The sequence below is a fragment of the Parasteatoda tepidariorum genome, chromosome 5, assembly GCF_982258835.1.
Source record: "Parasteatoda tepidariorum strain Cologne lab strain chromosome 5, Ptep-v5.0, whole genome shotgun sequence".
NCBI lineage: Eukaryota > Metazoa > Arthropoda > Arachnida > Araneae > Theridiidae > Parasteatoda > Parasteatoda tepidariorum.
This window is the reverse complement of record NC_141759.1, coordinates 79,958,434-80,030,522: the sequence shown is the minus strand read 5'-3', so window position 1 is coordinate 80,030,522 and position 72,089 is coordinate 79,958,434. Positions and strand designations below refer to the sequence as shown.

At 30.6% G+C, this 72,089-nt stretch overlaps 2 protein-coding genes across 2 annotated transcripts in view; both read right to left on the bottom strand.

Moving 5' to 3' along the window:
* The window catches only part of LOC107437099 (uncharacterized), a 14,359-nt gene extending 1,861 nt beyond the window's left edge, over window positions 1–12,498 (bottom strand). The window contains exons 1-5 of the mRNA XM_016048990.5: window positions 12,317–12,498; window positions 10,564–10,616; window positions 8,660–8,764; window positions 5,734–5,781; window positions 1,974–2,030 (exon numbers count right to left, since the gene is read on the bottom strand). Of these exons, the coding sequence (XP_015904476.3) occupies window positions 1,974–2,030; window positions 5,734–5,781; window positions 8,660–8,764; window positions 10,564–10,616; window positions 12,317–12,452 (399 nt within the window). The 5' untranslated portion in view covers window positions 12,453–12,498. The remainder of the gene's footprint in view (window positions 1–1,973; window positions 2,031–5,733; window positions 5,782–8,659; window positions 8,765–10,563; window positions 10,617–12,316) is intronic.
* Window positions 12,499–41,784: 29,286 nt separating this feature from the next.
* Window positions 41,785–56,842, bottom strand: LOC147809543 (uncharacterized). The gene is made up of 6 exons (XM_087162665.1): window positions 56,408–56,842; window positions 54,642–54,694; window positions 52,639–52,743; window positions 49,706–49,753; window positions 46,168–46,224; window positions 41,785–41,978 (listed from the first exon to the last, which is right to left on the bottom strand). The coding sequence occupies exons 1-6, from the start codon at window positions 56,541–56,543 to the stop codon at window positions 41,928–41,930; spliced, it is 450 nt and encodes a 149-aa protein (XP_087018791.1). The 5' UTR covers window positions 56,544–56,842; the 3' UTR covers window positions 41,785–41,927.
* Window positions 56,843–72,089: the final 15,247 nt, after the last annotated feature.

The window sequence follows — 72,089 nt, the reverse complement described above, 5'->3', positions numbered from 1 at the left end:
TCATCCTTCTGCCTAGTACAATCGGTTTCAACACGTTGTTTTGGTGTGTAATTGCAGAAAAGAAGAGACACGCTTATCAATCTAAAAAATGTTTCTTTTACAAAAATAAATAAATAAACAAATAAATAAATAAATAAATGCCGAAATTAAAAATTTGATGAATAGTAGTATAATAATAATAAAAAAAAATTGTTAGAAATCTTCTGTCCTGTGTTAGATCCTAAAATATGTAGAACATAAAGTTTCTCACTTCGAAGTTGAAGAAAAATAGTTATCTAATTCACTTTCGAATTCATTTCTAATTCACATTTCTAATTCACTTCATATTTGCACTAAAATGAAGAACTTGCATTATATAATTCACTTTCAGGCATATTTGCACAAACAATAAAAACTTGTATTATCTAATTCACTTTCAGACATATTTGCACAAACAATAAAAACTTGTATTATCTAATTCACTTTCAGCAATATTTGCACAAAAAATAAAAACTTGTATTATCCAATTTACTTTCAGCAATATTTGAACAAAAATAAAAACTTTTGTTTCACATAGAGATAAAAACGGATGCGAAAGCAAAGTAAAAAAACGCGTGCTACTGAAAAGAAAAACAAACAATAACAGCACAGTTATGATTATTTTCCAGAAACTTCTTCACCCCCCCCACTTGACTGAAATCCTTTGAAAATACTCTAAAAATTCACTCTATTGCACTCCGCAGCAGTGGGAGTAGTTTTAAGAGTGATAGCAGCACATGGTAAAGCGCATTGCCTAATTTGTACTTTTGAACGACGCATATATACGCCAGCTCAGCGTATATTTTCGTGGGTGGTAGAAAAGGAGTTAAAGCGTTAGTTAAAGGAGTTAAAGATCATGACTCTTTGACTATGGAATGCGCAAACTTATAAAAATATCTCGTAAAGAAATCAGCTACTATTCCGTTTCTGGTATGCCGTAACAACTTACTAATGCAGTACTTGAAATTGAATACATACATTAATATTCAAGGAACCTATTTCTTATTTGCATATTATCAGAGTCGAGGGGGCTCAGGGGATGGAGCACTTGTTTTCTAATTAGGTGTACCAGGTTCGAATCCCAGTGATTACTGGTCGATATGAATTCTGCACTTGGCTCGTACTGACTATAGCACTTTCGTAAAATGCTTCCACTGGTAGGCGGATTGTGGGTTAGAGTCCCCTTTCAGTCGGACAAACGGTTTTCATGATTTTCCTCTCCATATAACGTAAGTGCAGGTCAGTTCCATTAAAATCCTCCACGAAGACTAGTTTCTTCCAATGTATGATCCAGGAGTCCTCTTGTCTCTGAAGTTGGGTTCAAAACTACAAGGCTACGGAATTGAGCATTGATGGGTCTGGTGTTTAAAGCCGGTTAGAAAGTAAAATAAAATGCGTTTTATCACAATAAGATAAACGTCATCGGAAGCAATGATAGTTTCGTGGTTTTAAACGATCTCTGGAAACGGAATAGTATCAAAATAGCATTTAAAAAATGTATAAAATAGTGAACTCTTCGTATAAAAGGTCTAACTTTCTACAATTGAAATGTATTCCCTTCAGAACCGTGTTTGCATGTACGTGAAAATGCTATATTCTGCCTTACCATCTCACAATATCCTATATGAAACGAGCCTTCCTGATTCTATAGCCTATGAGTACACGGACGCTACCTCAATATGGTACTTTTACGTATACATCTAGCATTAGATCGTAAACGCAACTCGTAAGTAACGAACGTTATACTGTATAAATAAATAAAATTTTTATTAATAAATTTATACGTAAATCTTTATTGTAAAAATAATAAATATTAATTCTAGAAGTAAATAAAGTTACATAATAAATAAATACATGTTAAATAATTCACTTATCAATAATTCATTGATAAATAATTCATTTATAAATAAATACAAATCAGTATTAAATTATTTAAAATACCAAGTGATACTTACATTCATGTCTGTCATTTTTTTGCATGTTACAGCTTGCATAAAATCAGCACACGTTGACTAAATATGTAAAAAAAAATTTATAAGTAAAAAAAATGTAAAAGCATACAATTTATAATCATATTTTTCATCAGTAAAGTTAATAAATATGACATTCTATGGAAAAACTGAAGCTAAAATCATGATACAATTTAACAAACCTGTTAAAAAGGACTACACATTTATTTATTTCAACTTTTTGTTTTTACATATTTTGAATAAATGATATATATATATATATATATATATATACATATATATATACATATATATATACATATTTATATATATATATATATATATATATATATATATATATATATATATATATATATATATATATATATATATATATATATATATATATATATATATATATATATATATATATATATATATATGTATATATATATATATATATATATATATATATATATATATATATATATATATATATATATGTATATATATATATATATATATATATATATATATATATGTATGTATAAAGCACAATAAAAACAAGAACGACGAAATATAATAAGTTTTATTAACTGCGCAAAAGCTGCAAGAATACAGAACTCATGAAATAAGTTAAAATAATGAGAAAATATGGAAAATAATAAAAATAATGACAAGAGAAGAAAATTATTAAAACTAATTTTTCAAAAGTATTTAAGAAAATATAATTTTTGATATCTTAAAAAAAAAAAAAGGAAATTAAAAATCCGGAAAACAAAACAAAGAAAATATATAATCTCTTCATCAGCCCACACGATTATATCCGTAAAAAGGAGTGTTTTCTAATATTGTATTAATATAGCCAAAGCAAAATATATCACTACAATAGTGTTAGCAGCACTCAAAAAAATTTAAGCGAAATTAGAACACTGTAAGTGAAAAATATATACAAGAAAACAAACAAATATATCAAAGAACAGAAAATAAAATGTAAAGAGATTAGAGAACAGTGCACGAAAGGAAATCTACATAGTGAGGAGCGAATAAAATGAGCTTATGCGTACCGGAATCTTTCAAGAATGATTTAAAATATTTTCGTAATAAGATTGCCAGATTACAGAATATGAAAACAGAAGTGATATAAAGTGATATCTTATGGCACGTTCTTACTGCAATACTGACGTGCGACCTTGTTAGTTACCTTGGGTGGGCCCGAAAATGGATGCGCGCTAGGTAATATATATACTATATATATATCCTTTAAAATTTAACTTATAATATTCAAACTCTGTCAGGTATTATATTATAATAAACTATATTACCATGCCAATATGGGAATTTTTGTGGACAAATAAGGGAGCCTACGATTGACCCAATCTTGATGTTTCGAGAACTTTCTCACTACACTAATTTATCAGTGCAGATGATATTTTAAGTAAAGAAATCAAACATAAAACCCTACTTTCTCTAAATAAACATACCTTTTTTTCAACGGATTTTGATTTGCGGCCGATCTCCCACATAAACTATTGATTGATATAAATATTAATTTTTAATAGGTAGTTGCAATTATATTACCTCAAGACAGCCTTTGATAAAGACTAACGTTTTCTGAAACTGTTAGATAGATGTTTTTATTGTATGCATAAGTATTTTAAAATTGCAAAGAAAGATGGAGAATTAGAAATTATTATCAAAGACGAATATAAAATTTGTTTTTAATTATATTTTACAGCATTTGAAATACATAATCAAGAGAGCTTAAAGCATTTAATATAGAGAATCATTAAAATTAAAATTCTTCATTATTGTATCCAAAATGTTCAAAACTTCTCAATTTTTAATTTTAGACCAAGTATCTAACTATCAAACTAAGGCAAAAACATTTAAGAAAAACATTCTTTAATACTTTGAAATATTCAAAGAGTTAAAGTAGCATTTAATATAATTACAAACATAAAAATTTATTATGTGATCAAAATTTGGCGAGCGGACGCTAATTCGAAAATCACAGTTAAAATTAACCCCCAGTCCATAATTGAAAAAACTCGTATGGATTTTCTCGTTGGCAGAGGAGAAATATAGCACACGCGTTCTTCAGAAAAAAGATAATTTTCTTCGACAGGTAACCGTTCAACCTCGGTAGTGATTGAATGTTACAGTAGAATTGTAGAATTAGGAATCCGATCACTCTCGAATAGCTATCGAACAGGTTCGAAGATATCGAATCAAAGAAGCGCGTTTCAGAGCATTTATTTATTTATTTTGTTGCTCTGTGCAGATCTTTGTTAGATGTCAACAATCAACTGAACTGCTGCTTTTTCCTCTACAATATTTTGGTATATGTGGATTGGTCTTGGCTTTCCTCAAGAATTTCCTTCCTATGCTTTCATCGTATTTGTCTCTGCTTTTCCTATTCTTCCTCTTCTTCAGCACTACAGCCTAGAGCAAGCCAATATTTCTCAACCTTACTCCTTCTGGAAATGCAATTTACTGCAAATTTTCTCCGTTGTTAACTCTTAACGATCTCAAATTCTTTTAAACGCAATCTAACCACCTCGTAAGTGGTCTGCCTAATTTATTTGTACACTCGATCTTTGAGAAAGTCCAGTTTCGAACCCCAGAGGCATTAAATTGTTATAGGATCATAGAGGACTTTGTGACCTATACAAATTTAACGTGCACCAGTAACCATTTAATAAATAATGGATTCTTCGGCCGGCTGGATTTGAACTACTGTTCTCAACAACACGAGTCCAACGTCTTACCAACAAGGCTATCAATGTCTGCCTTTGGTGTTCATCTGTGTACAGCTATGTTAAATAAAAGGCATGATAACTAGTCTCTTTGTCAAATGTCTGTCATTGAATAGAAAGCATCTGATACATTGAACATCAGTTAAACTGTACACTTAATGCATCGTAATGTCATTCATTCTGTTATCAACATGCTTGGACAGGATATCAAATTCAAATTTCGCCTCAAATTTCTCAGTCTTGGTTATACAAATCGTAAGTTGCTTTAAATGGTACAAAAAGAGGATATATCTAAATTGCTTTTTCCCTTATTGCTTCAAGAGTTTGTCTTAGCAAATAAATCTAATCAACTGTATGATCTGATTAGCGATCTCTCTTTTAATAAGTATAATTTACTTTTCAAACAACTATTCCACCTGGGTGTTTGCTTAACGCATTTTATATGACTGTGAAAACTTTCCTTGTGTCTGGTCGGATCTATTATCTTTACCTTCAAACCTTTCTTTAACATAATTAAAATTAGTGAAATAAATATTTTAAGTAATTATATTTCAAAAGATGTTGCTGTAACATATAAACAGTAATTATCTTGTTATCAAACAGTAATTAGTTCATAGATTAAAAAAATACGTACTTTATTGAAATAATAATGAGTTTCATATTGAATGGTAATTCAGAAATATATTTTTCTAAAACTGTAAGAGTTGCCACAATTTTTTAAGAGAAAATTGAAAATTCCTTTCTCAAACTAACATACATTTCAGAAATGAAAGAAATTTAATAAATTGACGCAGTTTCATTCACAATATTGGACACATGCCCAATAAACTCTGAAGCTTAAGACGAATTTTTCTATAAAATTTTGACGGTCACGTAAAATCTTTGACAAAATCTTTTAAAAATCAGAATATCAGTGGCCCTAATTTCAATTTTTATGATTTCTTCTTGACATATGCCTTCTAAAATAGTATTTAAACATACAAAATAAGTTTATTACAAGTACTTACTGAGTATTCCTCTACTATGAACTGTTCAAGATCGGTAAAAAATTCATTCTTAAAAAGAGAAATATATCTTAGATAAATTGCTGTAATATAATTTTTTTCTCCATAAAACGTTTATTCAATGATTAAAATAAATTAATAATGTGCTTAATATGAACGTCCTTAATATACACCGAAGAGCCATTACATTATGACCACCCTGCTAATAACATGTAGGACCGCCTTTATCCCTCAAAACTGCTAGCAATCACCGTGGCATTGATTCCACAAGGTGCTCATAGATAGTCTGAGGTATATGGTACCAAGCGCTCACCAACTGGTCCTGCAATTCCCTCACATTGCGAGGGGGTAGCGAGGCAGCACGAATTTGGTTTTCCAAGTTGGACCACAAATTCTCTTTTGGATTAAGGTCAGGTGAATTTGTTGGCCAACACACGACTAGAAAGTCACTGGAATGTTCCTCGACGATTCGACCCTTATGACGTGGTGCATTATCTTGTTAGTAAACACCACCCCCGCAGGAAAAACTGTTGCCATGAATGGGTGAACCTGGACTGCAACTATGTTCAAGTAGCTTACAGACGTCAGGGATTGTTCTATGAGGATTATGGGTCCTAATGTGCCCCGTGAAAACATTGTTCCTGGGCGAGAAACCATGAAAACTTGGGCGAGCTCACTGTTATAGATGGAGGGTGGTCATAATGTAGCGGCTCTTCGGTGTATATGATGCGCCCCATTACAACTGCATGGTATTTAAGGAATAGAAAGGAACTGTAGCGAAAAGAAACTCCTGATAATATAAAAACTTCATTTCAGATGGTAAATCTTGACGAAATTAATCGAATCATGTCGATTTTTATCATTTTCACATGTTTTGAAACAAATAAAGTTTTTATGTTATTAAAATGCCAACCAGACTGTGTTGGGGTCACAGAACTGGTCATGCATCAGAAAGGTTTTGGGTTCGAATCTCGGGTAAGGCATGGATGTTCTTTCCTTCTCTGTATAAATTTTATATATGTATAAATTTTAAATTTCATGAGCTGCCTCGCGCGAACAATAGCATTAAGCAAGATGATTCTAAATGCAATTTATTATTTTAATTTTGATCGTATGAACCGTTAAATATGTGTTTTTCTTAATCTAATATCGTAAATGCAACGAGAAGGATAGCAAATAATAAACAAAAAACATAAAAATTATTTTAGCTTTATTACTTGAGTCGATATTTGCCTTACCGTGTTGTGTATGATTTTGTTGTGTTTCGTTAATGAAAATGGAAAGTATCATTTTAGTAGTTTATTTTATAGTATACAAAGTATACAATTTGTATTGGTTTGAAATAAGTGAAATATCAAACCTGTTTGCTACAATTGTCTACAAATAACTTATAAATTATTAAATTATCATCTACTGAGGTTTCGTGACAGTTTTGAACTTCCGATAAAATTTCCGCCCTCTTTTTAGTCAGTTTGATAGAGAAAATCATTTTTAAACTTGGTTAGGGCCTTAAAGTTTTCCCATGCATAAATATCGACTCATCAGATGATTAAAATTCATTGCTTCTTTGTTCAGTTAAAACTGCTAGAAATTGAGGGAAACGTGATACATTGTGAAAAAATTCCTCATCAAATTGCGTTAGAATAGCCAGCCGATTTCACCGTAAAATCCATTTTTACCAGAACATGTTACTGATCATAAAATCTGATATACTATATTGCCATTTTTTACAGGTATGACTACCGTAAAATCAGTGACTCATGACTCTAATTAATTTAATATTACTGTAAAAATACTGTATAATATTTTCTGACAAAAATGGATTTTATGGTAAAATGCCTTTTGTGGATGATGCAAACAAAGTGCGGGTACTTTATACCGTAATTTGATCCAAGTGTGCCCTAACAACCAGATAACTTTGGCCACCAGATGGATATGCTAGCTAGACGGGTATGATTGATAATAGAGTAGTCAATAAAAGCAAAACGGAGGGTCTTGTACATTTCCCCGACATTAGGTTGCTTGATAGCTCAATTTCCTGACTCCGTTTGCCCGACAACTCATTTGTCCGACAGAGGTTATGCTCGATGGCTCATTTTCACGTCAGGAACGTTTGCCAAAAGGGTTTATTTGCCCAACAACTCATTTGTTCAACAGAGCACCTGCTAAAAAATTTGACTGACTGACAGATATATATGGTATATTTGAATCATAAGTTTTGGAAAAAATAATAATTATGCCGTCCATGTTCTTTAGTACAGCCATCTTAGTAGTACATAGCTCCATTTCAGCAACAAACGATACATCCAGTTTCATTTTTTTTAATTCCACAGACACAATGCTATTTTAGAGCCTATCAGATCATTCAGAATGAACCGCTCATTCTAACTTAGCAACCGAGATTTCATAATTTACTGCCATGTAGGAAAAATGAAACGTTCCTTAGATTCTTATTCCAAGTGGTCTTAATCTACAATTATAATACCAAGATTATAATAAATATGAATGATTACTTCAAAAAATAGCGAGCAATATTTTATAAACAACAGCGAAAAATAACGAAAAACTAAACTTATCTCCTCTTACATTCCATTTCTGACGGGCAAATGAAACAGTCAGGAAAATTACTTGTCAGGCAATTCTACATCTCGGAAAATGAGTTGTCGGGCAACGTACCAGCTCGGAAAATGAGCCGTTGGAAAAACGGAGTCGGGTATTTGAATTGGAAATGACCAGATCAGAAAACAAAAATGTGGTATAAAATTTAACTTTGAGAGATCTAAAGATTTTGATTATGACGATATCGGAACTTTCTACAAATTCCTGAAAGTAACTCAGTCTCAGTAACCAATCATTACATTTCAATGGCTTTTTCTTTCAATAGCAAAATAAAAATTTATGAAGTAAATATGTAACGTTTTCACCATACCTGCTTATCTTCATTCATGCCGCAGTAGTCATTATATGCTGTTTCTAAGTCAGACCATTCTCTTTTGACGCTATCTCCCATAATTTTCAGCATCTTCGTTAATTTCTTTAAAGAAAAAAATATGTAATTTTTCCTTCAGTAGGAAGTCAGAAGAAAAAATAAGATATCCTTTTAACCTAGTTGTTTTTCATTAGATTTTCATTTTCTAAAAACCAATATTCGTAAGTAAATTACTCTCGAGGACTGTTTTCTCTTATTAAGTTATGTGATGTCTAAATTAAATTATCATTTTCCTTATTTAATAAAAATTCTTGTGAGTTCCAAGATGACTTTTTCATTATGCTTTCTTAGCATTTTCCGCTACGCACTAAACTCTGCCAGCAGTTTCTCGCAATATGGATGGGAAATTGCACTTCTTAAAGTTGTCTCATTAAAACTAGAAGCAAATACTAATTGATTAGATTTTGTAAAATGTTGTAGCACATTTGTTGTTTCTCATAATACAGGTATGGATGGGGAATAACACTATTTAAAATTGGCTCATTAAAGCTGGGAGCAAATATTAATTAAATAAATTTCTCAAAATGTTGTTGCGCATTTGTTGTTTCTCGTAATACAGAAGAGGAATTTGCAGTATTTAAAGTTGGCGCATTAAAACTAGAAGCAAACACTAATTGATTAAAACTTTGTTTTATTCGCACATTTAACGTCACTTAAGGCTTTCCAATTTTGCTAAAACAATTTATTTTTCAACAGTTAAAGTATTCTCTGCAAGATTAAATTTAATTTAAAATCTTCAATTTTTCATAACAAATTTATATTGGGTCCTTCCAAAATTATTTTAATGGTTCATTTTAATATTTTTTTTACACTCATTTATTTATTGAATATTTAAATAATAAAAAAAATTTTAACATTCATTTCTGATGTTTTTTTTAAATGATAATCATGTTCATTGGTAAAATTATTATTGGCGCATTAAAACTAAGACACTGATTGATTAATTTTGTAAAATTATTAATTTATTCACACATTTTGAGACGTTTAAAGCTTTCTATTTTTGCTAAAATTATTTATTTTTCAACAGTTAAATTAAAGTATTCTCTGCAAGATTAAATTTAATTTAAAATCCTCATTTTTTAATAACAAATTTATATTGGGTCCTTCCAAAATCATTTTAATGGTTCAATTTAATATTCTCGTTTCGCTCATTTATTTATTGAATATTTTATAAATAAAATAAGTTTTAACATTATTTATTGTTGTTTTTTTAAAATGATAACTGTGTTTATTAGTATGTAATTGGAATCCATTACTTAGGCATACTTTTTAAATAATGTAAACTTATTATTTTTAAGCTTATTGTTAGCTCCCTTTAAAGGCGAATTTATTTTTCATCTCTATTCTGAATCATAATGATCATTGATGTTCTAGTAAGATACTTAGTATATTTCCGCACAAAATATGTGTAGTAATAATTAAAATATTTAAAAAATAAAAATATTATTAAAATTTTAAATTCTAGAGTTTAAACTGCATACATTAATTTTTAAAATGTGTTCAATTGCCCTAAAATGCATTAAAAAATAAATCTTAAAAACTATTTTTGCAGTGAATTTTCAGTATTTTTTTCAAAAGCTAAATATTTGGTTCGGTCTAATAATAATTGTTGCATTTTTGTTGCTGCCAGGTAACAGATATATCTGGGTTTGAGCTATTTGTAATTTAGTAGCAGTAGAAAACAATGTTTACATTGACAAATGTTATAATTTTTAAAATGTGTTAAAAAGTTTACGAATTTTATAATGAAACGTCATTATTATAAGATTCTAGTTATGAAGCGGTTTCTATTTCCTCACATTTGTTCTTATACATAAACTTTTTATAAGAAAAAATAATCTTACCTGTATAGGAATCAGATATTTGCATTCTTTTACCTCGTTATAGGCGTCTTTATCTGAAAAAAAATGTGATTTTCAAAAATTAACTAATTTCCGAGTTTTAAAATGATCTGGAACAAAAAAGATTAATATAAAGGTGTTAATTAAATTCATACTTTAATGAGAATGTATTCCCTTTTGTAAGCATGTGAGGAAGAGCGTAATTAATTAACTTACAAATGACTTTGCTAAACTATTGATGGTAATAGATTTATCTTGGTAAAATTATTTTTTTTTAAATCGCAGCAGAGGAAATTTATTAAGCTAACAATTAATCCCCATGTAAACGAAAAAAAAAGCTTTTTGGAGGATGGTTTGTGAGCAGATACAACATATTTTTGATTTCGGTTAGCGATGCAAATTTAAAAAACTCCTTGTATTGTACTTATAATCCGTTAAATTTTTTAAGTTCAGAAATATTCTTTATTTCTTTTTGCATGGGGGAGGGAATAAAAGTTAAAGTAATATTAGTGAAAATGTCGAAAAATCCTTAGAATTTTAATCCTAAATTATTTTTCTCAAAAATGGATCAAACAAAAAATAATCAGCATTTTGAAATTTAATATCTTTTTCTTTTAATATGAACGTAATAAAAAATATATCTAGCTTCATTAAAAATTTAATTTGTGATTATTGAAATTAGTGGATGGGCCCCTATTTGTTTCTGTGAAGCTCTTTTCAAGCACATTATAAAATGAGAGCATGGTGAAGTGGATTTAGACCGGTTAGCTGGTATTGAAAATCCTGTTGGAGTTCGATCTAGGAACTGTGAGATATAATTAAGAGATTAATTATTAAGTTGCATACAATATATCATTCATGAGCCGTGATGGCTCAGTAAGATGAACCAGGTTCGAATCCCAGCGATGGATACGAAATCCGCATCCGGCTTGCACCAAACGTAAAATATCCTGAGTGGTAGACGGCTCATGGCAATATTTTAATTGACTTTAATTTTTGTTACTTTTTAGAACATTTAAATGGAGTGCCGACAAAAACGAGCCGACACCACCTTCTTTTTGCGTTTAATCGAGGTGCCAAAGCTACAGAAGCTGCTAAAGAAATTGTGCCGCGTGATGCTTTACGCTGCGCTTTGTTCAATAATGACGTCGAATTACGGGTTTTGGTTGGACATTTTTTTCGAGACACTTCCTGGTGATTTCTACCGAAGAGGCATTGAAAAAGACGTTGAACGTAAGGAGAAAGTCGTAAACAACAACGGAGAATACGTTATTGATTAAATTGTTGTTATTTTATGTCAAAAAATAAAATTATAAAATTAAAGGAAAACAAAAAAACACGGGAACTTATGCTTCAACCCAATATTTTAACCAAATGTAATAAATATTGCATTTAGATAATTAATTTGAAAAATTTCTGGATAAATTTGCTGAAAATTATAAAGAAAAATTTGTTAAGGAGAATTCAATAAATATTTTTGATATTTTCTGTTTTAAATTTTCATTTATTTATTTATTTCGGAAAGTCTCTGAAACTAGTCTCGGAAAGATTTTTAAAAATATTTAATTATAAAGTGTAATGGAAATGTAAAGTTCAAGGAAATGTAGCATATTTTTTTAGAATTATGAATATACTCCTTTGTTTTATGTATAGTCACTTAGGAAAATTATAATTTTTTTTAAACTCACTTACTTATTGATAAGGTGCAATAATTACAACGCACACGTTAACGATATAAACATGAAAATATTCTCACCCTCTAATGAGCATACAGTCCACTTCGCGCAAGATGCAAAGTATTCACCATCACCTATGTCTCCCGAACTTGAAGACTTGTTAAAACCATTTACAATGGTCAGAACAATAATAGTTAATGTTAAATTAATTTTCATCTTAACAACAATGATTATTTACTGCCTTATTTTAATATCTATATTCGGCTATGTATACTCAACTCTGCTGAATCAGCTTTAAATATGTTAAAATCAAGCTGTATAAATAATGAAATGTGTTGAGAAATATTGTGGATTGATTCAATAGGTAAGTTTGGTCTGAAACAATACGGAATTCACTTTACTCCGGGATCTATTTCCTTATTCTTTGTTTGGAACTCTTTGGATTTTAAAGAAAAATTAGAAAAAGAAACTATATTACGATTGCACCATGTTTTTGATTGATATTTAATCCATTACAATTTATTTTGATATTGTAGGTTTGCATACAGGTGGTGACATATTTCTTAATTCCTTTTATTACAATAAAATATATATTTCATTCATTTTCATTCCTTTAGTGAAGCAATATTGTTCTTTCTGGATGCATTGCTAAACATTTTTTCCATTGTTGCTTTCATTCTGTATCCTTTTCCTTTTGAAGGGCGTATAGTTTATCACGCTCGTGTTACGTTTTTTTCCGTTCATATGGTAGAATAATAATTATTGAATGGAAAGCAAATTATAACATTCTGCAACATACACGCGGGGTCTTGACTAGACACGTTGTGTTTTGTTCGTTTTTAATAAGTTCGTAAGAAATACTGGAAAATGGTAGGATTGGTATAATGGTAAGTAAATGATTAGGTAATGGATTGGTAAAATGGTAGTTCTTGGTTATTAATGTAATTTAATTCTAAAATTTGCATCGTGGTCAGGAAACGATTCCAGCTTTACACGTCATCTAGAACTGACCACCATTCAAAATGTAAGCACTTTAGCTAATGGGATTGTAGTTACAATTTTGATTGCCTAAAATGTGTTTCGGAGTTGTAAGAAATAATGAATTATTTTGGCCAAAAAGCCTTTTTTTTATGTTTTACAAGACCGAGATATATGTTGATTTATTGAATGTTTAAAATTGTGAGATATAATTGAGGAAGTTTAATCTGGTATTTTTGACACTGTTTATACTGTCAAACTCTTGCTAAAGCTCGCCAATAAGTTCAATATGTAGGATCAGGTATGTTAGAGGCTTCTCAAAATGCGGTGTGAGAGAAACTGGATTACCACAGCGTCCAGTACCCAGTTGCACTCTCTCCAACATCTACAACAATGATCTTGTCCAATAACTCAAAACAATTCCTGGAATTAGATACCCGCTCTATGCTGACGACCACGTGATCGGGTTTGAATCCCCCAAGAAACAAGCTGCGCAAAAAATTAGCCATGGCTTTAATTTAGCTTTAGATGACATAGAGAAATAGTATGAGGAAAATAATACGAAGGTTAACCTGAGCAAAACAGTTTCTTCACTGACACATCAACCTTTAGATATAGATTTATGTCGAGGACACGTGATCCCGAATGCCGACAAGTTCAATTATTTTGGTGTAACCTTTCATCGGGAACTATCCTAGAGATCACAAACTGAAAACATTCTAAATTGTCTGTTCCTTTGTCACTTTTATCCCACTGGCGTTCTGCTTGTAAAGAGTCGTATTTTAACCTGCAGTCTTCTCCGCACAACAAAACCGGTTTTCCCACGTTATCAGATAGAAAAGTGGCGTATTGGGGTAAAACATTTTCCCAATTTCGCCCATTTGCTAAACCACCAATGGAAACGACTAGCCGGATCAAGATGAGTTTGTTCTAATCATACCTTGAATCTAACTTATAAACTTTTTATTTTGCTCATTATAACTAACTCTTGTGGGCCTCAGATTACGGAATTTGACTCTGTTACTGAATTAATTGATAGACCCAAAATCAAGCGTTGCGGATCACTACATGGGTCGTGAAAACAACACCGATTAACACAATGCTTATGATAGCGTAAAACAGTGCCTTAAAGAATTTATTTCTGGAAATGGCCCTACTTCTGTGGAAAAAAATAATACGACTACCTGGCTGCCTCTCGCCTATGACCCCTTGGACACAGGGAGTTGATTTTTTGCAGGATGTCCTGGAACTTAAGGAACTACTTTTAGAAACTTCTGTCCCGTGCCACTAGTCCCATCTTTAGATCCAACTATCCATAAAGGTTTTTAGATCCATACTGAACTCAGCCAAGTGGTTTTCAAAAGCGAACAAGACATCTTTATTTTAAGGACCCTTACCCTAGAAACGATATAATGCACCCTATATCCGGAACTGGACAGGGTACACATTTAAACTGATGGAAGTCTTTTGAGGGAAACTAATAAGGCAGAAGCAGTGGTTTAGAGCCATCTTTTCTTTCTTTATTTTACAATTGTAAGTTGCCCAACTGCTTTTAAAGGTGACGTTGCTCCTATTCGTGTAGCCCTGTCGCAGTTACGCTGTCATTCAAACAGTTTTGAAAGGGTTGTTATCTTCTGTGACACAAAAGCGGCGATTTCTGCCACTCTAGTTCTGTCTCCTCTTATATCTCCGAGTGCAAAAAACTTCTTCAAAGCCTGTTTGGGTTTTCTAAGGCAATTGCTTTGTATGGGAACTCGGGACACCGCAGTACAGCTGGTAACGAGTCAGCAGACTATCTTACAAAGCAGGGAGGTTCTATCATACAAACATTAAGGTAAGCTGTTCCTCTTGCCAATGCTAGGTACCTAATTTTTAATTTATAAGAGCGGCAAGCTCGAAATTAGCTTATAAATAAAATCTTAATCAAATCCTATGGAAAACTTTTTCTTCCGAATGTAGCGCTTGAGCCGGATTTCGTGGGGAGTTTTACTAGTAAACAGTTATGCCCGCCCTGTTTTGCATGAAATTACCTCTGGATAAACAAATTTCATAATTGTATGTAAAATTTTTTTGATTCGCTTAAAAAGTTCTCGAGATATAGCGAAACACGAAAAAAGTAAAATTAGTTGTAAGAGGTCCAAACTTTGGGCCGCTCTCTTGGTCAAACTATTAGAACCGTATTTCCCCTATATTTTGGGGATCAGAAATTCGAATTCGTCGAAAAAAGGTATGTTTCTTCAGAGAGAGTATGTTTTTGTGTCTGATTTCGTAACTTAAAATAACATCTGCTATAATTAATTCCTTAGCGTTTGTCATACTGTTGATTCTTTGACTTTTACTGCTGTGGAATGAAATAAGATAAATAGAATAAGTGGGAAGGGATATCAATGAACCATTTTTCACAATCATGAAGTAGAGCTAATCTCTTGCCTTATGCCTCTATCACACGAGAGAAAAATATGTGCAACCGTAAGTGTAACTGAAGTGTAAGTGCAAGTCTAAGCGCAATTCCTCCGTTCGGAGTTGCCGAAAGGGTTGCTTAATTGCCTGAACGGTTGCATGTAATTGGGTTACCATATTTTGTTATTTATCTTTACTTTTGGCTTATATTTTATTTTATCATACGATTCTATTATATCATAAGTTTCTCAACGATGTTCTTAAAGGTAGGAAAAAGAAATCACAGACACTGTAGAATATTGATTGATTTTGATTTAATTTTTTACATTTGTATTTGTGTTAAGTCTTTTTTTCAGCAGCAAATAAAAATTCTGAAAACTTTATTTCCCCATTAGTGAAGTTGCATAGTATTAAAAAGATTATGATTTCTACCTCATAATATGAGATGATATTAAGATATCATTGAATTTCATGCAGCGTCCCTAAAAGGATAAGGGGGTGAAAGGGGGCGGACTTAAATACTATCTAGAATTTTGATGATTTTTTTAAATCTTGATTTGAGTGACTAAGGTACAAAACATGGTGAGCAGCGTTCTTAAAAAGTGCTTATTTTCGATTTTCATTTTTAAAAGCCCTTAAAGGTGCTTTCTTAATGGGTGCTTTTAAAAAGTGCTTTATTTTCCCTTTTCGAAAATGAGATTTAAGAAAGGGAATGTCGATTTTCACCACGTATTTTGTAAAGGCGTGCTTTTCACATTTTTCTATTTCACGTTTTCGAATTCATTCAACCACGATCAATTTCAGCGTACCGTCAGTTCATAGCGTATGAAAGCGCCAATCATTTTACAGGTTTGGTGAAATACTAGCGAGTCCGCATGTGCGTCTAGTGAGCTGGGTTCGGTGAGATTCTTGCTCTTTGTGCAACTCTGCTGCATTTTGCAAGATATTCTCGATTTCAGGCTTCATTTTCCAACCTCTGAAATCGGACCGAAAAATCTCTTGATCACTTTTTAATGGCTAATATAATCAAGAAAAGTGTTCTTTGTCAAATTCTAGTTATTTTATCATGATCATGTAAAGTCTTTGAAAATTATTTTGCATTTTGTCAATTTACATAGTGCTTAAAAATATTTCTTGAGTGCCTAAAATGTTCTTAAAAGCTGTTTATTTTTTGTTGAAAAATTTGGATCCGCCACCTGTAAAAGCATAGTTTATTGATATATATTTACTATCTAACATGCTAGTTAGGTAAGTGTGGTATCATTATCTATGTATACGGTAAATCGAATGAGTATAAAACCTGACTGTCTGGTTTAATAATTTAGAAATTCGAAAATTTATAAAAGTTTTATCGTAGAAAGGACAATTTTTTGACTTTTACCACTTCATGCAATTGACATTGCTATTTAAACAAGTAAGGCATTTCTTCAAATTTAACTTTAGGCTTAATTCAAAAAAATAGTTCTTTGAAATAATTCTTCAGAAGAAATAAGGGTTTAATGTATGAAATATGAAATTTTTGACTTACCTTTTACTCATAAAATATTTATAACATCAAAACTATTAGATCTATCAAATCAATTCTATTTTTTTAATTTAGTCAAAAAAATACATAATAAATAATGTCAGACTTGTCTATCTACAATGTCTCAGATTTTATTGTCATCAAATTAATTTACATTTCATTAAGGGATCATCAATTTTATTCATTTACACATTGCATATCAGGAATATCACTTTTATGAAAATTATTTCTTCCAATTCCTTAGTAAAATTGTTTTTTATATATAAGAGGATTTTCAATGTCATACTTGCAATTTATTATTGTAAAATTTAAAACATTCATTATTGGTATAAGATAATTTAATTAAAAATTATAGGATTTATTTTAGGACAAATTTATTGTAATATACAATATATAAATTAAAAATTATTAATAACTAAGAAAAAAACAATATTTTATTAAGAACATACTTTTTATGTATCATATTATTTTGTTATAGCCTTTTACGTGTTTTGTTTTACATTTTAAATAATACAAGAATCAATTTAAAAAATAAAACATTTAATATCAAGTGAAACATTTAGAACATTATTCATTTTCATTTCTTATTTTTTAATTTCTTTCATAAAAATAGTATTACATCTCTTTCCTTCTTCTCCAGACAAACCTTACAGGATTATACGAAATACCTGAAATAAAAGAAAGATATCACTTTCATGATAAAATTTTACCCACACATTATTAGAATAAGGGAGATTAAATACCATAAATTTAAAATCATTTAAATCCTTAGGTATCCCTTTTAAACTTATTTTAAGTTTGACAGATATTTTGATTATAGTTCTAAGATTATTCTATATTATAATGAAAGATGGCAGGTATATTTGGTTTTGTAGTTCTTATGTTTGGATTGAAATTTGTTTTAAGAAAAATAAATTGTATTTATAAACGAAGACTATTAAAAATGTAAGTATATTGAAAAATTAGTAAGATACACGTTACTTACTGTCATTGTGGAAAAGTTAAGTATCAAAAGATAAATGTGAAGTATAAATAAAAAGTAAAGTATCATTAGTTAACTTTGAATAATTATAAACAAAATATTATGCAAATCATCATGCACCAAAAATAAAAAAAAATAGAGGGGATGAATGTAGAAACAGACAAGGAGATTGGGAATTTGCATTTTTTATAATTACTTCTTATATATAATATACTTTATTTTTTAAAACTTTTCAATAATCATTGAAAAATGGGGTAACTTTGTGAGGAGACAAGGTAAATATTTACCACACATATTTTCTAACTTGCTTTAAAAAAATTAAAAGAATTCTTAGGGAAGAATAAAATAATTATTTCTCAAACGATTATAATAATAAAAATATTTCAAATAATCGGACACATGCTTTTACAATCAACAGAAATAAAGCTTAAAATTTAAAAATAAAGAAATATAATCATTTAATCATTATTATATTTTATGTTATAATAATACAACAAAGTTTGGCGAGTTGCTTGGCGAATATCTCAAAGTAAAGCTATTCGCCAGTAGAAATCTTTACATATATAAAAATAGAAATTATTTCTATTTAAAGTAATTAAAACTTTGATCGGAACAAATTATAATAAGTTTTAATTTTATTAGCTTAAAATAAATAAATATTTTAAAAGAAAATTTATCTAGAAAATCGTGTACTATACTCACCGATACTAAAATGATGTGCAGGTTCCTGTTATGGTAGTACATCAACTGCATTGAGATGGTCATCTCATCGTGTGAAAGTATTTTTAATGCCTTAGTTTTAAAGGAAATGTTATTATTAAGTTAAAAAACTTCCGTTTCATCTATAAAAAAATTTCATCTGATCATCCTCTTCACCAACGTCGCCGCCATTTTTATTTACATTTGTATATGTCATCACATAAAATTGAAACGTCATAAAAAGCAAACAATCTGATTGGTTCACGTAAGAAATTGCCTGAACAGTTGCAGATATTTCGTGCAACCGTGATTTCTATATCACACGAGAATTTTTCGAGCAATTTTTGGAGAAATTACACTTGCAGTTGCACTTACACATACAGTTACACTTACAGTTGCACTTACACTTACAGTTGCACTTACAGTTGCACTTACACTTACAGTTACACTTACAGTTGCACTTACACTTACAGTTACACTTACAGTTGTACTTATTTTCTCTCGTGTGATATAGCCATTATTTATCATCCCACCAAGAATCAAGATAAGAAAATTCTAACATTCAAATTAAAACATCAGAAAAAATCTCCAGCAGTTTCTCAATTTTATCACCCTGTCAATCCGAAGAGGAAAGTGCAAACTTAAAAATTGTAGCATCGAGCGAAATCGTCAGCAGTTCTTCCAATATACCACCCTACGAAGAAACAAAGGAGGAAAATGCTGATATGGATACTGTAAAATCAAAAGAAATTTTCAGCAGATCTCCCGAATATCTAATCTACCACGAATCAGCGGTTGAAAGTGCTGAATTCTACAACTGAATATTTAACGTGGACAGTTGGAAATACAGAGATGAAATATTTCGAGATTTTGGATCAACAGAAAACCTTGAGTTTTATTTCAAAATTGTAGCAAAAGCTAGGCAGGCAGATGCAGAAATAACAAAAATAAAAAAAGAAAACCCATCAAATCCACCCATTCTGTCAGTTCCTATCTTTGAAGTAAACGACATGCAAGATATAAAGGGAATAAACAAATAAAGGATGGGCCAACATCCAAGGTTTCGTGGCCAAAATTAGTATTTCGATAAAATTTGCTTCAAAATGTGGGTTTTTTTATTTAGGGTTTTCATGTGCAGGCAAATTGAATTCATAGCTGAAATTTTGAAATACACTAGAAACACCAAAAAAAAAGCAATATGGTGTCTGAAATATGGCAAACAAAAAAAAAACAAAAAATATATATAATATATATATATTTTTTTATATATATATCTATTTTTATATATATATCTATTTATATATATATATATATATATATATATATATATATATATATATAATACTATTGTATTAATATATTTTGCTTTGGCTTTATTGATACAATATCAGAAAGCACTCTGTTTAGCGGATATAATTGTGTGGGCTGAAGAAAAGATTATATCTTTTTTTTTCCGGCTTTTTTTCCGGTTTTTTAATTAACATTTCACTTTTTTTTTTTCTTTTTTTTTTTTTTTTTTTTTTTTATAAAATGTTGTTTGTTGTTTTTTTACTTATTATTTCCCACCCCTTTTTTTCATATGTCTATAATTTTTCTTTGTTTTATTCTTCATTTTGAACTTATCTAATGAGTGCTGTTTACTTGCAGCTTAAGCGCAATAAATGTTACTTATTGTTTTTCTTAACTTTCTTAGTGTTTTCTTGTATTTATTTATTTATATATATATATATATATAGTATGTTTAAATAATTAAATATAGCAATGAAAATATAATAATTTTTCGTAATTTTACATTAAAAATGAAAAGCAAATTATATTTCCGAAGTAATATATTTCAAAATAATTCGAATTAATTACAAAATAACGCGAAAACATGAAAAAAACAACAGAATTTTTGTTTGTCGGTATATTTAGTCCACCTTTTCAATATGGGATAAATGTTAAACTAATTATCTCGTGGAACTTTTTAGAGATAAGTTTCGAAAGTAATTCAAACATTGTAAAATGTCAAATGATAAGATATAAACTATAAGTTTGTCAAGAGTATTAACTAATCCAACAAATTGAAAAATTGTACTATAATTTCAGACTGTACATATGATTACATATGATATAAATACATATAATTCAGACTATATAGTTACAGACTCTGATAAAAATGTTACAGAAAGGTGAAATTCCTATATATATTTCTGAAATACAAATTTAAAAGTTACATTAAAAAAAAATTTTTTTAAACATATTTTTCACTACATTGTACTCTCGTCGGTCCAAAAAGTAAATTATAATGTTTGGAATGATTATGAATTCGTAATTAGGGAGATATTAAAGCTGCCTAAACATATTTAAGTTGAAATTTAATTTTTGACTTTTGGCCAAAGATCATGGTCTTCTGGCCCACTGAGCATTGGGGAGAAAACGTTTTTGCATTTATAAAAATGCTTAATAATACTTAATTTGTTACATTTATAAAAATACTTAATCCTGCGTTGTTCGGATGTGGTGATTTCAAATCTAAAATTAGTTTTGCTGCATTTTCATTAGAAATTTTTATTAAATTTTTTGTTGAGATGTACAAGTATAAAAATGTTATATATAACAGTGAGTCGCGTAGGTTTTGGGAAACACTCTTATGGTGAGTTAGCAGGATTAAAATTACATATGAACATAAGTCCAGATATTTCGTAGTACGTGGCTAGGGGCGCTTCCCCTATTATTGAATATTGACACGACCCACCCTATTTGTGTAGGGTTTACGTCAAACAGAAATTGTACAATAAATAGAAATAAAAGTTACATAAACACCCAAAGGGGCAAACAGACAGTCAAAGGACCATAGTAGTAAAATCAAACACAATAAAATCACAATGTATTAAAATCGAACACAAAAAGAGTTAAAATTACTGCGATTACATCGTAATGGAAAAATGCAGGTAAAACCGATAAAAAGAAATATTAAAAAGTTGACAGTGATAAAAAAACCCCATGAAAGCATAGAATCAAGCCCCAGTAGAAAAGATGAATGACAATTAATGAGTAACATAAAATCATTAAAGAAAAAACATTAAAATTGGAATAAAGTAAAACAATGAGTTAAAAGCCGATGAAATGCCTGAGACACCCAAGAAGTAGGGAGCGCAGGTTCCGGATGTTATTGCCTGTCTCCGAGTGCATCTTCCAGTGTTTGTTTAATAATAGAAATGATAATTTTTCTGCAGGCCAAATTGGCAAAACTGGTGTTGATTAAAATTGGTAAAAATATTGTCACGAAGTGTCCGGAAATGGGAACAATTAAAAATTAAATGATCGATTGTTTGTTGTTCCCCACAGTAATTGCACTGAATGTTTTTATTAAAGAGTCTATTTTGATGTTCTCCGAACACTCCATGACCCGTTAAAAATTGGTTAAAATAAAAATTTGCCTGCAGTCTGTTTAGTTTTGGTTCCTTGAAGAATTTAAAAGTTTGTCTGCCCTTCCCGGAACTCTGCCACTCCCGCTTCCAGCGACTCATATTGTGTGATTTGACCACGGTTTTAATTTGGGCATTGGAACTGGGGACTTCAATTGAGATGTTGCAGTCACTCGTGGCTTCTTTTGCTGCCCGATCCGCCTCCTCGTTGCCTTGAATGCCCACATGGGCTTTGACGCAATTGCAATCAATATTGTCATGCCAAAGAAGTTTTATCTCTTCCACAAGTTTTGAAATAGGCTTTGGATTGTTTAGTGCTTGCAACGAGGACAGCGAATCGGAGTAGATGGTTGCCCTGGGATAATTCACGTCCGAAAGCCATGAAATTGCCCTTTTAATTGCCACGAGCTCTGCAACATAAACGCTAGAGTTATTGGTGAGTCTGATGGAGGCCACCTCAATAGTCTCACCATCCAATTTCACAATCATGCCAGAGCCTGTTCTATATTCCTTATCGTTAGTATTGGGGTTGGCGACCTCCATCCTCGAACCATCAGTTAAAATTTCAAGTCCCGTATTGGTTGGTAGAGACTTACCGTAGGGCACAGAACGAAAAGTGGATGGGTGAAGCCTAGATGGAGGACAGTCAGGACGTGCAGTCTGTAAAACAGCCCTAATATCCGAGTCAAAGTCTTCCAGTCGCCACTGCCACCTAAGTCGTTTGACACAAATATCATTAATTACTTTAAGGTGAATAGGTTCCACCCCTCCAGTATCTGGAGGGCCTCTGTGCTGGTAGTTGCATAAGCTTTAGTTATGAGTATTAGCGAGGACCTTTGGATGGAATTTAATTTATCATTGATCTTATTAGTATTACGATACCAGACACTGGCGGCATATAAAATAATGCGTTCTGTGGCCCGCAGGTTTTAAGTATTTTTGGCTTAAGTCCCCAGGTCGCCCTGGCCACCCTTTTAATAAGATTGTTAAAGTTTCCTACTCTCTCCTTGACCTGGTTAAGATGAGGTATCCAGGTCAAGCGTTGGTCAAGTAAAATACCCAGGTATTTAAGAGTTTGGACCTGTTTAATTGAATATGTATGATTATTGCTCATTTTAATATTCGGTGGTCTTCCGATTTTCTTTCTACTCTTGGGAAATGTAATGCAATACGTCTTATTGTCACTAAATTTGAGTTTATAAGCATTAGCCCATTCCGAGAGTTCGGTAAGGCAGCGGGTGGCCAGTTGGTCAAATCGATATAAAATTGGGTGTCTCAACAACATGAAAAGATCATCCGCGAAAGCTATTAAACGGCAATCATTAAAATCAACATCGATAAAATCATTTAAATTAAAATGGTTAAAATGATGGAAAACAGTGTTGATATAAATAAGCCACAACACCGGCCCAAGCGACGAGCCCTGTGGAACTCCCATGTGTATGAAACGTCTAAAAATACAATTGCCTTCCTCATCGTTAAAAATCACTTCTCTATTACTGAGAAAGCTAAAAAGCGTTTTACTGAAGTTATCTGGGAGATCCAGTTTGTTGATCTCCGTTTTCAAGATATGCCAGTTGGCGTTATTGAATGCGTTATCAATGTCCAGAGCCAGCCCAATACTGTGTTTCCCCTCTCGTCTTGCCTCCTCCACGAATGTTACTACCTCAAGGAGAGCATCTTCTGTCCCTCTCCCGGTCCGGAATCCAAATTGGTTTTTGCTCAGAAGCTTGTTGTTCTCCAGAAAGAAAGAGAGTCTTTTTGTCAAAAGTTTATCTAAAATTTTTCCCCAGACCGAGAGCAGTGATATTGGTCGATATGATGCGGGCAGTTTCCTATCTCTGTCTGCTTTTGGAATTAGGGCGACTTTGGCACATTTCCAAGGCACAGGAAAGTGATTAAGAGCAAGGCAAATGTTAAAAATAGTCAATAACCAATTGCAATTAAAATAAAATATGTCTCTAAAAATTTCATTTGGGAATCCATCAGGCCCCGGAGCTCTATTACATTTAAGGTCCCCAACAACTGCTTCCAATTCTGACCTAGTGAAAGGCAAATCATTGTGACCATTCTCCAATGGTTCACATTGTATATCCTCATTATCCGGGAAGTGGTACGACATGATGGCAGAAATCGTATCCTCAAAGTTCGTTGTAAGAACACCATTGTCTCCCACAACTTGACAATGGCTGGACAATCTCAGATTATCACCCTTGGCGATTTTATATGGAGCCGAGAAGGCCCCATCCTCATTAACTCTGTCCAAGAATCTTTTTAAGTCCTGAGCCTTAGCCCTCCTAATTTCCTTTTTATAAAGCCCCAATTGTTTCTTAAATCTGATCTTATAAGTTTCGCGCTCTTGACCGTCAGTGGCCTTCTGATAGCGTCTCCTGAGGGCCCTAACCTCTCTGCGCATCTGCCGAAGTCCAGAACTCCACCACGAACAGTGCTGTTTTCCGCTGTTGTGCCGTCTCTGAATGCATTCCCCACATGCTGCAACAATGTCCCCTGTAATTTCTATAACTCTGGTGTCAAGTTGCTCAATAGTGTCAATATTATTAAGGTTATGGGAATCCACAATATTTTTCAGTCGAACCCTAAGTGCCATCCAGTCCAAATGTTCGTATTTAATATTTAAATTACAAGACTTAGCTCTTTTATCACATTCAACGATGTGAACGGTAATCAAAGCGTGATCCGAGCACGAGATCGCATCGTGAACCGTGTAATTACCCAGCTCTCTGACATTACTCACGAAAAGGTCGATCCAACTCTGTCCGAGGACAGAGCTGTAGGTGGGTAGTCCACAGGGATCATTCAGTACTTCCAAATCATGAGAGCCAAAAAAATCCAAAAGTGTTTCACCCCTTGGGTTTGATCTGGGTCCCCAGGCCGTTGATTTTGCATTAAAATCACCCGCAATAACAATTCTGTAGTTAGCATATTTAACCAAAAGTGAGCTAAGAATCGAAAGATTCCCTGCAATGTCCTCACTAGGTGATAAGTACACAGTCACAAAGAGATAAGTGCAGCCGTCACAATTAAAATTGATCGCCACTACGTCCCTTTTACTCAGAATTGATAAAACATTGCGAGTCCCCTGTGCAGTGAGGACTGCAGCTTTTGGCTTATCACATGAGGCGTGGATCCTCCATTTTGTGGGAAAACCGATGATATTGTTTTGTCCATCATAATACGGCTCAGTGATGCCAATGACCTGTATGTCCAAATCGACAATGTCTTCACCTAATTGATAGTGTGCAACCATGGAGTGATGCAAATTTATGTGTCCCAGTTTTAGCTTGCACTTTTTGTCAGAGTCCATAGTCCGTTCTGCACATCTCTCTCTGCTGTGCTCTTGAATATTGACCACACGTCCTATCAAACGGAGAATAGTTCACATCCAGGTCAAGTCGAAATTTCTTATTTGCCTTGTCGCAATGTGTACAGAACAGATCATCGTGGCATTCACCTCCCGCATGTTCCGTTGACGAGCAATTCCTACAAATTCTGTTTGCTTTACAGAACTTTGCCAGGTGACCAATTGCTCCACATCTGTAGCATTGTCTCACGCTCAGTGACTCTTCAAAGCCATACCTTCGCTTCCCCTATTATAATCTTCTTAGATGCACGTGAAGAAACATTTCATAATAGTGAGGCGTCCTTAGTCGCGTATGTCTTAGTTTTTTGATGAGAGTGTGCACTATATATGATGGAATTAAATTCATTGCGTTTGTGTGAGGATTTTGACCGAAGTAGAAATGATTTTGATATACTATGATTTTGATATACTAAAATTAACCTTTAAACAGGTATGAATTATTTTAATTTTGTAGTAAGGAAAATTGTATTTTAATTTTTGAATATCTGAGAATTTACTAACTTATTTTATAATGTATAATTTCTACCCGCTACCGCTCAGTTGAGCCTAATTCGAATTCGCCTAAACATTCTCTCTGTGCTAAGTGGATGCTTGATTTACTAATTTTTATTTTAAGAATTAGTTTGTTTTTTTATGCATGTATTTTGAATTAATAATTTTTAGTTCGTATTGTATTGTAAAAATTTGTGAATTAATAAATTGATTTTATAATGTATAATTTCAATCTACTTGAAATTTGAAGTCAAGGAGCTTTGTTATTTTCCATAAAAAAAAATTGGGAAATATTTTGGATAAAAACAGATTTTAAATTTATTAATGGCCAAAAAAACAAAAAACAACTTATAATTTTTTCGCATTAAAAAGTGTAGTATTTAACATTAATTACACGAAAAAATTGAGGTCTATTAACTTTGTTATTACCATAAAAATATTGAAATGTTTTCTTCATTAACCTATTTTTATTTTATTAATGATCCAAAAGCAAGTAAAAACAATTTTTGATTTTTTTCCGTGTTGAATGAATAATATTTAAAATACATTATTAGAAAACAATTAGGGGCTAGAAACTTTATTATTGCACCAAAAGGAAATATTAAAATGTTTTGGCCGAAAAACCTTTTCTTGTATCAATGACCAAAAAAAGGCCTCTTGTATTTTTTCGTATTGCAAAGTATATTAATTAACATACATCACGTGAAAAAATGGAGGACTAGGAACTTTTCTAATGTGCCATATAATCAATATTAAACAAACATATATGCGATAAAAAATTGAGGTCAACAATCTTGTTTTTGTTGTTTTCATATGAAATTAGCCTATATTCATAAAATGCGAATCAATCAAACCTCGATCCAACGATACTTTTTAAAAGAAACTCAAAATTATGCAGGGATTTTCTACAAATATTATTTTGACTCATAATACAAAATTGAATAACAAATGATAATTACAACAAACGTTTATACACCGAAATATGATTCCATAAGGAAAGAATTCAGGCGAAAGAGAAGATATTTTATGGGGATGATTACCAACAACGTCGGTGCCATTTTGAATAAATCTTGTTTTATAGTATAAAATGAAATTTGTGAAAAACCGCTTAGGATTTCTTTTAAAAAGTTCGAAAACTACTTAGGAAATTGCTTTAAACACTATAAATTTTCAAGATCCTCAAATCGGACTTTTCTTATTAGTTGCCAAATACGATTTCTTCACAAAACTAAGAAGAAAAAAGAATTCAAATTTTTTCCGCGCAAATGCAGTAAAGAGTACTACTTGCATTTCTCATATCTTGCACAGTTTTAAACGAATATTTCTCAAATTTAAAGCAGTAATTTTTCAAATTAATTTAAAATTGCTCTGAAAATTTTGTTTCAATTTATTGAAAATTTTTAAAGTTATAGCCAAGAAACGCAAAACCAAAAAATTTGTTTCTTATAAAAATGCAAATAAATATTTAAGCAAGAGTTACAAAATTTTGTGCATTTATTGTATATAATAACAAAAGATAATTTCTACAAGTTACAAATTTATTGCTGCAGTTTTTTGAATGGAGTGCTCGCAAATATTATTTTCCGTTTGTGATTTATTGTCGTTCCCTCAAACCTCACAAAAGCTTTCAAGACTTTTTGTAAATGTATGAGAAATCGCATAAGCCAAACACTTTCAAACTTGTAAAATAATTATCTAAATACTTTTTGAACTTTTATCAAGAATCGGGTTCAGAAAACATACATAAGCAGCATTCAAAAATTGAAAAGAAAAAAATGAAATTAAGCCGAAACTTAACTGAAGATTTATGTGCAGGAATTTAGTGTAGTATTGACATTCATGTGCAATGTAGACAAAGTATATATAAGATATTTTTTAAAATATAAAACTTTTCAGATTCCAACAGAAAAAACATCTTAAAACTCTTCATTGTTTGAAAATGAGAAATACTGCAAAGAACCCATTGAAGCAAAATCATACTACATTAGCATCTACAACGAACAGAAGCCTACACCACCCCAAGATTTCGAACTGTTCATGCCTACTACTACCACAGAAGAAAACCTCATACCCCTGGATTGGAATGAAATAAGAGAACGATTCTTTGCATTAAGTCCCGCCATGAAAGAGAAAATGTTAAAACAGGAAAATCAGGACCAAAGCATAGAAAACTTTAACATTCAAATTGACGAAATCTCCTTCGATTCAAAATCAGACGAAATCTACAGCAGTTCATCAATTTTACCACCGTGTCAGTTAGAAGAGGAAAGTGTTGAAGTAAAAATTAAAGCAGCAAACAAAATTACCAGCAGTTCTTCTCTTTTACCACCCTGTCGAGAATACGGAGAGCATAGTGCAGACTTTAAATTTGTAACATCAAACGAAGTCCTCTGCAGTTCCTCCCATTAATCAGACCGACAATCAGAAGAGGAAAGTGCTGACAGTAAAACATCAAAAGAAATTTTCAGCAGATCTTCTGACTATCTAATCTACCAGGAATCAGCTGTGGAAAGTGCTGGATTTCGAAATGGAACATCTAAAATAACCCCTGACAGTTGGAAATATAGAGATGCGATATACATAGATTTTGGATCAACTGAAAACCTTGATTTTTATTTTGAAATGATAGCAAAAGCAAGACAGGTCGATGCAGAAATAGAAAAAAGAAAAAAAGAAAACCGATCAAATCCACCCATTCTGTCTGTTCCAGTCGATGAAATAAACATATTGCAAGATATAAAGGAAATCAAAAAAGAAAAAAAGAAATCTCTGAGACAAAAGTTGACATCATTAACAAAATATTTTCGATTCAAGACCAAACAAAATTAATGATTGAAAACAAAATTTAATTGTGATGCTTTTTTCTGATCTTTATTAAATTTATGTGTTTAAAATCTGTGAGTGCCCAACAAAACAAGGTGTGAAACAATCACTGAGCTGAAAACTGTGTGGCTAAAAAAGTGTTAGAAGAACAGCGTAAAAGAAGAAAGCTATTTGAAGAGAGCGAAGAGAATTTGAAAGAAAGGAATGATAAAAGAGAAAAGAGTTGAAAGAACGTAGACATCTGAATATAATTGAGTTTTTATACGATGGAAAATCTGAAGAGAATGAGTATGGAAGAAAGATAATAACGAATTAAATGAAAGATTTGAAGAGAATTGAAGTAGAAGAAGAGAAAGAAGAAGACGAAGAAGAAAGAAGAAAAAGAAGATGAAGACAAAGACGAAGAAGAAAAAGAAGAAGAAGAGAGGGAAAGTAGAAAATGAAGAGAAATAAAGAACGTAATTTGTCAGGCATACTTTTTTTTTTTATCGAAACTTAACTGCAAATTCTATGACAACATTAAAAATTCAAAATTTATTTTATAGGTAATTATTACCTAGCTTTTTTATTGTACCAGGTAGTATTGTACCTGACTTTTAATGGATTCAAATAGCAGTATTTCATGAGAGCAACAGATTTAGGTATAAGTTTACCTATGTTTTAAGGTATTTAATTACCTTATAAAGGCAAGTTTATTTTAAAATAGAACCAAAAAATATTCGAATACGTCTGATGAATTTTTAGCTCAACTTAAAGAACAACTTCCTTGCTTTGAGAAAGAAACAGCTGAAAGAGATAATGGAGACTGGTGCAGTTGGAAGAAACATCTTAAATGAAATTATTAAGACTGGAGCATATTGAAGAAACATCATGAATAAATAAATAAGTCTCCCACATTGAAGAAACATCCGGAATAGATCAATATGACTCCTTCAGAGAGCGGAAACATCAGGAATGGAAAAATAAGACTCTCTCAGATCGAGAAAACATCAAGAATAGAGAAAATAGAATGGAGAAACATCAGGAAGTATGTAAGATTCGCTGAGGTTGAATAACATCCAGAATAGAGAAAAATCAGACAAGTGCAGAAGGAAGAAGCATCAGGAATAGAAAAAGTAAGACTCCTTGAGATTAATGAAACATCAGGAATAGAAAAAGTAAGACTCCTTGAGATTAAAGAAACATCAGGAATGTACAAAAGAAGACTAGTTCAGAATGAATAAAACATCAGGAATAGCTAAGACTTGCTCAAAATGAAGAAACATCTGGAATAGATAATAAAGAGTGGTACAGTTTGAAGAAACATCAAGAAAAGGTAATTAAGACTGGTATAGATTGACGACGTTGTGAAAGACATCGAATGCTCTGAGGTTGGTCGCAATTGCGAAGAAAAGTGTCAACGAGGTGTAGTTAAGAGAGAAAGTATGTTTAATGCACTCATATAACCTATCAAAAAAAATTATATAATGAAAAAACTACAAAAAAAGTACAAATGAATAATTGTCCTTTGTGCGGAAAATTGTCCCGTGTCTCGTAAGAAAAAAAACAAATAACAGATAAAAGGAAAAAAAAAGAAGTCTAAAAAAACCAAGGAATTCTAAAAAAAGAAGAATAAAAAACTTGAAATTCAGATTAGATCAGATTTAGATTACTCCATAAGCTACAACAAATTACTTCATATATTTATGATAGATGAGATTTTTCTGCTCAATTTTGTTACTTAAATTTTTTTGGCATAAATAAACAACTTCAAAATTCTTTGTGACATATTTTATTTCATCACTGTTTTAGTTATTGTCTCATGCAACACATATGGATTTATTTCAGGAACTCAAAAAATTATTAATATTAATGCCGCATAGTGATCTGAATGGAAAGAAAGCTGGTAAGAAATTACAGCGTTTTGATTAAGCTGTATATTTAATAATTCTTAGGATTTTGGAGGGTTACTAATTGTGAATAAGAAGTCGGAATTGCTAAGTTCGTGTGGTTAATCCAACATGTAGTTGGATTATTATATTTGTTTTTTAATTTTATTTCCTATGTCATTATTTGTTTTGTCTAAGTAATTTTCGCCTAAAGTTGTAATTATGTATGTTTTGTGTTACCATTTTATATTATATATCTAGTTGCTTGTAAGTACTCATTTCGGTGGTTATTATTAATACTTGATACCGATTTATCCATTAGACATCTCTTTCGAACTACAAGTCTGGTGTGGTTTTATTGACCCATGAGATTATTCTTGACCTCACTATGTCCCCTTACCATATTTCCTTTATATTTTACTTCAATTACTTTTTTAATTCCTGAAAATACAATTCGACTTCGATCTGTAAGTACTGCCTTCGGCGGCAGATGCAGAAGTTGTGCAATCATCGTGGATCGGTTTTTATTAACGATAATTGTTTTTCATCGAATCTATCACGGAACTTTCTAATAAAGAGCCATTCGATATAAAACTAAAGTTATTTTGAAAGTTTTAACTCAATACAATAATATTAAAACCTTGTACCCGATTGTCAGCATTAGAATGCAAAAGGATTTTTCTTTCAAAATTACCACATTTTGCTATAAAATCCAAACAGTTGCTTGTAGAGTGTATTAATAAAAAAAGAGTGGGTAAAAATATTGTTCAAATTATAGAAGGTTCTATTTCAATAAATAGATAGTGGCAACAACAACAAATAAATCGGGATCGCATATTGATTACAAAGCTGTGATACTTAAAATTAATCAACTAGTAGTAATATAAATTTACTCAAAAATAATTTAAATAAAAATGACTCAAAAATAGTTAAATAAAATTAAATAAAATTTAAATAAAATTTAAATAAAGTTGTGTGTTTACAGAGCAGCACTTCATCAGGGGACACACTGTCTGCAAACACACAGGAGCCTTTCTGTTGTTAGTGGCAGAGCCAAAACTAACAGTGCCCCGAGGCCCCTAATGAAAATACAAGCATAAATATAATAATAATTACCACATTAAATAAATATTTACCATAACAACATTCATATAAATTTGCAATATAATCACCTTTACTGAAACAAAAATACTAAACACCTAGAAGACATCAAATGCACCGCCCCCAAAGCACATATAAAACAATTACAGTTAGTAAAAATGAAAAAGAAATTCCTTATATATTCCAAATCAGCTCAAAAAATAATGTGCTGACACCTAGATAAAAATAGACAAACCAAAGAGCTAAAGAATCCAAGTGCTGCCATCTGTCTAAAAAACCCCAACAGAATATTTTGAAAAAGAAAACATAATCCCAATAAATTTAAATCCAAAAATTAAAAGATGAAAACCAAATATTTCACCGTCTAGGCCTGCTTAGACGGGCTTCAATATCGGCCAAGTTAATATGATTTGTTTAAAATTTCCTTTATCAAAACATCAAAATTATTAAAGTTGAAAGGAAATCTATTTTTCTTTAAACTGTTTTTTAATACCTCAATAGCGGTCAAAAAATCAATACGGTTATTACAAATGAAATTGAATCTCAATATTTGACCAAATACAATATTCTTGAAAATTTTATAATAAAGGTTGGAATAAAAATGCGTAAGGTTAATAACATTAAAATTGAAATCCTTCCTTTTATCATAAACCCCTATGCGATTATTGTTATCAGAAATATTTATATCAAGATCTAAAAAATAAGCACTAGAGTCTTGTGAATTAGTTTTAATTAAACTCAGTTCTTCAGGATAAATATTATTAATCAAATCAAAATCACTACAATCGAAGATGATTAAATCATCAATAAACCTAAAACCTTTTAAAAAATTATTCTGCAAAAATTTTTGTTCATAAAAGTGAAGGAAAATATTAGCGAATGCACTTAAATAACTATTACCCATAGAAATACCCTTAATTTGCCTGTAAAAACTAATACCGTTAAAAAGATAATTCTCAAAAATGTTGACATTGCATAAATTAATCCAGTCTTCCTTGTCAATACCTTCATCAATCAAATAATGTTCAAAAATTTCAATACAAATATTTTTAAAATTAATCAAATAACAACAGGTTTACATATCGTTTAGAAATATAAAAAGTCTGAACATTTAATAAACTTTTTTAGAAATTTGTTCAAATGATAGTACGTTCTAGAACCCAATAAAAGGTTATGGTTCCGAGTATTTAATTAAAGAAACTGATTATGACATCTGATAAAAAAATTGAATCTTCTCGGTTCGACTTTCGATAGAAACATAGTGAGATCGAGTTTTGATCAAATAAATCACTGTTCAAATTTGATCAATTTGAACAGTGTGTTCGAAAACTGTTCAAATGCTAACGGGTAAAAAAATGTATAGGTAGATTCGCCAACGAAGGTTCGCAAATCGAAAGAAACTGGATTTATGAGCTGATCAATCAATGAAAAGTTTAAGTATAGATTAATAGCATAGTGGATTCGAGCATTAATTGAAATAGGGTGAATTCGAAAACAGTACTACTAACATTGCTGGTTCATATATCAATTGAAAAGTGGGTTCAAAAAACTCTTCAAGTGCTAGCAGATTCAAGTAACAATAAAAAAAAGTATGTTCGAGTGTTAGACTAGCTAAAAGACTAGTTTTGAAAACTGATTAAATTATAGCAGGTTCCAGTAATGGTATTAAAATAGTGGGCTCACTCATTTAATCAAAAGTGGCTGGGCCCGAGAACTTTTCTAAACGCGAATGAGTTCGAAAATTTTACCATTGTTAGTAGGTTCGAATATTGGTGAGAAAAATTTGTTTTTAAAAACTGATAAATTATCAACGATCGGATATTGATCAAAACGGAGCAGTTTCCTAAACTGTTGCAGTAAAATTGGGTCGCATACTGATTAAAAAAATAGTGAATTCAAATACTGATCTAAGCAGACTTGTTTCAAAACTCATCGAACAATTGCAGACTTAATGTCGTGATCAAAAAAAAAATATATAGGTTTAAAACCTGTTCTGATAATAACGAGTTCGAATGTTGATTAAAAAACATTGGGTATGGAAACTTTTCATTACTCAAACTGTAGCATGTGTGATAACCAAAGAAAGGCTGTTTGGTTCGAAATTCTGAAAACTTATAAAATAATAACAAATTTGAGTACCGATAAAATGGTAATCGAAAAAGACTAGGTTCGAAAACTGTTCTATGGATAACGGGCTCGAGTATAGATTTCAAAAAAAAAAATGGGATCGAAGGCAGATTGGAGTGCTGATGAAAGATTGTGAATTTGCTGAGAGAGACTGGTTTTGAAAAAAATGACCAAAATTATAGAATGTTCAAGTATCGAGAGAAATGCTTTGAATTCGAGTATAGATCAAAAGAGAGGTATCTTGAGAACTGATGAAATCATAGCGGAATCGAATGACATATATAGATAGTGAAATCGATAAATGATAAAAATTTAAAAACCAAATTCTTTCGATTATGACTCGAATTTACACTTTTTGGTTAAATATTTGTAAGTATTAAGAATCCGTAGTTAAGTATTAAGAACCCATTTTTTTATTTATGTGCTAATCTGCTATAACTAGTTCAGCTATTAAAATCGGTCTCTTTTGTACAATACTGGAGCTATCTTTTTATCTTTACCCTTATCCACTAGCCTTAAAGTTTGAACTTTTTGTTGCGAATAATTAAATCATTAGCTTTTGATCGATACATCAACCCGCTATGGTTTCAATAATTTTCGAACCTTCGAATTTTTAGAGAATGTTTGAATTCACAAATATAAAACATTTTAATATAGGTATTAATAAAAATATATGGAGGATAATTAAAGTAGACATCTTTTGAGCGTATAAAAATTCACTACAGAAGTCATTCCCGTTTGGCGAGTCGTGAGACTTTAATATCGACTTTTGTATCGACTTTTATATCGACACGTCGATTTTTATATGAATTTTTGAATATCCAACATATTATTCTTAAATTATATTTCATTATTTTTAAAATACTACTTAAAATTCTCAAATTTCTTCAAATGAAGAAAGAAGAAATATCGTAAATTATGTAAATTCTCTGAAGGCGCATTGTAATTGTAATTTTTATCTTATTTTTTGTCTTGTTAAACTTCCCTGCCTAGAAGGCTCCGTCAAAGTTTTAAAAATTATCTGGCCCTACAATTTTGTATGCAATTATAATAAGTTATGTACAGTCCGCAAAAAAAAAAGATATCACCCTGAATAACTTTCGTTCTAATGATCCGATTTTCACGAACTAAGTGTCAATCTTAATGGTTCCTGGGAGTGACCTCAAATATGCTGATTAATTAGTGCTAACTATTAATTAAGTTACGAAATCAGACACAAAAACGTACTTTCTCTGAATAAACATATATTTTTTTTTACATATTTGGAATCTAGACACTTGAATTAGGGGGGGTAGACAAAATTTTAAAACAATTGGGTCGTAAATTGGGTTGCAATAAAGGTTTATATATTTGGCGATAGTCCAGAAAACCGCCAAAAAAAGTCGCCTGCGCAAATAAATATTTTAAGATAACCCTTGACTGATTCAAAAGAGAAACGCTTAATTTTACTAGGTTGCTAGGCAACCAATTTCTGACTGTAAAAAAATTGAAATAATGTTTTGTGATTGCTCTGAGAGGTTTAATTAATAGTTAATAGAAAACACCTCGAAGTTTCTAGGCAATAGACAATTTTTAAGTTCATTTATGTCCAAAAAGCAAAAAAAAATAAATAAATAAATAAAATAAAAAATTATTTTAATCTCTTTTGAAAAGAAAATTTGAATCGATTCATAAGTTTTTAGAATTTAAATACATGAACTTTTTATCTGATATTATTTAGATTATGCTATTTTTGCTATGTTTATTCGAGGATTTCATACTAAAATCAAATTAACATAACTTATAATAGCTATATACAAAATTTTAGGGATAATGATTTTTACAGCTTTAATCGAGTCTTCTAGGCACGAAAGTTTGAAGAAAAAAAAGTGCATGAAAAATAAAATGTAGATTGTATAGTAATTCTAATGCACATTCACAAGGTTTTCTGTAATTTACGATTTCTTTTTTCTATAACTCAATGAATTGCTGAATGTTTAGTGGCATTTTAAAAACATTGAAATATGTTATGTTTAAGAATAAGATATTGAAATAATATGTTGCATATTGTATGATTCATTGTTTAAAAAATTGCTTCATTTTGCTAGATATTTACGTTACATGGTTTTCTTTGGATAAAGATGATTAGCAAATAGCATCCACATGTTTCGATACATTCTGAAACTTACGTTCGCAAATTCACCATAAAATGTCGCACAGCATATTCTTCAATTACGATAAGCTACATTTACCACCAAATACTGCTACTATGATTATTTTTGTTATATATATATCAGATATATATATACAGTCAATTCGCTATAACTCGAAGTACGATAACTCGAATATTACTATAACTCGATTTTTTTATGAGGTCCCGACCCTTTTATCTTCAATTTCATGTTAATTATTCTCGATTACTCGAATTTTACTCCCTTTAACTCGATTTTTTTTTGGATCTTTTGAAGCATGAAAAAAAACCTAGGAGCTGATTTCTTGCCCCTTCCTTTGCAACACACACACAATGTCTTTCGCACTCTTCATGGAGAAGCTAAAGCTGTCCCTCTTGAAGTATCTGAACAGTGGTTAAATGAAACGTTACCAAATTTACTTCAAGCATACAATTAAATTATGTTTTCAATATTGATGAAATGGGTTTATTTTTTAAATGTCTTTTAAATAAGACTATGATGTTTAAGGATGAAAACTGCTCAGGGGGTAAAATGAGCAAGAAACGTTTGACTGTTCTAGTTGAAGGAAATGCGTCTGGGACAGAGAAATTGCCCTTACTTGCTATCGGAAAATACCGAAATCCCCGATGTTTCAAGAATGTAAAAACGTATCCTTTGGATTACAAGTCTAACAAAAAGTTTTGGATGACATCAGTTTTATTTGAAGACTATGTAAGAAAATTGGGTTGGAAATTCTTCGCTAGAAAAAAAAGTGATACTCTTTATGGATAAATGCGCAGCGCATAGTGATCTGCCTAATTTGAAAGCAGTAAACTTGCAGTTTCTCCCGCCAAACACAACAGCAAAGTTGCAGCCGATGGACCAGGGTATCATAAAGTGCTTAAACAGTCTTATCGTAAATGGCTTGCCTGAAAAATGGTCTTAAATATTGTAAGCATTTGGAAGATTTGTAATTAATAAGCATTAATTAAATAATACGACAATATTTTGAAAGTTCAAAACCTAAACTAACGGTAAGTCGAACTTCCGATACGTCGAAGTTTTTCGTCAGTCCTATCAGATTCGAGTTATCGCGAATTCACTGTATATATCAGATATATATATATATATATATATATATATATATATATATATATATATATATATATATATATATATATATATATATATATATATATATATATATATATATATATATATATATATAGATATATATATATATATATATATATATATATATATATATAGATAGATATATAGATATATATATATATATATATATATATATATATATATATATATATATATATATATATACAGTGGTGGCCAAAAGTGTGGACACTTTTTGAAAGTTTCATGTTTTTCAACTTTGTGTGCTTGTAGAATATATTAATTTTCACTTAAATACAAACGTTTATATATCAAATTGAAGGTAATTTAATGTAGAATTTAATAATAAATACAGTATTACAGTATCTGTATTACAAAAAAAGTTATGCAATTAATAGTAAGATCTATCTTAGATTTGCATTTTTTTAAAGTGATACTTACACAATCAATACTTAGTAGGATAACCCTTAATTTTTAAGACAGCTTTACAGCGTCTTTTCATCGAGTGAACGAGTGTTTGGAGTTCATCTTTCGTAATCACATGGTGCCAAGAATCAATTATAGCTTCACTTAGTTGTCTTTTATTGGATGGACATTTTATTCGTACTAGAATTTTCAAACGTCACCACAAATTTTCAATTGGATTGATATCATGGCTGTTTCCTGGCCATGGTAATATATCTATGCTTTTATTTTGAAAGCATGCTTTGCATACTTTAGCTGTCTGGCATGGAGCTGAATCCTGCTGAAAAATAAATGGTTTGTTGTTGGGGAAGAGATCCCTGATGGAAGGTATCAATTTTGGTTTCAGGACAGTTTCAATGTATTTTTTGGCATTCAGGATGCCAAATCAGGCCGAAAAAAATGCACAAGTGCTACTACCGATAGAAAAATTAAATGGCTATGCCTTCAGGATAGAAAAATGTCATCAGATGTCATTAGATGTGAAATGAATGCAGCTGGTATTGCAGTAAATTCAAAAACAATAAGAAGGTTATCAGGATTTGGACTACAAGCTAGAATTCCAAGGAAAAAACCATATTTAAATCAAAAGCAGCGCGAAAAACGAGTTAAGTCGGCAAAAGAACACATTAAATGTTCAGAAAATCAATGGAAGTAAGTAATCTGGAGTGATGAGAGTAAAATATGAGCTCTTTGGAAGTGATAGTAGAAAATACGTGAGACGTAGAGTAGGTGAAGCGCTTCATCCTGATTGCATTGAAGCAACTACTGAAAATCCAACAAATGTCATGATTTGGGCATGTATATCTGCAGATGGTGTGGGCCGAATTCAAGTGATTGATGGCATCCTGAATGCCAAAAAATACATCGAAACTGCCCTGAAACCAAAATTGATACCTTCCATTAGGGATCTCATCTCCAACAACACACCATTTATTTTTCAGCAGGATTCAGCTCCATGCAACACAGCAAAAGTATGCAAAGCATGATTTCAAAATAAAGGCATAGATATATTACCATGGCCAGGAAACAGCCCTGATCTCAATCCAATTGAAAATTTGTGGCGACGTTTGAAAATTCTTGTACGAAAAAAACGTCCATCCAATAAAAGATAACTAAGTTAAGCTATAATTGATTCTTGGCACCATGTGATTACGAAAGATGAACTCCAAACACTCGTTCACTCGATGAAAAGACGCTGTGAAGCTGTCTTAAAAAATAAGGGTTATCCTACTAAGTATTGATTGTGTAAGTATCACTTTAAAAAAATGCGAATCTAAGATAGATCTTACTATTAATTGCATAACTTTTTTTGTAATACAGATATTGTAATACTGTATTTATTATTAAATTCTACATTAAATTACCTTCAATTTGATATATAAACGTTTGTATTTAAGTGAAAATTAATATATTCTACAAGCACACAAAGTAGAAAAACATGAAACTTTCAAAAAGTGTCCACACTTTTGGCCACCACTGTATATATATATATATATATATATATCTGATATGATACTCTCTTTTTAAACAGAGCTCGTAAGGCCCTTAAGATACTGAAATGGGGGCACGAAAACTTAAAAGATTTTTTTTTCCCTAATGCCCACCTGTGTTAACATCAGTCAATTCAGGCATCTACAGGGCGACAGATATCTGTGTGGCCTAAGGATTCCTAACGAGCATCAAACATTCTCAAAATTAAGTGTTCATTCACTAGAAAATTTAGTGTTTATTCAATTTATGAACTGTTCCTTCACTTGGTTATCTTACTACTTATTATTTAAACCACCAAAAGCTTAAAACAATATTATGTAAGTTATCTAAATTTTTTTTTACATAATTTGCATTTAATAACAAATATGTCGACATGCATTTAATAACAAATACGTCATTTAGCTAAAATTACAAATTTTGAAATTTTTATGATTTTTTTTTAAAGACAAGCTAAGCTTAAGTATTCCTTCACTGGTTAGTTTACCCTATAAGATTTTGAGAAATTTGCGATGTTGTGAGAGATGTTTAAAAATGTTGACTGCGTATTTTTATTAATATTTATAAAATATATATTCAAGAAATTGATGAATATTTTATTCCAAATTTATTCATTCGTATGTATATTATTGAAATTTTATCAGTTATTGAGAAAAAAAAATTAAAGAAAATCACATTAAAGAAGCACAATCTGTTGTATAATCATATTCTATCAGAAGCATGCTTTTATAAAACTCCACATTCTCTGAATAAAATGTATTTTATTCAATAAAATGTTTTATTCAAATTTCTTTACTAAATTGCAAATAGAATTTTAGACGACTAAAGAAGAAACATCGTATTTTATAGCTTAAAAAAATAAAAATGAAAAGATAAGCAAACGATTATTAGCGAAAAAAATATGAATGAAATTTTATGCTAAGCGCGCGAAGTCAAGTTCCTCGCAAGTTTATCACATTTTAATATTAATCGCTCCATTTAATCATTTCTTCATTGTCGCCAAATTATTTTTTAAAAATAATTAATTTTAATTTTTCTCAGCTTCTAATAAATAAAAAAAGTTGAAACTTTAGATTTTTCAATTGAAAAATATGTAGATTAATATGGTATAAAAAAATTCATACCTTATAATTCAAAAATTTTTCATCCTTAATTTAATTAAATAATAAAAAATAATTAACAATTATTAAAAATTATTTTTTTCGTGAAATTATCTTTGGGTAAATGAGTTTTATGACTGGGGGAAATTTTCTTCGAATTGCTTTATTAGTTTTTAAAATATGACTAAAAACGTAAAAAGTGAAATTAACATTAAGGGGTACGAACTTTGGATCGCTCTCCTGACCAAACTATGGGGACCATATTTCCCAGATTGCGGCTACCCCCTATATTTTGAAGGTTAAGAATCCAAATATGTAAGAAAAAATATATGTTTATTCAGAGAAAGTACGTTTTTGTGTCTGATTTCGTAACTTAATTAATAGTTAGCACTAATTAATTAGCATATTTGAGGTCACCCCTAGGAACCATTAAGATTAACACTTAGTTCGTGAAAATCCGATCATTAGAACGAAAGTTATTCAGGGTGATATCTTTTTTTTTTTGCCGACTGTATATTTGAATTTAGCATGAAATTCTCAAATAAATAAGATTAAAACAACGCAGAAAACACAAATAATAGGAGAAAAAAAAACTTCACGAATTCCAATTCTGCAATCTTGTAAAATGATGAAGAATTAATTAATCGATACAAATTTTATTTTTAAAGAAAATTAAAAAAAAAAAATCTTTTTATTTTAGGTTAGAAATCAGGCCAAAAATGTTTGTTACTAAGACCTTTAAGTTATTTTCCATTAACTGTTAATAAATAGACCTCTTCTAGCTATGTATTACAAAATTAAATTAAAGAAACCCTCCAGTATTCATTTTATTCATTTTTACTTTTTCAAATTGGTTGTTTAGCGACGGCTAATAATTTGGTATTGCCCTCTTTACTAGGATAGGCTCTCTTGAATTAGTTTACGATTATTCTCAGGAATGGCGGAAACAACAATTCCCATCCTTTTTCTGGGACTGTCGCCAATTATAAATAGCTTCCTAGACCCCAATTAATGAATTAATCGTTTTAAATTTGGTTACTTTTACTCTATGCAAAATACTAATACAATTTTTCGTAAATGTGTCCTTTAATCATTCAATCAATATATTTTAATTATGATTTTTTAATTAATGAAAATTACGGAATTAATAAATAATGGATAATTAATCAGACGCAAATTTAATTACAAGATTCAAAAATCATAACTGGAAAGAAAAGTCTCAATTTTTGAAACTCCTGTGACCTTTCCACAGAACCTTAAGGTTCCATGGAACACTATTTGAGAATCGCTGATTTGGTATATTGTAAATACAATCATTTCTGTTATTTTACAATGTTCCTAGTTACATTTTCTTAGTTTGTTGTCCTCAAGCAAACGTATCTGAAGCAAGGATATTGAAAATCAACAAAAAAAAGAAGCATTTACTGTTTAAATTTATTAAGAATGCTTTCTATTTATTTATTTATTTATTTATAAGTAATCATTTGTTAAATACTTTAATGGTCGAACTGTTGAAGTTCAATGTTTCCTTATTGAGCTACATTTTAATTCGATGTTAGTATTTGATTTTTCAGCATTTCCCTTCTCCATGAAGTCTGCTTAATATTAGTATAAGACAGTCCTAAAACGAAAGGAAAAACATAAATGTTAAAGAAAAAACATTTAAAAAAATGTCTTTTGAAATTTACAACTGTGTAAAAAAAATTTTTTTCATTTCTTGCACTTGCAAAAATTATTAAAACAAAATACAAACGCTTATGAATTAACGTGAAAATATGTTAAAATAATAACTTTTAAATAATTTTACTGTCTTCATATTATTTGTCTTGTCACAATACCATATGAGAATTAAAACAACATATTTTTTTTATTTTTTTTAAACAACATTTGATTGTTGTACTTTCAAATTATGAAACAGTAATTCTTTTTGCTAGGAGGAATGAAATATTAAGCACACTGTTAAAAAGTCCGGGACTGATTACAGTATAAAGTAGCGGAACTCAGGGTGGCAGTGCATTTCAGCGAAAAATTTCTTCTTAGCGGAACATATTATGGAACAAAAATTCTGATATACCTAAATTTTTTCAGAAATAATATAGAAAACCACTGGATTACTCTAATAAAACAAATATTACTCTTAAAATTACGGTACATTACTTTACGTCAGAAGTGGATTTTACGATAAAAATGGATTTTACCGATGATGCACCCAAAGTGCTGGCAATTTATAACGTAATTTGAATCGGAATTTTTTACTGTGCAACTGTCTTCAACTGGTATGGACAAACATGTTCGATTTAATTTGCAAATTAAAACACCGAACACATTGATAATTTTCATTTGGATTACATGCATTAAAATTCAATCTTAACCCATTTTTAGTTAACTGTGCGTGAACTTACAATTTGAATTTTTTTTAATCGTTGTGACGAATATTTTTAAAAAATTTTATTTTTTAAATTTTATTTAAAAAAAAATCATAAAAAAGTGAATTAAATGATTTGTTTATTGATTTGGTAATTTATTGGTATTGACATCTGGATAAATTATTTTTGTGTTTTAAATGAATGTAATTTAAGCATACTTCAATGAAAATAGTAATAATACCATATTCAATACTCATAAAAAGACCCATAAAATTGCCCATAAAATTTCAATGCTTGTCTTCAAATGGTTTAATAGTTCAAAAATTTGATAATGCTCTTGCCGTCAGGCTTTCCATGGGAGGTTCTCGTGGTCTTCCTTTCCATGTAAGGCAAATGAGGGTTAGTTCCATCAAAAAGTCCTCAACGAAGGCAACATTACCCGATAATCGATCCAGGAGTTTCCTTGTCTTCTGGATTGGGTTCAAAATTACAAGGCTACGTAGTTGAACATCAGTAGTCGTAAGCCCATAAATTTTGGGTCTGCTGTTCAACGACGGTTATAAAATGGAAAGTAGCTAGCGCAAATGATATTTTAATTTACGAAATCCGACACAAAAGCATATTTTTTCCACATAGAATTATGTAATTTTCAACAAGTTCCGAAGGAATAAACTGTCAAATTATAGAAGGAAGCCTCAGTCTAGATGTGGTCCAACAGTATATTCTTGAATGCGGGAGCAGAACTTGCATCGACGCTCGACACAAATCGGAAGTTCTATCCCCTGAGATACCGCGGTTTTCACCCCATATGTGTTAGTTTTACTAACTGCGTATTTGGTCATAACTCTGGACTCTTTTTGCAAATCAAAACCTTTTGTCACTAAAGTTTAACCTCTTGATTGTCGAGAAAAATTTCGAGATTCATCCTCCTGCCTAGTACAATCGGTTTCAACAGAGTCACACGTTGTTTTGGTGTGTAATTGCAGAAAAGAAGAGACACGCTTATCAATCTAAAAAATGTTTCTTTTACAAAAATAAATAAATAAATAAATAAGTAACGAAATTTGAAATTTGATATATAGTAGTATAATAATAATAAAAAAAGTTGTTAGAACTCTTCTGTTGTGTGTTAGATCCCAAAATATGTAGAACATGAAGGTTCTCACTCCGAAGTTGAAGAAAAATAGTTATCAAATTCACTTTCAGACATATTTGCACTAAAATTAAAAACTTTCATTATCTAATTCACTTTCAGACATATTTGCGCAAAAAATAAAACTTCCATTATCTAATTCACTTTCAGACATATTTGCACAAAAAAGAAAAACTTGTATTATCTAATTCATTTTCAGATATATTTGCACAAAAAAACTTTTATTATCTAATTCACTTTCAGACATATTTGCACAAACAATAAAAACATGCATTATCTTATTCACTTTCAGACATATTTGCACAAACAATAAAAACTTGTATTATCTAATTCACTTTCAGACATATTTGCACAAGCAATAAAAACTTGTATTATCTAATTCACTTTCAGGCATATTTGCACAAAAAATAAAAACTTGTATTATCTAATTCACTTTCAGACGTATTTGCACAAACAATAAAAACATGTATTATCTAATTCACTTTCAGACATATTTGCACAAACAAAAATACTTGTATTATCTAATTCACTTTCAGACATATTTGCACAAACAATAAAAACTTGTATTATCTAATTCACTTTCAGACGTATTTGCACAAACAATAAAAACATGTATTATCTAATTCACTTTCAGACATATTTGCACAAACAATAAAAACTTGTATTATCTAATTCACTTTCAGGCATATTTGCACAAAAAATAAAAATTTGTATTATCTAATTTACTTTCAGCAATATTTGAACAAAAATGAAAACTTTTATTTCACATAGAGATAAAAACGGAAGCGAAAGGAAAGTAAAAAAACGCGTGCTACTCAAAAGAAAAACAAACAATGACAGCACAGTTATGATTATTTTCCAGAAAATTCTTCACCTTCTCCACTTGACTGAAATCCTTTGAAAATACTCTAAAAATTCACTCTATTGCACTCCGTAGCAGTGGGAGTAGTTTTAAGACTGATAGCAACACATGGTAAAGCGCATTGCCTAATTTGTACTTTTGAAAGACGTATATATACGCCAGGGGCAGTTAACAATTCAGCTCAGCGAAGCGTTTATCTACGTGTCTGGTAGAAAAGGAGTTAAAGCGTGCCTATTTTGAGGCAAAACCCTATTATTAAGATGTGTTTTTTTAACATTCTTTAATTTCATAATGATTAATTAAATTAACTTAACATATTTAATATCCAAAGATCATGACTCTTTGACTATGGAATGCGCAAACTTATAAAAATATCTCGTAAAGAAATCAGCTACTATTCCGTTTCTGGTAGGCAGTAACAACTTACTAATGCAGTACTCGAAATTGAATACAAACATTAATATTCAAGGAACCTATTTCTTATTTGCATATTATCAGAGTCGAGGTGGCTCAGGGGATGGAGCACTTGTTTTACAATGAGGAGAACCAGGTTCGAATCCCAGTGATTACTGGTCGATATGAATTCTGCACTTGGCTCGTACTGACTATAGCACTTTCGTAAAATGCTTCCACTGGTAGGCGGATTGTGGGTTAGAGTCCCCTTTCAGTCGGACAAACGGTTTTCATGATTTTCCTCTCCATATAACGTAAGTGCAGGTCAGTTCCATTAAAATCCTCCACGAAGACTAGTTTCTTCCAATGTATGATCCAGGAGTCCTCTTGTCTCTGAAGTTGGGTTCAAAACTACAAGGCTACGGAGTTGAGCATTGATGGGTCTGGTGTTTAAAGCCGGTAATAAAGTAAAATAAAATACGTTTTATCACAATAAGATAAACGTCATCGAAAGCAATGATAGTTTCGTGGTTTTAAACGATCTCTGGAAACGGAATAGTATCAAAATAGTATTAAAAAAATGTATAAAATAGTGAACTCTTCCTATAAAAGGTCTAACTTTCTACAATTGAAATGTATTCCCTTCAGAACCGTGTTTGCATGTACGTGAAAATGCTATATTCTGCCTTACCATCTCACAATATCCTATATGAAACGAGCCTTCCTGATTCTATAGCCTATGAGTACACGGACGCTACCTCAATATGGTACTTTTACGTATACATCTAGCATTAGATCGTAAACGCAACTCGTAAGTAACGAAGATTATACTGTATAAATAAATACAATTTTTATTAATAAATTTATAAATCTTTATTGTAAAAATAATAAATATTAATTCTAGAAATAAATAAAGTTACATAATAAATAAATACATGTTAAATAATTCACTTATCAATAATTCATTGATAAATAATTCATTTATAAATAAATACAAATCAGTATTAAATTATTTAAAATACCAAGTGATACTTACATTCATGTCTGTCATTTTTTTGCATGTTACAGCTTGCATAAAATCAGCACACGTTGACTAAATATGTAAAAAAAAATTTATAAGTAAAAAAAATGTAAAAGCATACAATTTATAATCATATTTTTCATCAGTAAAGTTAATAAATATGACATTCTATGGAAAAACTGAAGCTAAAATCATGATACAATTTAACAAACCTGTTAAAAAGGACTACACATTTATTTTTTTCAACTTTTTGTTTTTACATATTTTGAATAAATGATATATATATATATATATATATATATATATATATATATATATATATATATATATATATATATATATATATATATATATATATATATATATATATATATATATATATATATATATATATATATATATATATATATATATATATATATATATATATATATATATATATATGTATAAAGCACAATAAAAACAAGGAGAAAAACGACGAAAATTAATAAGTTTTATTAACTGCGCAAAAGCTGCAAGAATACAGAACTCATGAAATAAGTTAAAATAATGAGAAAATATGGAAAATAATAAAAATAATGACAAGAGAAGAAAATTATTAAAACTAATTTTTCAAAAGTATTTAAGAAAATATAATTTTTGATATCTTAAAAAAAAAGGAAATTAAAAATCCGGAAAACAAAAGAAAGAAAATATATAATCTCTTCATCAGCCCACACGATTATATCCGCTAAAAGGAGTGCTTTCTAATATTGTATTAATATAGCCAAAGCAAAATATATCAATACAATAGTGTGAGGAGCACTCAAAAAAATTTAAGCGAAATTAGAACACTTTAAGTGAAAAATATATACAAGAAAACAAACAAATATATCAAGCAAAAAACAGAAAATAAAATGTAAAGAGATCAGAGAACAGTACACGAAAGGAAATCTACATACTGAGGAGCGAATAAAATGAGCTTACGCGTACCGGAATCTTTCAAGAATGATTTAAAATATTTTCGTAATAAGATTGCCAGATTTCAGAATATGAAAACAGAAGCATAAATAAAGTGATATCTTATGGCACGTTCTTACTGCAATACTGACGCGCGACCTTGTTAGTTACCTTGGGTGGGCCCGAAAATGGATGCGCGCTATGTAATATATATACTATATATATATCCTTTAAAATTTATCCTATAATATTTAAACTCTGTCAGGTATTATATTATAATAAACTATATTACCATGCCAATATGGGAATTTTTGTGGACAAATAAGGGAGCCTACAATTAACCCAATCTTGATGTTTCGAGAACTTTCTCATAAATACACTAATTTATCAGTGCAGATGATATTTTAAGTAAAGAAATCAGACATAAAACCCTACTTTCTCTAAATAAACATACCTTTTTTTCAACGGATTTCGATTTGCGGCCGATCTCCCCCATAAACTATTGATTGATATAAATATTAATTTTTAATAGGTAGTTGCAATTATATTACCTCAAGACAGCCTTTGATAAAGACTAACGTTTTCTGAAACTGTTAGATAGATGTTTTTATTGTATGCATAAGTATTTTAAAATTGCAAAGAAAGATGGAGAATCGGAAATTATTATTAAAAACGAATATAAAAAGTTTTTTTTTAATTATATTTTACAGCATTTAAAATACATAATCAAGAGAGCTTAAAGCATTTAATATAGAGAATCTTTAAAATTAAAATTCTTCATCATTGTATCCAAAATGTTCAAAACTTCTGAAATTTTAATTTTAGACCAAGTATCTAACTATCAAACTAAGGCTAAAAACATTTAAGAAAAACATTGGTTAATACTTTGAAATATTCAAAGAGTTAAAGTAGCATTTTATACAATTACAAACATAAAAATTTATTATGTGATCAAAATTTGGCGAGCGGACGCTAATTCGAAAATCACAGTTAAAATTAACCCCCAGTCCATAATTGAAAAAACTCGTATGGATTTTCTCATTGGCAGAGGAGAAATATAGCACACGCGTTCTTCAGAAAAAAGATAATTTTCTTCGACAGGTAACCGTTCAACCTCGGTAGTGATTGAATGTTACAGTAGAATTGTAGAATTAGGAAACCGATCACTCTCGAATAGCTATCGAACAGGTTCGAAGATATCGAATCAAAGAAGCGCGTTTCAGATCATTCATTTATTTATTTTGCTGCTCTGTGCAGATCTTTGTTAGATGTCAACAATCAACTGAACTGCTGCTTTTTCCTCTACAATATTTTGGTATATGTGGATTGGTCTTGGCTTTTCTCAAGAATTTCCTTCCTATGCTTTCATCGTATTTGTCTCTGCTTTTCCAATTCTTCCTCTTCGTAAGTGGTCTGCCTAATTTATTTGTACACTCGATCTTTGAGAAAGTCCAGTTTCGTACCCCCAGAGGCATTAAATTGTTATAGGATCATAAAGGACTTTGTGACCCATACAAATTTAACGTGCACCAGTAACCATTTAATAAATAAAGGATTCTTCTGCCGGCTGGATTTGAACTACTGTTCTCAACAACACGAGTCCAACGTCTTACCAACAAGGCTATCAATGTCTGCCTTTGGTGTTCATCTGTGTATCTCTTACAGCTATGTTAAATAAAAGGCATGATAACTAGTCTCTTTGTCAAAGGTCTGTCATTGAATAGAAAGCATCTGATACATTGAACATCAGTTAAACTGTACACTTAATGCATCGTAATGTCATTCATTCTGTTATCAACATGCTTGGACAGGATATCAAATTCAAATTTCTCCTCAAATTTCTCAGTCTTGGTTATACAAATCGTAAGTTGCTTTAAATGGTACAAAAAGAGGATATATCTAAATTGCTTTTTCCCTTATTGCTTCAAGAGTTTGTCTTAGCAAATAAATCTAATCAACTGTATGATCTGATTAGCGATCTCTCTTTTAATAAGTATAATTTACTTTTCAAACAACTATTCCACCTGGGTGTTTGCTTAACGCCTTTTATATGACTGTGAAAACTTTCCTTGTGTCTGGTCGGATCTATTATCTTTACCTTCAAACCTTTCTTTAACATAATTAAAATTAGTGAAATAAATATTTTAAGTAATTATAATTCAAAATATGTTGCTGTAACATATAAACAGTAATTATCTTGTTATCAAACAGTAATTAGTTCATAGATTAAGAAAATACGTACTTTATTGAAATAATAATGAGTTTCATATTGAATGGTAATTCAGAAATATATTTTTATAAACCTGTAAGTGTTGCCACAATTTTTTAAGAGAAAATTGAAAATTCCTTTCTCAAACTAACATATATTTCGGAAATGAAAGAAATTTAAAAAATGCCGTAGTTTCTTTCACAATATTGGACACATGCCCAATAAACTCTGAAGCTTACGACGAATTTTTCTATAAAATTTTGACGGCCACGTAAAATCTTTGACAAAATCTTTTAAAAATCAGAATATCAGTCGCCCTAATTTCAATTTTTATGATTTCTTCTTAACATATGCCTTCTAAAATAGTATTTAAACATACAAAATAAGTTTATTACAAGTACTTACTGAGTATTCCTCTACTATGAACTGTACAAGATGGGTAAAAAATTCATTCTAAAAAAGAGAAATATATCTTAGATAAATTGCTGTAATATAATTTTTTTTTCATAAAAAGTTTATTCAATGATTAAAATAAATTCATAATGTGTTTAAGATGAACGTCCTTAATATACACCGAAGAGCCATTACATTATGACCACCCTGCTAATAACATGTAGGACCGCCTTTAGCCCTCAAACCTGCTAGCACCCACCGTGGCATTGATTCCACAAGGTGCTGATAGGTAGTCTGAGGTATCTGGTACCAAGCGCTAACTAACTGGTCCTGCAATTCCCTCACATTGCGAGAGGGTAGCGTGGCAGCACGAATTTGGTTTTCTAAGTTGGACCACAAATTCTCTATTGGATTAAGGTCAGGTGAATTTGGGGGCCAGCACATGACTAGAAAGTCACTGGAATGTTCCTCTACGATTCGACCCTTACGACGTGGTGCATTATCCTGTTGGTAAACACCACCCCCGCAGGAAAAACTGTCGCCATGAATGGTGCCCAATCCTGGTCTGCAACTATGTTCAAGTAGCTAACAGACGTCAGGGATTGTTCTATGAGGATTATGGGTCCTAATGTGCCCCGTGAAAACATTGTTCCTGGGCGAGAATCCATGAAAACCTGGACGATCTCACTGTTATAGATGGAGGGTGGTCATAATGTAGCGGCTCTTCGGTGTATACGATGCACCCCATTACAACTGCATTGTATTTAAGGAATAGAAAGGAACTGTAGCGAAAAGAAACTCCTGATAATATAAAAACTTCATTTCAGATGGTAAATCTTGACAAAACTAATCGAATCATGTCGATTTTTATCATTTTCACATGTTTCGAAGCAAATAAAGTTTTTATGTTATTAAAATGCCAACCAGACTGTGTTGGGTTCAGAGAACTGGTCATGCATCAGAAAGGTTTTGGGTTCGAATCTCGGGTAAGGCATGGATGTTCTTTCCTTCTCTGTATAAATTTTATATATGTATAAATTTTAAATTTCATGAGCAGCCTCGCGCGAACAATAGCATTAAGCAAGATGATTCTAAATGCAATTTATTACTTTAATCTTGATCGTATGAACCGTTAAATATGTGTTTTGCTTAATCTAATATCGTAAATGCAACGAGAAGGGTAGCAAATAATAAACAAAAAACATAAAAATTATTTTAGCTTTATTACTTGAGTCGATATTTGCCTTACCATGTTGTGTATGATTTTGTTGTGTTTCGTTAATGAAAATGGACAGTATCATTTTGGTAGTTTATTTTATAGTATACAAAGTGTACAATTTGTATTGGTTTGAAATAAATGAAATATCAAACCTGTTTGCTACAATTGTACTACAAATAACTTATAAACTGTTAAATTATCATCTACTGAGATTTCGTGACAGTTTTGAACTTCCGGTGAAATTTCCGCCCTCTTTTTAGTCAGTTTGAGAGAGAAAATCATTTTTAAACTTGGTTAGGGCCTTAAAGTTTTCCCATGCATAAATATCGACTCATCAGATGATTAAAATTCATTGCTTCTTTGTTTAGGTAAAACTGCTAGAAATTGAGGGAAACGTGATACATTGTGAAAAAATTCCTCATCAAATTGCGTTAGAATAGCCAGCCGATTTCACCGTAAAATCCATTTTTACCAGAACATGTTACTGATCATAAAATCTGATATACTATATTGCCATTTTTTACAGGTATGACTACCGTAAAATCAGTGACTCATGACTCTAATTAATTTAATATTACTGTAAAAATACTGTATAATATTTTCTGACAAAAATGGATTTTATGGTAAAATGCATTTTGTGGATGATGCAAACAAAGTCCGGGTACTTTACACCGTAATTTGATCCAAGTGTGCCCTATCAACCAGATAACTTTGGCCACCAGATGAATATGCTAGCTAGACGGGTATGATTGATAATAGAGTAGTCAATAAAAGCAAAACGGAGGGTCTGGTACATTCCCCCGACATTAGGTTGCTTGATAGCACAATTTCCTGCCCGACAACTCATTTGTCCGACAGAGGCTATGCTCGATGGCTCATTTTCACGTCAGGTACGTTTGCCAAAAGGGTTTATTTGCCCAAGAACTCATTTGTTCGACAGAGCACCTGATAAAAAAATTGACTGACTGACAGATATATATGATAAATTTAAATCATTAGTTTTGGAAAAAAAATATTAATTATGCACTCTACGTTCTTCAGTACAGCCATCCATTACAGACATCTTAGTAGTACATCACTCCATTACAGCAACAAGCGATAAATCCAGTTTCATTTTTTTCATTCCACCGACACAATGTTATTTTAGAGCCTATCAGAACATTCAGAATGAACCGCTCATTCTAACTTAGCAACCGAGATTTCATAATTTACTGCCATGTAGGAAAAATGATGCATTTCTTAGATTCTTATTCCAAGTGGTCTTAATCTACAATTATAATGCCAAGATTACAATAAATATGAATGAGTACTACAAAAAATAGCGAGCAATATTTAATAAACAACAGCGAAAAATAACGAAGAACTAAACTTATCTCCTCTTATATTCCATCTCTGACGGGCAAATGAAACAGCCAGGAAAATTACTTGTCAGGCAATTCTACATCTCGGAAAATGAGTTGTCGGGCAACGTACCAGCTCGGAAAATAAGCCGTTGGAAAAACGGAGTTGGGTATTTGAATCAGAAATGACCAGATCAGAAAACAAAAATGTGGTATAAAGTTTAACTTTGAGAGATCTAAAGATTTTGATTATGACGATATCGGAACTTTCTACAAATTCCTGAAAGTAACTCAGTCTCAGTAACCAATCATTACATTTCAATGGCTTTTTTTTTCAATAGCAAAATAAAAATTTATGAAGTAAATATGTATCTTTTTCACCATACCTGCTTATCTTCATCCATGCCGCAGCAGTCATTATATGCTGCTTCTAAGTCAGACCATTCTCTTTTGACGCTATCTCCCATAATTTTCAGCATCTTCGTTAATTTCTTTAAAGAAAAAATATGTAATTCTTCCTTCAGAAGGAAGCCAGAAGAAAAAATAAGATATCCTTATAACTTAGATGTTTTTCATAAGATTTTCATTTTCTAAAAACCAATATTCGTAAGTAAATTACACTCGAGGACTGTTTTCTCTTATAAAGTTATGTGATGTCGAAATTAAATTATCATTTTCCTTATTTAATAAAAATTCCAAGATGACTTTTTCATTATGCTCGCTTAGCATTTTCCGCTACGCACTAAACTCTGCCAGCAGTTTTTCGCAATATGGATGGGAAATTGCACTTCTTAAAGTTGTCTCATTAAAACTAGAAGCAAATGCTATTTAAATAAATTTTGCTAAATTTTATTGCGCATTTGTTGCTTCTCTCGTAATATAGCAGAGGAATTTGCACTATTTAAGGTTGGCGCATTAAAACTAGAAACAAATACTAATTGATTAAATTTTGTAAAATGCTGTAGCACATTTGTTGTTTCTCATAATACAGGTATGGATGGGGAATAACACTATTTAAAATTGGTTTATTAAAGCTGGAAGCAAATATTAATTAAATAAATTTTGCAAAATGTTGTTGCGCATTTGTTGTTTCTCATAATACAGAAGAGGAATTTGCACTATTTAAAGTTGGCGCATTAAAACTAGAAGCAAACACTAATTGATTAAAACTTTGTTTTATTCGCATATTTAACGTCACTTAAGGCTTTCCATTTTTGCTAAAACTATTTATTTTTCAACAGTTAAAGTATTCTCTGCAAGATTAAATTTAATTTAAAATCTTCAATTTTTAATAACAAATTTATATTGGGTCCTTCCAAAATTATTTTAATGGTTCATTTTAATATTCTTTTTACACTCATTTATTTATTGAATATTTCAATAATAAAATAAATTTTAACATTCATTTCTACTGTTTTTTTAAACGATAATCATGTTCATTGGTAAAATTATTATTGGCGCATTAAAACTAAGACACTGATTGATTAATTTTGTAAAATTATTAATTTATTCACACATTTTGCGACGTTTAAAGCTTTCTATTTTCGCTAAAATTATTTATTTTTTAACAGTTAAATTAAAGTATTCTCTGCAAGATTAAATTTAATTTAAAATCTTCAATTTTTAATAACAAATTTATATTGGGTCCTTCCAAAATCATTTTAATGGTTCAATTTAATATTCTCGTTACACTCATTTATTTATTGAATATTTTATAAATAAAATAAGTTTTAACATTGTTTATTGTTGTTTTTTTAAAATGATAACTGTGTTTATTAGTATGTAATTGGAATCTATTACTTAGGCATACTTTTTAAATAATGTAAACTTATTATTTTTAAGCTTATTGTTAGCTCCCTTTAAAGGCGAATTTATTTTTTTATCTCTATTCTGGATCATAATGATCATTGATGTTCTAGTAAGATACTTAGTATATTTCCGCACAAAATATGTGTAGCAATAATTAAAATATTTAAAAAATAAAAATATTATTAAAAACTTAAATTCTAGAGTTTAAACTGTATACATTAATTTTTAAAATGTGTTCAATTGCCTCAAAATGCATTAAAAAATATATCTTAGAAACTATTTATGCAATGAATTTTTAGTATTTTTTTCAAAAGCTAAATATTTGGTTCGGTCTAATAATATTTGTTGCATTTTTGTTGCTGGCAGGTAACAGATCTATCTGGGTTTGAGTTATTTGAAATTTAGTAGCAGTAGAAAACAATGTTTACATTGACAAATGTTATAATTTTTAAAATGAGTCAAAAAGTTCACGAATTTTATAATGAAATGTCATTATTATAAGATTCCAGTTATGAAGCGGTATCTATTTCCTCACATTTGTTCTTATACATAAACTTTTTATTAGAAAAAACAATCTTACCTCAATAGGTATCAGATATTTGCATTCATTTAACTCGTTATAGGCGTCTTTATCTGAAAAAAAAATTTTATTTTCACAAATTAACTAATTTCCGAGTTTTAAAATGATCTAGAACAAAAAAGATTAATATAAAGGTGTTAATTAAATTCATACCTTAATGAGAATGTATTCCCTTTTGTAAGCATAAGAGGAAAAACGTAATTAATTAACTTGCAAATGACTTTGCTAAACTATTGATGGTAATAGAGTTATCTTGGTAAAATTATTTTTTTAAAATCACAACAGAGGAAATTTATTAAGCTAACAATTAATCCCCATGTAAACGAAAAAAAAAGCTTTTTGGAGGATGGTCTGTGAGCAGATACAACATACTTTTGATTTCGGTAAGCGATGTAAATTTAAAAAACTCCTTGTATTGTACTTATACTCCGTTAAATTTTTTAAGTTCAAAAATATTCCTTATTTCTTTTTGCATGGGGGAGGGAATAAAAGTTAAAATAATATTAGTGAAAATGTCGAAAAATCCTTAGAATTTTAATCCTAAATTTTTTTTCTCAAAAATGGATCAAACAAAAAATAATCAGCATTTTGAAATTTAATATCTTTTTTTTTAATATGAACGTAATAAAAAAATATATCTAGCTTCATTAAAATTTTAATTTGTGATTATTGAAATTAGTGGATGTGCCCCTATTTGTTTCTGTGAGGCTCTTTTTAAGCACATTATAAAATGAGAGCATGGTAAAGTGGATTTGGACCGGTTAGCTGATATTGAAAGGCCTGTTGGAGTTCGATCTAGGAACTGTGAGATATAATTAAGAGATTAATTATTAAGTTGCATACAATATATCATTCATGAGCCGTGATGGCTCAGGGGACAGAACGTTCGCCTTCCAATGAGATGGACCAGGCTCGAATCCCAGCGATGGATACGAAATCCGCATCCGGCTTTCACCAAACGTAAAATATCCTGAGTGATAGACGGCTCATGGCAATATTTTAATTGACTTTAATTTGTGTTACTTTTTAGAACATTTAAATGGAGTGTCGACAAAAACGAGCCGACACCACCTTCTTTTTGCGTTTAATCGAGGTGCCAAAGCTACAGAAGCTGCTAAAGAAATTGTGCCGTGTGATGCTTTACGCTGCGTTTTGTTCAATAATGACGTTGAATTACGGGTTTGGTTGGACATTTTTTTCGAGACACTTCCTGGTGATTTCTACCGAAGAGGCAAAGAAAAAGACGTTGAACGTAAGGAGAAAGTCGTAAACAACAACGGAGAATACGCTATTGATTAAATTGTTGTTATTTTACATCAAAAAATAAAATTATAAAATTTAAGAAAAACAAAAAAACACGGGAACTTATGCTTCAACCCAATACTTTAACCAAATGTAATATATATTGCATTTAGATAATTAATTTGAAAAATTTCTAGATAAATTTGCTGAAAATTATAAAGGTAAATTTGTTAAGGAGAATTCAATAAATATTTTTGATATTTTCTGTTTTAAATTTTTATTTATTTATTTATTTCGGAAAGTCTCGGAAACTAGTCTCGGAAAGATTTTTAAAAATATTTAATTTTAAAGTGCAACAAAGTTCAGGGAAATGTAGCATATTTTATTAGAATAATGAATGTACTCCTTTGTTTATGTATAGTCACTTAGGAAAATTATCATTTTTTTAAAACTCACTTACTTATTGATAAGGTGCAATAATTACAACGCACACGTTAACGATATAAACATGAAAATATTCTCACCCTCTAATGTGCATATAGTCCACTTCGCGCAAGATTCAAAGTATTCACCATCACCTATGTCTCCCGAACTTGAAGGTACGTCAAAACCATTTACAATTGTCAAAACAATAATAGTTAATATTAATTTAATTTTCATCTTAACAACATTATTATTTACTGCCTTATTTTAATATCTATATTCGGCTATCTATACTCAACTCCTCTGAATCAGCTTTAAATATGTTAAAATCAAGCTGTATAAATAATGAAACGTGTTGAGAAATATTGTGGATTGATTCAATAGGTAAGTTTGGTCTAAAACAATACGGAATTCACATTACTCCGGGATCTATTTCCTTATTCTTTGTTTGGAACTCTTTGGATTTTAAAGAAAAATTAGAAAAAGAAACTATATTACGATTGCACCATGTTTTTGATTAATATTTAATCTATTATAATTTATTTTGATATTGTAGGTTTGCATACAGGTGATGACATATTTCTTAATTCATTTCATTACAATAAAATATGTATTTCATTCATTTTCATTCCTTTAGTGAAGCAATATTGTTCTTTCTGGATGCATTGCTAAACATTTTTTCCATTGTTGCTTTCATTCTGTATCCTTTTCCTTCTGAAGGGCGTATAGTTTATCACGCTCGTGTTACGTTTTTTCCCGTTCATATACTGGAATAATAATTATTGAATGAAAAGCAAATTATAACATTCTGCAGCATACACGTTGGGTTTAGACTAGACACGTTGTGTTTTGTTCGTTTTTAATAAGTTCGTAAGAAATACTGGCAAATGGTAGGATTGGTATAATGGTAAGTAAATGATTAGGTAATGGATTGGTAAAATGCTAGTTCTTGGTTAATAATTTAATTCAATTCTAAAATTTGCATCGTGGTCAGGAAACGATTCCAGCTTTACGCGTTATCCAGAACTGACCACCATTCAAAATGTAAGCGCTTTAGCTAATGGGATAGTAGTTACAATTTTGATTGCCGAAAATTTGTTTCGTAGTTATAAGAAATAATGAATTATTTTGGCAAAAAAAACTTTTTTTTATGTTTTAAAAGACTAAGAAATATGTTGATTTATTGAATGTTTAAAATTGTGAGATGTGATTGAGGAAGTTTAATCTGGTATTTTTGACACTGTTTATACTGTCAAACTCTTGCTAAAGCTCGCCAATCTTAGTATCGAGAGAATAAGTTCAGATCTTTCCGTGTTTTTCTCTGCCAGCTTATATGTAGGATCAGGTATGGTAGAGGCTTCTCAAAATGCGGTGTGAGAGAAACTGGATTACCACAGGGTTCAATACCCAGTTGCACTCTCTCCAATATCTACATCAATGATCTTGTCCAATAACTCAAGACAATTCCTGGAATTATATACCCGCTCTATGCTGACGACCACGTGATCGGGTTTGAGTCCCCCAAGAAACAAGCTGCGCAAAAAATTAGTCATGGCTTTAACTTAGCTTTAGATGACATAGAGAAATAGTATGAGGAAAATAGGAATATAATACGAAGGTTAACCTGAGCAAAACAATTTCTTCACTGACACATCAATCTTTATATATAGATTAACGTCGAGGACACGTGATCCCGAATGCCAACAAGTTCAATTATTTTGGTGTAACCTTTCATCGGGAACTATCCTGGAGATCACCAACTGAAAACATTCTAAATTGTCTCTTCCTTTGTTACTTTTAACCCACTGGCGTTCTGCTTGTAAAGAGTCGTATTTTAACCTGCAGTCTTCTGCGCAGAGCAAAACCGGTTTTCCCACGTTATTAGAAAGAAAAGTGGTGTCTTGGGGTAAAACATTTTATGATGAATAATGATAATAATGAATAATGATGAATTTGTTATGATGAATGATGAATGATGAATTTGTTCTAATTATACCTTGAATCTAACTTATAAACTTTTTATTTTGCTCATTATAACTAAATGTTGTGGGCCTCTGATTACGGAATCTGACTCTGTAACTGAATTAATTGATGGACCCAAAATCAAGCGTTGCGGATCACTACATGGATCGTACTATGGGTACACTACATGGGTACACTACATGCGTCACTACATGGGACTACACCGATTAACACAATGCTTATGCTAACGTAAAACAGTGCCTTAAGGAATTTATTTCAAGAAAAGGCTCTACTACTGTGGAAAGAAATAATACGACTACCTGGCTGCCTCTCGCTAATGACCCCTTCGACACAGGGAGTTGATTTTTTGCAGGGTGTCCTGGAACTTAAGGAACTACTTGTAGAAATTTCTGTCCCAAGACACTAGTCCCACCTTTATAACCAACTATCCATAAAGGTTTCCAGATCCACACAGAACTCAGCCAAGTTGTTTTCAAAAACGAACAAGACATCTTTATTTTAAGGACGCTTACCCTCGAAACGATATAATGCTCCCTATATCCTAAACCCGACTGGGTGCACACTTATACTGATGGAAGCCTTCTGAGGGATACCAAGGTTTAGAACCATCTTTTCTTTTCTTATTTTACAATTGTAAGTTGCACAACTGCTTTTAAAGGTGACGTTGCCCCTATTCGTGTAGCCCTGTCGCAGTTACACTGTCATCTAAACGGTTTTGAAAGGGTTTTGAAAGGGCTGTGACACAAAAGCGACGATTTTTGCTGAGTACTAAAACTCTACTCCTGCCTCCTCCTGTATCTTCGAGTGCAAAAAACTTCTGCAGAGCCTGTTTGGGTTTTCTAAAAAAATTGCTTCGTATAGGATCCCGGGACACTGCGGTATAGTTAGTAACGAGTCAGCAGACAACCTTGCAAAGCAGGGAGATTCTATGATATTAACATTAAGGCAAGCTGTCCCTCTTGCCAATGATAAGCGCCTAATTTTTCATTTATAAGAGAGAAAAGCTTGAAATTAGCTTATAAATAAAATCTTAATCAAATCCTATGGATAACTTTTTCTTCCGAATATAGCGCTTGAGCCGTGGGGAGTTTTACAAGTAAACAGTTATGCTCACCCTGTTTTGCGTGAAATTACTTCTGGATAAACAAATTTCATAATTGTATGTAAATTTTTTTTCGAATCGCTTAAAACGTTCTCGAGATATAGCGAAGCACGCAAAAAGTAATTTGTATTAAGAGGTCCAAACTTAGGACAGCTCTCTTGGCCAGACTATTCGAACCATATTTCCTCCCATATTTTGGGGGTCAGAAAACCGAACTCGTCGGAAAAAGATAGGTTTCCTCAGAGAAAGTGTTCGTTTTTGTGTCTGATTTCAAAACCTGGAATAATATCTGCGATAATTAATATTCCTTAGCGTTTGTTATATTGTTGATTCTTTGACTTTTACACCTGTGGAATGAAACAACAGATAAATAGAATAAGTGGGAACGCATATAAATGAACCATTTTCATAATCATGAAGTAGAGCTAACCTCTTGCCCTTAGGGCTATTTACATAGATTTCTCTATAAAAAAAAATATCTTACTTTGGGAAGAAAAATTTGATATAGAGTTGCAGTCAAACATAAGCATCCTTAATTTCTTTCTGCGGAAATATCACCTCATCAATTCACAGGTAACAGATTCGATCCCCTGAGTGCATTTATTAGCATCTTATTATTTTTTTTACGGATTTCTTAACTATGTTTGATTTGAATTTCATAAAAAAAAATATTTTTCATTCTTATATTTTTAATATTTATAACTATAATTTTATTTTAATTCTTTTAAATAATTATAACTTATAGTTATAATGATTATAATGTTTTTTAAGTGGTTACATGTGTGAATTTAATATCCGGTACTGAATTTGGTCCCTGAGATGCATAAGTAGTGGGTCTGATACCCGGAATAATCATAATCTTATTTTTCTTTTCAGTATGATGCTCTAAACTATTTTTCCATCGATTTCTTTTTAAATATTCTGCTTGTTTTCCGTATACATAATTTCTTTTAAGTAGAATTTAATTCTTAGTTAATTATCTCTAATATAATTATTTTTTATAATATTTTGGAATTAAAGAAACAGTTTTAATGAAATATATGAATTAATTTTTCAAGATAACATTTCATTTTTTTATAGTATGGAGCTCTAAACTGTGTTAATCTCGATTTAAAAAAAAACATTCTACTTTATATCCTTCTATATAAAATATTTTTTAAAATATAATTTAATTTAAATCCGCTCTGAAAAACAGGATGCCACGTATGTATGTTATCTTCAGATCGTTCTCAGGAATGTTTCCCAGACCGTCGCCAATAGCCCATTGCGCAGCTTTAGTGAGAAGTAAGAAAGAGAAGAAGACGAAGAAGGAGGTACTTTATTTACATCGCGCTAGAGCTGCACAATTGGCTATTGGCGACGGTCTGGGAAATGAAGGTATGCCATCTCAGTTGTGATCCTCTGCAGAAGAGATGGCTTCTCCGCTTCGGTAGTCCGACTACTTGCACACGAAGTTGAGCTCTTTACGGTTGAACAGTTTAACGAGGACCGATACTGCACACTTTCGGTTCCTACGCTGGCTAGTCGAAATGGTCATCTACCCGCTTACTGACCACAGCCTGTGATCTAGGTGTTTTTTTTTTTAACTGGTTGAGATAGTTGTATTTTAATTGAAGTTTATGAAAAAGATAATTCATGTTATTGCTGCTTTTAATAAGTTGCTGAATTAGAAATTATTTACAATTCTACTTTTATGGAAGAAATATCTGAATATATAGCTACATCCATTAATTTTAAAGTTTAATAGATAAACAAATTTTATGATCAGCATATATGCATTTATTTGGTTTTGCTCATTTGAATCATTTTCAAATTATTTCTGTTAAATTTATGAATCAAAACTCCAAATTTTTATACTATATCAAAATCTTGAATGAAAATTGCGCGTCAAAATAAAAATAGCATGTGAAATGTAATTTCTTATTCTCAAATTTTTAATAGAATTAAAAACTTGATTCAAGTAGACTGTGGATACAATATTTCCTTGATAAAATTAATACGATATTTTTTATTGTTTATGATTATTGATTATTATTTGTGATTGTTTATTATTGATTATTTATGATTATCATTATTGATTATTTATGATTATCATAATTGATTATTTATGATTATCATTATTGATTATTTATGATTATCATAATTGATTATTTATGATTATTATTATGATTTATTATGGATTTTTTTACGAGCTTGAGATTTATAACTACATTATTTTCAAACGTATATATTTAGCCTAATATTTCAAAAAATTTCATTTAAATAAAAGATTTGTCTGTTCAATATAAAACGATAATACAATTTACTGAATTTTAAAATGTCTCAAATGGGAAGAAAAATAATAGCAGTAATACTAGAGTTAAGGTTTTTTAAGACCTGATTGGAAATTAATATATAAAGCCTGCTAATCATTCAAAGCTTAACTGCTTAATGTTTTATGTTACTGAATAGATGCATGAGAAGTTGTAAGTAAGGGTTTTAAGGTCTCCTTTTTAAGGGTTTAGGGTAGTGGCGTTGTCTAAATAACAGATTTGTTACTGGCTTTAATTCCCAGCTTATTCGAAGAAAAGGCTCGCAAGGACGATTTTTCCCAGACACAGAATAAAACAGATTCCTAAAATTTCTTTTTATTCTTTGAAATTTTGAGCTTGTAGATATACGCAACATTTTATCTCAAATTCCAAATATAACCCTACTCATAAAACACTGTTATAACATTAATCTGAAAATTAACTATATTTTATGAAGGAGTTGTTCAAATATTTCGTAAGAATCAGAAGGGGAGTCGCGAATAAAAAAAAAAAAATAAAAAATAAAAAAAAACACATCCACGCAATATTTACATTAAAACAAAAGCATTTTCTCCGTGAGAAACTTCGGTGGGCTTAGGAATTTGGATATAGATCTTAAGAAACTTTGTAAAAATTTAGAGTAATAAAGTAAACATTACCAATTTAAATTTTTAAACTTTTTTTTCTATAGTCGTGATGGCTCAGGGGATAGAGTGTTCGCCTTCCAGTGAGGTAAGCCGGGTTAAAATCTCAGCTATCGCTGGTCGATATGAATACCGCACCCTACTCGCACCGACCACAGTGCTGACGTGGAATTTTCACAGTGATAGACACACACTCATGGTTAGATAATGGATTTATGTTCTGTTTACCTCTAACTAGCACCTATAATGATTATTATGCTATAGTTAAAAAATATGCTATTTTAACTAGTGAGAATTTCCAACAACTATTTATGACTGTTAGGTTACGCTCCATTCACCTTTTATGATGATTACACAATAGCGAAAAATATCCTATTTTAACTATTGTGAATTTCTAACAAATGTCACATTAAAAAAGTCACAAATTAAAGTCGCAGTAATTGATATCATTACTGTGACTCTAAAATTAATTTATCCTGTATTCAAATCTAACTAGAATCTTTTATGGTTATTACGCAATAGTCAATGTTATGCTATTTTAACAATCATGAATTATTTAACTGTTAGTTTAGTTTATGATCCATTCATCTCTAACTAACCCATTTAATGCTGATAATGCATTAGCGAATTTTCCGCTTTTTCTTATAGCTTCTGTGAATTTCTAACAATTACATAGCTATTAGGTTAATTTATGTTTTGTTCATCTCTAATTGCCACTTAAACTGATTTTGTAATAGTGATTAATATTCTATATTTATAACTTTTGTGAATTTTTAATACTTACTTATGACTTAAAGATTAGTTTTGCTCATGGTTAGAGTCCTCAAACCGTAAGGCTAACCGGAGGAGGTTTTAGTGATTTTCCTCACCATGTTGCGTAAGTGCCGGTTGCTTTCAGTACTTGACCCAAGTGTTCTCTTGTCTTCTGGATCTGGTTCGAAATGACAAGGGTACGGAGTTGAACATTAGTAGTCGTAATCCCGAAATAGGGTCAGTCGTTCAACGACAATTATTGTTATTTTTTTTTTTGACGTGAAAGTCATTTCTGACGAAATATATAATTTAAAGTATACTTTTTAAACAATATATAAAATATCATTAAATATCATATGCTTCAGTTTTCAATAGTTTTATTAAATTAATAATAATTGTATTTTTTTATTTGGGAAATTTAACATATTGATATCAATGTAGCATTGAATCAACGGTAGCATATTGATATAAACGTTGGTAAGTTGCCATAAGTGTGACATAGGTAATCTCAAATCTGACATCATCACCGTGTTGTTAGCTTATTGATATTAATGGTGGTATCAGTGCTTTGGTATAGTCATATGATGAAATCAGTATTGATATCATTACTGTTGTATTGACAAACGTTGATATCACTGGTAAAGACATCATTGTAGTGCTGATATCAATATTGATGTCAATGCAGTAATACTGACATCATCAATGCCGATGTGATATCATGTTAATGTGTCAACAGAGTTATATTGATATCAGTGAAATTTTTCATCAATTTGACCTTTTCTTATATAGGACAAGTTTATTGTGATAAAGAATAAATCTTAATTTTCTCATTAGAAGAGATTATGATTATTTGTAATCTGCACGAGAAAAAAAAACGGAAAATAAAAAAATCTATGATTACAATTAATAGTAATTATCATGATTACATTAATTATCATTATGTAACCACTATTGTATGTAATCATACCATACGAGCACAAGTAATCGTGATCTAACGAGTCAACTAATTGACGAGTATTGTGAAGAATTAAGAGAAATTAAAGAATATGTAAGACGCGCGCATGCGCAAAAAATTACGTATTGTTTCCACCCACGTCAGCAGATGGTACGAGCTAAGCAATACGGTCGTTTGAATGAGGCGCTCTGTTCTTCCTATTGTTGTGTTTCTGTTAATAAAATGTTGTTAATCTTTTGATCTGCCTAATTAGTTAAGAACCTCTGTTGACATCCTTTGGACAAGAATAAGTAAGTTAAGCGACAAGTATAATAAAATTATTATGACAAAAAATTATTAAATCAATAAAAATTAGTATTAAATAAATAATCAATAGAATCCGAAGCTTTAAAATATTACCTTCTTGAAAATTTATTTGCTTCAGAAATATACAAATAGGAAATCGCAGTCGAAATGTTTCAAGCGTCTCCAGAATAGGCACCCGTTTTCAAGACTTGCCAGACGGGAATGCAAAGAAACAAAAATGATTTGAAATAAAAAAGCGTCAGAAAAAACAAATACGAAATAACTGTCGGCATTTTTACGTTTGTTATTTCAAATCATTTTTGTTTCTTTACATTAACTTCTAGCATGTCTTTAAAATGGGCTCATATTTTTGAAGCTCTTGTCGATTGAATTATGTCGACTGTTATTTAATATTTGTTTATTTCAGAAACGAATGAAGTTCTAATTAGTAATCAGGAATGCAAGTAATCTTCATATTCTATTACATCAGGACCAAATGAAATCGTAATTTCAAGTGATTGCGTTTAGATTATAATCGTAGAATTCTATTGCTTGGTTTATTATATATAATCGTTTAAGCACTGTAGGTAAGTGGGATTATGAAGTTATATACCTAACAATATTTTAAAGAATGAATGCATTGAATATTGTATAAAATTTATAAAGTTATTAAGTTGACTTTGTAAAATTGTTAGTGCATTATCATTTCCATTTTTTTACAATGTCCTTTGTTACTTTGCCTTCGTTTGTTATTTTTAAGCAAACATCCTTTGTAAGACAATCTTAAATTTGCAAAAAACTGAAGTATTTGTTGTTTAAATTTATTGAGATTGTAATTTTTCTCGAAAATAAACAGTTGTAAAACATTTTAATAGTATAAAGGTAGAAAGTCAAGGTTTACATAACTGAGCAACATCTTCGTTCGATGTTAGTATTTGAGACTTCAGCATTTTCCTTCAGCATGAACTCTGTTCAATACACCTATAAAACAGTCCTGAAACAAAAAGTAGCACACTCGTGAAAAATGTAAAAGAAATGTCATGTCAATTTTTTTTACTTCCTACCAAAAATTTTCCTGTTTTTGTGTTTTAAATTATTTTTAGATGAAATAAACAAAGTGCATTTTGTTGTTTGAATTACTATGTAAATGGGCCAAAGTAATTATTATTGTGAAATTTTATTCTTTACACATAATTAGCAATGAACTTAACGTAATGACGCGGTTCTTAGAAGAACATCAAAGTCCAGCCTCTCTGGCTCTTTAGCCCTGCTCTGGCTACGGTCAGTAAGCGAATGGCTGACCAATTTGATCAGCCTGCGTAGGGAGCAATGGTGCGTAGCATCGGTCCTCATTAAACTGTTATACCGTAAAGTGCTCAACTTCGAGAGCTGGCCGTCGGGCTGCCAAAGCTGGGAGCCATCCCCTCAAGATTGCGATGGCATGTCTTCGGATCATCTTTAGGGATGCTTTTCAGTCCGTCACCAATAGCTCATAGTGTAGCTCTAGTGCTACGTAAATAAAGTACCTACCAACTTAATAAAACTTAAAATAATGTTACTCGGCATATCTTATTATGACACGTTCTTAGGGCATCGATTATGGCAAGTTCAAATAGTAAATCCTTATAATAGCATAAATAATACCAATTAAGTAGCTGTGTTTAAATGGTAAAAACGTAAAGTATATTTTATTTAATTTGCAATTAAAATCACAGAAGGCATAGATAATTTTCATATGGATTCCATGTATTAAGATGCAATCTTTACTTATTTTCAGTCAAATGAGTGCGTAAACACAGCATTTCAATAAATATTTTATTTTATTTTTATGTATTAGTTCTAAATTATCTAAATATAATTTTTTCCATTTGAGATTAATGATACATTTTTATGATGGATTAAAATTGCAAGTTCTGTAAATACAATAAAACTAAAACAAATGTCATAAGAAAACGTTAAACTAAATAATATTTTCAATGATTTATTCCATTGCGTTTATGGACATCATTTTATGTTTCAAATAAATAAAAAAAATTCCCACGAATAAAACATTTTTTTAATGAATAAAACATTAATGAATAAAACATTTTCTTAATGTATGCAATTCCTGAATATTTGAAAAGAAAATACCACATTTTATAAAATTTCTAAGCTTGGCCTAAAATGGTTCAATGGTTCGAATGTTATAGGTTTTACAAGACTACGAATTTGAAGGAGCAAAATTTGAGTAAGAAGAACGGTGAGTCAGAAATCACAGGTTCGAAAGAATACTGGAAACGGGAAAAAAGACAAAAATGATTCAGAAGGGAAATTTTAAGTCTTGAGCCCTGGAGAAAAGATGTTTTTTTTTCTTTCTGAAATGCTTACATCTTTGTTTTTAAGTTTATTTCGAACATTTAGACATAAACTTACGTATCTACGAGCTTTTGCCCTCAATACCCAAGTGTTTCTGATTATTATTTATTGGATATTAAATATACAGTTGTGTATATAAAACAGATTGAGATAAGGTTTTTAAAAATGTATATAGAGCGACTATAGCTGTTTGATAATTTTCTTACGTGTTCTATAAACGGAATAAAACCAAATACTTTCTTAAGAACTTATAAAATAGGGAAATATTTGTATAAAAAACTCTAACATTTGTATAAAAGAGACTAACATACAACAATTGAAGTTTGACCATAATCCCATTTATATAATAGCACCATTCATACAACGTTATATATGAAAGGAGCCTTTCTGACTCTAGCGACCCTAGGACACTTGAATAAGAACTCAATATTGCAATTTTGAATTACATCTCCCATTATGTTTCTACGTATGAACTCTATAGCACGCATAACTCTGAGTTTGTGGACAGGGGGAAAAGCTTTTTTCTCCTAAAGATGCTAAGAATCAAAATTTAGTTAGCAATTCTTAGTAGCTGTTCCTTAAACAAATACTAGATTGGTGAATAATTTAAAAAATCACAGCGTAAAATATATTAAGTTAAAAGCTATAAATTTATTAATAAATACAACGCAAGTATATAAAATTATTTAAAATACCAAGTTATACTTACGTTCATCTCTGTCATTTTTGTGCATATATTAGTTTGGATAGGATTAGCACATGTCTCCTAAAAATGTATTAGTTATCTTTAGAGAAAAAATATATTTCTTTAAATTATTATGAACACAAATAATTCATTAATATGGAAATATCAGAAAATATAACTTTCTTAATTTGTAAAATATTTTTCATCAGAAAAGTTGATGAATATGATTTTCTATGGAAAATCGAAAACTTACTGGAAGAGCATGATGTGATTTAACAAACTTGCCAATCAGTGTATATAACAATGAATGTTTTTGGGTGTGAGTGTCCTTTATAGACTCCTAAACCATGTAACCGAAATCGATTAAACTTGGCATACCGATAGTTCGAAGCACGAAGAAGGTCACTGTCGATATCAGAACATTCTACGACGAACCGTTCGTACGAAATAAGCGAAAAACGAAATGGAATTTTGTGAATGGTTAAACGTTAGTTATTGTTTTAAATTTAACTATAGACAATTTAGTTTTTCACATATTTTGAAAATAACATCAGTGTCTAGCTTTTAGCTCTATTTGATAAAAAGTAGTTTATTCCAAGTATTAAAATATTGAATTATTTTATATTCGCTATGTATATAATCTTAATGAACAACATTATGTGATAACACGCGAGGGCTATGTCATCAAATTTATACTTTTAAAGTTGTCTGATACCGTACCCTTTTTTCTTATTTTTATTCTAATGTTTTACTAAAATAAGTTTTTATTCAAAACCTATGGTATTTAAATATAAAAAAAATATTTATGTATTTAAAGGCAAAACTAATGGGAAATTAATGGGTGTTTATTTGTTTAGGTGAAAAGTAAAATATCACCACATTAATTCAGACGCCAATGATGCTTAATTAATTTAGGTAATATATGCATATTGAAATAAGCTGTGCTCTAGAAACAAAAGTAATGGAGTTAATGCATTCATTTGTCTAAAAGAATCGTAAGAAAACGTCATAACGTCAATGACGACAATGATGCTTAATTAATGTTGGTAATATGTAAATTGACATAAAAACACTGACAATAAATAAATCCTTAAAAAATGTAAAATAAATCTTTCAAATAGCTATAATTTAAAAGATGCTGCTGCAACAAGAAAAAAACAAAAGTTACCTTGTTTTTATATTCCTATCAATTTAAGTGTACTATGTATGCAAAATACAATTATTATTGCAATATTTTTTTTTTTACTTAATGATAATTCAGAAATAAAGTGCAAGAGCTTAAAATGTAAGAGCTGCAACAATTCTTGGTAAGAAAAATTCCTTCCTTTAACAGACGTAAATCTGGGAAATAAAATAAATTGCATCCCTTTTTTAAATAAATATTTTAATTGATGTCGGTCCTTTTACTACATTAGTTACACATCCAATAAAATCTGTTGCAAAAGACGAATATCTTGAAATCTAACGACCATGTATAGTCTATGATTTTATAAGTACGAATTATCAAATGCCCTAATTTCGATTTCTACGTATTTCTTTTTTTTTTCGCACTTAGCATAGACCTTCTCAAAATAGTATTTAGACTTATAAATTAGTTATAAATTAGTACATAATTAGTACAAATACTTACTGAGTACTCCTCAGTACGATCTGTATAAGTTCGACGAAAAGTTCATGCTTAAAAAGAGAAAAATACTTCAGGTAAACTGTTGAAGAATAATACTATGTTTTAAAATGTATTCAACGACTAACATTCATAAGATGTTAAGTGTGCTCTATAATAATTGCGCAATATTAAATGAACTAACCCAAGAATGTGAAGTGAAAAGATAAACTTGAAGAGAAAAAAAATTAATTTTAGATAGTAAGAGTCAACATGTTTTGAGCGCTCTAAAACTTGTTGAGTTTGAAAAGAATGTGTATATATATATATATATATATATATATATATATATATATATATATATATATATATACACTCTATAAAAAATCGACGCATGAAAGAAGGAGTTGTCCGATTGTAACGAAAATCGGTGGATAGGAAGACAATGTACAGAATAGTGTAAATGATTAAAATTTCAGAACAATTGAATAATTTATTGCAGAGTTACAGTAACAAGTTCAATATGGTGCTGACCCGCCTCTAGCCGGGATACAAGCTGCCACACGGCGTGGCATAGACCGATACAGCTCCCGGTTGGTCTCTTGCGGTATTTCCTGCTAAATTTGATCCAATTGTCGAACGAGGTCGTCAACATTCCGTGCCAAATGCAATCGCCTTCCCATCATATCCCAGACATGCTCGATGGGAGAGAGATCTGGTGATCTGGCAGGCCAAGGAAGAGTTTGACAAGCTTACAGAGTGCTCATAGCAACACGTGCGGTACGTGGTCTGGTAATGTCCAGCTGAAAAACCCGCCCAGGGCGCTGCAAAAGGAACGGTAGCAAAATAGGTCTTAGGATGTCGTCGACGTACCGCTGTGCAGTACGTGTACCTCTAATGACGACCGAAGGGGTCCGGCTGTCAAAGGAAATGGCACCCCAGACCATAATGCCTTGTTGAGGACCGGTGTGGCGTGCAATAGTGAAGGCAGGATCCCCCTCTGCCCTGCGCGTCTCCAAACACGTCTTCGATGATCGTCAGGACACAGTTAGAAGCGGGATTCGTCGCTAAAGACTATACGTCCCCAGTCGGCATCATTCCAGCCTGATCAAGTCAAAACATTTACGCATATGAAATTTCAAAGCAATCGGATGATTGCTTCTTGGTGCGTTGATTTTTTTGTTATATATATATATATATATATATATATATATATATATATATATATATATATATATAGTATGAAATAAACGTCCTGATGAGGTTATTATGTAAATGATGTGCATGTTACTGTGACTGAACGAGATCGGTGGTTGTTGACTTTCACCGGTGAATGTTAACAATCAGATAGTCGCTTTGGTGAATATCCGAGATATTTATTACATCCGATCTGATATTAATTTATTCGTGGTTATAATTAGTACATTTATTCGATATTTCAATAGTTACTAATGATAGATTAGAAGAAACATCAGAGTTGCAGTATCGGGCGAATGTACACCGACAATGGCACTTGACCTTACAAAAATATCAGTATAGGGTATACCGGGCAAATGTATGCCAGGCAATGGCACTTAACTAGACCTAGTATGACTAGACCTTTGGTAAATGTCTGAAATATATACTAGGTCTAGTGCCACTGCCCGGTATACATTTGCCCGGTATACCCTACACTGATATTATATTTTTTTAAGGTCAAGTGCCATTCGATAATTATATATATATATATATATATATATATATATATATATATATATATATATATATATATATATATATATATATATATATATATATATATATATATATATATATATATATATATATATATATATATATATATATATATATATATATATATATATATATATATATAATTTTTTTTCAATCAGAGAGAGATAAGTGCTCAGGACTAAAAATTAAATCAAAAAAATATTTAGAGGAGCAATCATTAAAATTTAAGGAAATTTTGCTGAAATCTTACGAAACACTTATTTCAGAAGCACTTCTCGATGGAAGGAGTACAGAATGTCCCAAACTGGATATAAATTTTAAAGTGCTTCTGTATTTTTTGAATATTTTTCTCTTGAAATTTTTTTATCAAAATGAAAAGAGCCGTTTTAATTATTCATTTCTGGAGAAACAAGTTTACAATTTATATTACTTTTAAATAAATAAAATACCAAATATGTTTGCTACAACTGTTCTGATTTATTTTTTAAAAAAAATGTGCAACTATATTTCATTTCAGATTGAAATAACTAATCAACTCTTAAATGACTATCCACTTGGATTTCTTAGGACAATGTTGAATTTCCAATAAATTTCCTATGTTCTTTTCAATCAATTTGATGGAGGAAGTTGTTTCTAGACTTGTTCCGGGGCTGAAAGACTTTGTATATGTAGGTATCAATTCAAATCAAATCATGTTTATGTACTTTTTAAATAATCTTCTTTCGAAACAGCATTTGGGGCAACGTGCTGCAGAAACTGTCGGTTAGGCAGATCTTATCAGATTTTTGTTATTAATATGTTCAGGTATAAATGGATTTTAAGATAAAAAAATAACGACACTCTTAAAAGTTCCCAACACTGTTAAAAATTCCTGATCTAATGACTGTAAAAAGTACCGGCACTCAGAGAGCCGGTATTTTTTACCGTAAAATATTTTTTAATCGAACGATATTACGGAAAAAATCAATTATTCCCGGAACATGTTACGGGACAAAAAATCGGAAATACCGCAATTTTCACTTTGGTAATTTCAGTAAAATCATCAAATCACTCCAATTAGTTACATATTACAGTATAATATTTTACAGCAAAAATGGACTTTTCGGTAAAATGGAGTTAACGGATGATGTTCTAAAACTGCCGGTTCTTTTTACCGTAATTTTATCAGGGATTTTTTACAGTGTTTTTGTAAGAATAAAATTTATGAATTGTTGTCAAGATGACACTTTTTTTTACCATACCTGCTTTTCACGATCCATGACACAGAAATCAATATATGTTGCTTCTACGTCTGGCCATTCTGTTTTGGCGCAATCTGACAGAACCTTTATAAACTTCTTCATTTTCTTTTTAAAAAAAATGGGTACGCTCTAAATTATCAGTTAATTATTAA

What these genes read in the sequence shown, in the direction of transcription:
- LOC147809543 (XM_087162665.1), bottom strand. Translation starts at nt 56,543, where the DNA reads ATGAAAATTAAATTAATATTAACTATTATTGTTTTGACAATTGTAAAT. An exon ending in AATATCTGATACCTATTGAG is followed by an intron (nt 52,744 to 54,641) that starts GTAAGATTGTTT and finishes TTTTCTTTAAAG; the next exon opens with AAATTAACGAAGATGCTGAA. An exon ending in GCATGGATGAAGATAAGCAG is followed by an intron (nt 49,754 to 52,638) that starts GTATGGTGAAAA and finishes TCTCTTTTTTAG; the next exon opens with AATGAATTTTTTACCCATCT.